The sequence below is a fragment of the Anolis sagrei genome, chromosome 5, assembly GCF_037176765.1.
Source record: "Anolis sagrei isolate rAnoSag1 chromosome 5, rAnoSag1.mat, whole genome shotgun sequence".
Lineage (NCBI taxonomy): Eukaryota > Metazoa > Chordata > Lepidosauria > Squamata > Dactyloidae > Anolis > Anolis sagrei.
The window spans coordinates 59,670,171-59,733,740 of NC_090025.1; the positions used below are offsets into that span (position 1 = coordinate 59,670,171).

Genomic DNA, 63,570 nt, shown 5'->3' on the forward strand with positions numbered 1-63,570 from the left:
CAGAAGCCACCATATATACATACAAATATTCACACTTCAGTCCTTCATAAACATGCATAGCTGTTCACAAGATATTTTGTTGTCTATCACTACATCTACATGAGGAATAAAGCTGAAACCATGAGCTTTTCTACACTGTAGAATGATATGCAGTTTAACACCACTTCAACTGCCATGGCTTAATGCTATGAGCTCCTGGGATTACACTCTTTGTCAGTAAATGTTAAAAAATCTTGCAAAACTGAAACTGTCACAATTCCATAGCATTGAGCCATGTCCATTAAAGTGGTGTCAAACTGCATTGATTCTGGGTTGTTGTAGGTTTTTTGGGCTGTATGGCCATGTTCTAGAAGTATTCTCTCCTGATGTTCAACCTGCATCTATAGCAGAATCATTTATTTCGGTCATTGACCAGCACAGGAAATAGAGTCACATTTTCATACAAACTTGGTATGTTTGGTACATTAAAAATATAAATATAACTACTGAAGCACAATTTGGGTGAGGGAGCGGAAGAGGAAACAGGGTAAAAACATACAATGTCCAGATCCATCGCCAAATTGTAGTCTCAGGGAAGAGGATTACTGGACACACAGTTAACTTTTGGGACTAGTCATCTATGGCAGGAATCCTCAGAGGTTGTGAGGTCTGTTGGAATCTCTGATGGTGCCTGCCATAGATGCAGGCGAAACATCAGGAGAGAATGCTTCTAGAACATGGCCATATACCCCGAAAAACCTACAACAACCCAGTGATTATGGCCATGAAAGCCTTCAACTGTGCATTGATTCTATTCTGTAGATTCACCTTCACAACTCTTCCCCTGTACAATGATTGGACAGCTCTTGCTATAGAAGGCTTTTGGATTAGAAGGCATTTCTATCAGCCATTTACCATTTATCTCCCTCCTTTTCTCTGAACATTCTGGTTATTTTCACAAAGTGACACCAAAATATGTTGTTGTTGGGTGGTTGATTTTTCCTTGCCTTTCGAGTAGGAAGTTTTGCCAGTTGCCAAACTCCACACAAAACTTTAGACAGGTCCGGGTTTGATTCAATTTCAGAGGGAGGTATCCATCAAGAGACTACAACTGATGCAAAGCATTTTAATTCAACTCAAGTTTCATCAAGAATTCAAGGCATATCCTTAGATTATGCATCAAATTCCAGAGGTGAATGTAATAATATTCTCGAATGAGATTCTGTACGTGTGCATACTTCAGCATAACAGGCTAAAAGAGAACTCTAGAATCAGCTGGCTCCTCTTCAGGAATACCTGTGAATACTCAGCCTATAATAAACACAGACGGGAAAGTTTGCCTGTCATCAACTTTGTTTTCCATGTCTTCCCTTTTCCATTCGAATTCCCTTCTGGGGGTGTGTGCATTTTCAAAGTTTAACTTGAAAAAATATTAAAGGACAGAACAATCAAAGACAGAAAAGTAAATGACAAATGGGATGTAATGCAGTAGGTTCACACAGGATAGAGCATGCAAGATTAATCAGATGACTTTGAAGATAACAGGTTTTGTGGCCAGGGGAATTAAAGTTCTCCTATTGCAGTGGGATTTCTGTCAAACAGTAGTGTACACAGCATATACGAAATGATTCCTTCAATCCAAAAAGGGTGGTGTAGTATTTATAAAAATATAAAGGGGGCACACATAGGATTAGGTTGAAAGGCAAATCTTTGCATTAAAGATGAGTAACAAGGTAAAGATACAAGAATGAGTCATGGCATCTGTGTTGTTTGATAGTATCTTACTGATTGGCGAGATGGGAGTTAGAAGGCAGAAACATGTAGACCAAAAACATGGGACTGTTCAATATCAGAACTAGAGGACTTTAATCTCATGCAAAATATGCAGAGCAAAAAAAGATATACTTCTATAAGACACAAAGAGAACAAGCTGAATGTCAAGACTCAAGAACCAAATTTGCAAGCACAAAGGAAAACAAACAACATAAAATCCCCAACAAAACCTGTTTGTTTGGGTTCGTGTTTGGTCTGTTGCTCGGGGGAGTTAAATTATTTGGCTGTCTATCTCTTATTGTTGTGCTTTTAATTTCTGTACTTTCAATTTTGTTTCTTAATAGTTTGATCTGATATTGTGAGCTGCCTTGAGATTTTTTTTTAGGAGGAAGGGGGGTTAAATTTACACAACATTAACTACAAGAAATGAAAGCTGTCTGAATTGAGTAAAGATGGCATGTTTTGTAAAATATCTTCAGATGCTAGTCAACAACAGATTCCCAAAACCACCATCTGCAAATCTATCCCACTTAGAATGCAGAGAAAAACCTTCACAGGGCTGGTGGACAGTTTTGTGTTCAGGGGGCACAAAGATGGTCAAAATGTCCCTCAAAAGAAACAAAACAAAATCAGAAGTGGTCAGAAGTCTGGTTAGGAAGAACTGGTTTTTCTTAATATTAAATAGATAAAGGGATGTCATCCTCATAGGTGATCACTCTTGGCTGAGTATGATTGTCTTGGCAGTAGATCTGTAAGTGACTACAAAGACCTACTGTATTTTGAAACCACTAGGGAACTTCCGCACAGCCCGTTATCCCAGGAGCATTTCTGGGCCCCTATCCACACACACCCCAGAAAGAATGTGCTTACTGGGGTTGGTGTCCAGATGTTCTCCCTGAACATTCCAAGAGAACACCTGGACACTCTAACCCCCTCCCCAAAGCCCCCCAAAGCCCTTTAAAAACCAAAGGAACTTACCCGGCCTCCATTACAGAGCTGCCAGAACTCTCCTGGTGTGTAGAAATGACGTGTCAGGAGAAAGGGGGGAACAATTTTCCTCTCCTCCCTCCTGTCTCCTGGTGTGTCATTTCTATGCACCTGGAGATCTCTGGTAGCCCTCTAATGGAAGCCAGGTAAGTTATTTTGTTTTTTAAAGGGCGTTTGGGGGCTTTTGGTGGTGGGGTTGGTGGGCTCATGGCTTTCCAGGCCAATTTTGACCAGAAAATGGCAGGACTACTGTCTGGACTGCCCCCTCAAAAGTCTAGAACCTTTGGGGGAGCAGTCCAAACACCAGAAGTGGTGAGCTTATCCCATGCCTTCCAAAAAGGCAGGAAATAAACCCATTAACAAATTAATTCACTGCAAACCAGGGGTTTCCTGGTTCATGGTTAATTAATTCAGGTTTGCCCAGGACGTCATCTGGACAGCCCCCTTTTAATTGTGGGAACTTTTGCATTAAAGGGGCTGTCTGGATGGGCCCATGATCCAGACAGTGCACATTGAAGCTCCTATTTCAATGTGCACATTGAAGATCCTATTTAAAAGTCTAACAACCACTTCTGAAAGTTTCAAGGACATAGGACATACAAATATGGAGTTTGGAAAGGTCAATGGCTACAGATACAGTTGGGGGTGAAGGAAGCAACTTGAGGCCCAGAGCTATATTTTGCCCATTCTTGAATAAGAGAAGAATAATGAAAGGAAGCGCAAATCAAAACTGTATCTAATGCCCAATGCATATCTACATAGAAGTTCAGAGGACTGGATTGTTTTTCCAAAAATAAAAAAGAAATTGCTCACTCCAGCATAAACATGGATACCAAATTTTGAGCACACTTCAAATTTATCCATTGTATGACGTGGTGATCGTGATGGTGGTGATAATGATGGTACACACAAACCTTCCCTTTGTAAACATGTCCTCCCGTTTTAACTCTATGCTAATAGGAAAATGATTTACATGGGCAAAATGAAGCAGTACACAAGTACACTTATTTAAAACATACTGCACTTGAGATGTTGCTATAGGGAACTGTACTTCACAATGTGCCACGATGCACACAATTGTGTGCCTCTTATAATATATTATTATTTCACTCCATAGTGAGTCCATGGATGAGTTTTTTTCACTTTTTATATTTTATTTTACTGCAGTTCAGGCTAGCTTTGACATATAGAATGTGATGTCTTTGTATCTGTTCAAAGCAGCTATGATTTTCATTATTCTCATATATCTATGGGGGACTGAAATGCTCCTTTCCATTCTTCTCTGGACACAGTTCATCACTCACTTCCCATTTCCAAACAGCTACACTTTAGCTTTTCCTTATCAAAAGTGGGGTCTGAATAATATCCCTAACAATTAAGCACTTAAGAAGCAAATGGCATACATGTTTACCATAATGGAAAGGTAACACAAGTAATCCTTTGGGGGCTTTTAAACCATTCTGGGAATCAGAATAATTGCCTGCACTTCAAAGAGAGAAGGGAAAAACACATCAAACAAAAATGGTTAGCTTAATAGAAAACAATATTGTACATTAAAAATACATCTAGAAAAAATCCAAGTATATTCTTAACATCGTCATTTATTTATTTAATGGATTTAATGTCACAATTCTAATGGTTTAAGACTGTAGTTCCAAACACAGTTCTTAGGGAATAAGCTCCACTGAAATAGTGGGATGCTAACAGGTAAGCATGTACTGCAAAGCAGAATGTGCAAAAACATTCCCTGGCAAATAAATATTGGGTATGAGAAAAAAAAGTCAATTGACATAAAAATATTTAAAAATAAATCCAATAAAATCAGATTTTTTATTATAGAGAACCAGCATAGTACAGTAGAGTCTCACTTATCCAACATGAACAGGCTGGCAGAATGTTGGATAAGCAAAAATGTTGGATAATAAGGAGGGATTAAGGAAAAGTCTAATAAACGTCTAATTGCATTATGATTTTACAAATTAAGCACCAAAACATCATGTTTTACAACAAATCAACAGAAAAAGCAGTTCAATGCATGGTAATGTTATATATTACTATATTTATGAATTTAGCACTAAAACATCACAATGTATTGAAACACCTGTGGATCCAGGTGGGAGGCAGACTGCATTGAATCATACAGAACATTGGATAAGCGAAAGTTGGATAAGCGAGACTCTACTGTATAGTGATTTAAGCATTGGATTGTGACTCTGGAGACCTGGAAGCAAGTCTAATGGGTGGCCTGAGGCAAGCTGCACTTTCTCAACCTCAGAGAAAGCTAAAGGCAACCACCCTCTGAACTAATTTTGCCAAGAAATCCCTGTGGTAGGTTTGCCTTAGAGTCAATATAAATGGGGAAAGACTTGAAGGCACACAGGAACAAGGACAATATTAAACAATAAATGTTTTCCATTCAAAAACATATAGAAATGTGATATAATATATTCAAGTTGACACATAAGTTAGTTCTATTGCGGACAATTTTTATCACACTCTTGGTGGTCCAAGAATTTTGATCAAAATATTTGGCCCAAATTGAATCTTTTTGAGTCTCCTTTGTGGAGAGAAAGAGTGGGGTATAAGTAAACAAAATATTAATAATAAACTGGTACAGATACTAGTTTAAAATAGTTAAATATTCTGAATCCTTTTATATTGATTTATTTCCTCCCGATGTCTTAAGTTCTTGTAATAGAGAGTAAGATGGAAAGAAAAAAAGAAATGATTAAAATATTTTTCACATCCACTTCCCATGAATAAATGAATAAGTTACCTTTCTTTTGAAATGTCCGCACCTGATTTTCCCAAGTTCAATATTTGAGATATTCATATCTCATCCTTGTCATATCATATTCCATATTTTTTTTTGCCATGGGCTCTTAATTGTTGGGATCTTCAAGCTTCCTTCATTTTTGCTTCTTTACTGCCAAATAGCTTTAGCTGTGTTTGATTTGATGCTTGTGTGTTATATACTCTAGGTTAGACCAGGCCTGTAGCCAGGGGAGGGGGGGGGGGAGTTAGGGGTTCAACCCCCCCCCCCACCGAAATTTTTCATGTTAAAAAAATTGTTTACTCATGAATTTTAACTGGTTAACCGAATCCCCATACTAAGTCTATGAGACACAAAAAAATTAAGAGTCCCTCCAGAACTCTAAGCACTATCTCAAGCAAATATTGACAATTTATTCACACTGTCATTACCTGCAGCAATAGCCGATGTAGCAAAGCAACCAAGTTGGGGGGGGGGGGTGTTGAATGCTCTCATTAAGGAGACCAGACTTGGTGGAGGTGGTTGACAGAGGCGGAGCTGCAGGCTATTGAAGGCTGCTCTGCCCCCTGCTGTGCTCTTTGCTTCAGCATGAGCTAGGAGGCAGGTTTCAACTCCCCCCTCAAAATGTTCAACCCCCCCCCCCCAAATTTTCAACCTCTCCCGAATTTTTTTTCTGGCTATGGCCCTGGTTAGAACGCCATGACAATACATTACAGTCATTCAGTAACTCATTGCTCAGAATTAAGAAACGGGACTATTGTGGACTGTAGTTCCATTCTGATGGGGAACAGGGGGTGGAATCTGGGACTTGTTGATCAAAAAGTGATGTTTCCAAACACTGATTTTGTTAACAAGGATGTACATTTTGGAATCTTCCACATACAACTTTTAAATTTAAAACTCTTTCTCTTTCCAGTTTTAATGTTGACTTTTTGCATATTTGTAATTACATCGTAATAATTCTAATGTGTAAACTGGGTTGTGTTCCATTATGAATAAAGTTAATGAAACTTCCATGTAGATGAATAACAGCTCATTATAAAAAGGAAATGAATGAGACCTTGTAAGAAAAGTACCCAAAGTTTAGTAGCAAAAAAGGCAAATTTGTTCCTTTTGCTTCCCCTTCCCCAATATAATTTATTTTTAAAACTGAATTTCTTTCTGTTTTTTAATTATAATTTTGCAACATTTGATGGATTCTGATATTTTAAAAGAAAAACGAATTTAATAATAGTAATAATAATAACTTTATTCTTATACCCTGCTACCATCTCCCCAAAGGGACTCAGGGAGGCTTACATGGGCAAAAATGACCATAAGACAATAAACAAACAATCCATCAAACAAAAACACAATTAAAATGAGAACATAATCAAATGGAGAATTTGTCCAGTTAAAAACAAAGTTAAATAGACATTAAAGTATAAACCTTTAGCATTAAAACCAGGGCTACTAAAATGGGCATGACCCAGCTATCAATAGGGTTGGGTATGGGAAAGTGCAAACAGCAAACTATGGGGCCGTGGAATTGGGTGGGGTAAAGAGAGCAATGTCCTATCTGGTTAACTAGGGACTGGGCATTTATAAATGGGATTACTTAAAGATTTAAGTTGATATTGTCATTAATTAAATAAAGAATGAAATGAAATATACATTTTAAATAGCACACGTGGTCTCCTTTAAGTCTATCTGAAGACTTCAGAAATCTCCTGTAGTGTCTCCATTTATACTTCCCCTCTGCCTAAAAAACATGATGTATTAATTGTATAAGTAACACTTCTCCCACATAATTAACCAGTCTTTTTATGCCGTTTCCATCTTACCCATGCCACAAAGAGGGGCGTGTGTGAATCAATTTTTCTTGGCAAACCTAGCAACAAATTAGAAATGTATAGATATTCTGGAAGAAAAGGTACATTCAAAAGACCTCAATAGAAAAAGAGGCATTAGAATCATCGTTTGATGCAGGAAATTTCAGTATTCATTCCCATTTTCAGCTCCAAAAAAGAAGTTGATAAAGAAGAATTTGATAAACAGCCATTGCAAGTGTGTAATTATAGCAAGTAGAGTATATTAAAAGTCAGTATCAATCGAAACAGGCAATTGTGTCTATATGTAAAATAGTTTTTTTAAACTATATCATTTTTTGGAAAAGAAATACCAATAATTTAGTTTGCAGCTTGTATTTATTTTATGTCTCAGATTAAGAAAAATATATATCATATATCAATTAAGAAAAAAACTGAACTAGGATTAAAAGGCATTATATCTTAAGGGGGAAATGATAGGCATGGTTTGTTTTCTCTACAGATAAAATTGTCACTTTTTGTTGTTTTGCAATTTTTTATTTGGAAAAGAAAAGAAGATGTTAAATCCTTCTTGCTTGAACACTGCTAAATCAAGAGAGAAGCAAATTGTGTCTATAAGTCACAATGAGTTTTCACTCCCTTGCAGTATCAAATACATTATTCACTCATCAGAATACCCCAAAAGGCCCATCACATATGCATGATAAATGGAATTGGTTATTTATCAAGTGCTAGAGTTTGGGTTATTTATTAATTGTTTCTAATACTTATAGCCTGCCTTTCTCTCAGAAAACACTCAAGACACTTTAGCAACAAAAGAATAAAATATGTACTGAATAGGCAAGTATGTGGGCCATTAGTAAACTGTCAGTAATTCTATGACCTGATAGAAAACTGATATTGTAATCACCCTACAGCTAAGGTCAAGAGAGATTTCCATGGTTCTAAATTTGAGTATAAATTTGGGGAAAAGAATGATGGTAGTATAACCTTAGGACAGCTTAATAGCTCTGACCTACCAAATGATTCTCCATCTATGTCATAGGGTGCTTCCAGACAGGCCAGAAATATGTGCCAAAGTGGGTTTTTAAACCCCACTTTGGCACACATTTCTCTTCCCACAAGCCCCACAAAACACAGGCTTTCCTCAGAATGGTGGCTACACGCCATCTCGAAGCCCCCCAAAAGAACTCCTAAACTGTTTAGGCCAAAGCCAACACTTTGAATTGTGCTCGGTAGCAGACTGGCAGCCAGTGGAGCTGGTGCAACAGAGGAATTGTGTGCTCCCTTAGCACTGCTCCCGTTAGACATGGCAATGCTTTTATTGTAAATGTATTGTAATATGTATAATTGCATGGCTTGATCATTTGTAATTTTTTGAAAAGTTCAACAGACTAAGTCAGGTGTATGCATGGTTTTGTATTGCTTTTTTTGGTTCCATTTATGGCATTATGGATTAATAATGGCATAGTATGTTTTCATTTCTATGAATTCAGAATTCTTTAAAGGTAACTGGTTTAAAATGCAAGAGGATTTATTCCAGAGAAGTTTTATGTTTAAGTCTTTATAAGTAAACCAAGGCTGTCTTGTTTGAGCTTATCATGAGAACACATGGTTCACCAGAAGAAGAAGAAAACAATTATGCAATAGGACAAAAGCAAGACTGCATTCCAGAAGGATAAACCCCATCAAAGAAGCCACGGTTCTGATTCTGCATGATCTGAGCAGGGCTGTTGAAGGTAGGGTGACTTGGACGTCTGTCATTCATGAGGTTGCCATAAGTCAAAGTTGACTTGATGGCAGAAAACAACATTTTCTGTTTTTACTGTTTACAATAATCAGATTTCATTTGAGTGATAACAATAAAACGTGAATATCTAGGATTCTGAATGTCAAAGCCAAGCAATGACTCAAAAAGAAGATACAGTATTAGTGAGTACCAGTTGTATAAGAATTATTTCCAGGTAATGGACATACAGTATTGTAGTCTTAGGACCTCATCACATTAAGCAACTCAAGATGTGGGAAATTGGGGACATCCATGGGACAGCCAGGCAAATCCAGGGGGCAGCAGGAGAAACCATCACCCTGCACCCTGCATCTCTCGTATTGCTCACATTACCCCCTTTCCCATCACTGGCCACCAGCTTCCCCCTATACTTTCATTGGCTTTTCTTATGAGAACATGGGACACCCCACCCCACCCCCAATGTTCTCGGGGCTCCTAGGATGAAGCCAAGATGGAGCTCCACCAGAAGTAGCCCTGGATCATGTGATGGGCTCCATCATGGCTCCATCTTGGCTCCATCCTGGGATAGAGCTGAAGATCAATCTTATGAGGTCCTATATCTCCTATTTGACTTCTGGAGTTTATTTTTTCTCTCTGTCTAAACTGCACAGTAAGACAAATTTACTTTATACCATGCACACAAATAGAAGAAAAACCTGACAATATGTATTCAAATAAATGATGCATGCTAATTATATTGTATGTGGCAATTAATTAAAGAGTACCGTGCATTGACTCACACAATTTCAGAGTCATTCATTTCCCTGCATCTTCAGACAGTGCCTAGCTGCTCTTGGCATTCAGTGTTTAGGCAATTTATTCAAGCTTTCAATATAGTCTGAAAATGTCGAAGTTAATGAAAGTTCTTGAATAAGTTCCAAACAGTCAGTGCATATAAACAGCAGAATAGCAAAAACAACCCTGCATATATTTGCATGTTTTATTCACAGCATTCATACATAAAAATAGACCTGCAAATGGACAATCCAGACTCAAAATAATCTGAATAATAATATTTAGTATTTTAACAGGCTGTCTGGAATAGCATGCCATGTTTTGCAGATCAATCTACTGATGGTCGTATAATTTTCTAGGTAGGTATTCTATTTATGTTTCCTTTGTGCATTCTGTTTTTTTTTTTAATTTCATGACTGAATCATAATGTTTAATCAAAGCAATGGAAAATTTCATTTGTGAAAGATGTGATAGACACTACAAATTAAAACAAGTCATGCTGATAGGATCATGAACATTTTGCTTTATAGTGATATATTCAAAGAAGGAGAGTCAAATACCGTTCACCTTTCTCATATATTCATAGGAGTGCACACAAAGCCTTTCCATTATTCTTCCATTATTTATACAGGAAATAATGTATGGACATAGTTGCAGTAGCAGACCAAACTTATGGCAAACTAGTGTCTGAAGTCAAGGCAAGTTCCTAAGCTCAAGGGAAATGGGCATCACCAAGGACTATACCTGTCTGCTATTAACATCCTTAAAACTGGAATAATGCTCATCATTTAGTTTAATGTGAACCTGAATAATCTTGTTACCCTTTGACCTAAACTCAATCACAAGTTCCAACTAGAACAGTCACACTAAATCAGTTGATTTTATCATTCATATAGGTATGAATCCTACCAGAAGTTTCACCTAGAGTGGACACATTGAATTAATGGGATTTATTCAAGTGTTGACTGTTGGTTCAATAATTTATTGAAGGACTTTGGATCGGACAAGACTATCAATAGGACTCCAGTCACGACCCACAAAAAATTATCCATCATTCTTTTCTTTGTATGAAAAGTGCAGAAATTGTGGTCCTCTGTTTGTTGTGGTAACTCTTGATATTCCTGACTAGCAATCATGAAGAATACTTGGAAATGCTGTCCAATAATAATAGGGTTGCACATTTGCTATCACTAAAACTAATATTTTAGTTTAACAGAAAGGAAGAAACCATGAAAATGAACAAAATCTGCCTACCAGTATTAAAAAAAACTCAAAAATTACAACAGCAAAACAACAGAGAGTAAACAATCAGGCACATCTGATCACCTCTCAACAAAAGATTCCCCCAGGCACTGCCAGGCCATCAAATGCTAATCAAGGTGGTCAGTTGAAACATTCACACCTAGCTCCAACAGACAAAAGTCCTTTGTCCCACTCTGGTCATTCCACAGATATATAAACCCATTTTCCTACTTCCAACAGACCTCACTACCTCTGAGGATGCTTGCCGTAGATGCAGGCAAAACGTCAGGAGAAAATGCCTCTAGAACATGGCCATATAGCCCAAAAAAACCTACAACAACCCAATGATTCCGGCCATGAAAGCCTTCGACAATAAATTAATATTTTCTTTAAAAGTGATTATTGTTATATGTGTATGCCACACTCTCTCAATGTGTTGATACTTGTATACATGGGTGCTTGTGGCCATTCAGCTAATACACATGAATGTGAAAAAAGTGATTGAGAAGGGGGAGGCATGCATGCAGGTTCTGTCCCCAGTGTCACCCCGTCCACCAGCCCCTTCTTCCTTGTTTTTACTTCACAATTTTGAGCACCGATTCCTTCTTCTAGTTTGATCTATACCTTTGGAAAAAGTTATACCTTTTCATTACTATACTCTCACCAGGGGAGCCACCCCACTGAGTTCCAATGGTATCAATTAAATCATAGTTGTTTTCTTGTGAGTTCAAACTCATATTGTTTTTTGCCGTGCTCTGAGTATTAGACTATATAGATGTTTGAGGCCAGCTGCTTCCTTATTTTTCCCCAACCAGTTGGCTGGTGTAATATCTCCTGAGTTTCCCCTGTTGAGGCCATTGTTCCCAATATTTGACTTCTTCAGTACAGTATTTCCTCTTTTAAAGCTCACATTGCTTCTTAGCAGATGTCATATCCACCCATTCTATGACTGCTCACTGCCATTAGTTTATTGGCACAGAAAGCAAAGAATCTGAATCAGAGAACCTCTCATAATTGTGTGGGTTCTCTGAGAAATTGCATATTTATGTACAATGCCGGATTGAGCACAGATGAGGATCAGTGCTAGTTACATTATGAGGCCCCTTATTTGGGCCCTGGAGGAGGTAGATCCAATATGCCTACTCTTCCTGCTTTGTGGCACACTCCCATAGACTATCAACTCTATCATTATGTCTGGAATCACTCTAAAACAGAACACCTTCATATTTCAAATTGCACCACATAAGCAGAATCTGTCATAAAATATATATTTTTTGGCAGGAAGATGGGCCCCCTGGCCAATGGGGCCATATGCTTGAGCATACCTACGCATAATGGTAAATCTGGCACTGCTTATGTAGAATACCTGAGTATGGTTTATGTGTCAGTATGATTGCTGGAACCCATTATTATTTGTGCAAAGAGTCCTAACACATATTCCTCCAATCAGGCGTGCTCCTGAATTATACTTTCATTATATGCATTAGTGTAAAGCTGATGTGCCATTGAGTTACACCACATTGTCAGTTGTCACTGCATATTCGTAAAATCGACTTTGTATGGAGCAGACCGAGGATATTTTGAATGACTATGACAATGTAGTTTGCATAAGTCAATATTTATGCAAGCCTGTTCCAATTTAACATCAGTACAACAGCCTGTCTAAAGATTCAAATATGCATTTCTTTTGGTCTTGATTGTAGAAATCATTCACAATCAATTCTATATACGAATAGGAAACTGCTATATACAACTCCAGCATTATGCTTCATTCCTTCATATTAAAATTATCATTTCATCTCATTTTTCCTATTCTTCAAAATGTGTAAACATTATTTTAATATGAAAGCATGCAATAATGCAAGAGAAGATGCATTGCTTTATTTTTTATTCTTGTTTTCCCTACTTATTATTATTATTACTATTCAAAATTATTCTGACCATTTTTGTGTGGAAAGAAGCATTAAATAACAACACAAATAGCTTATTTCAATGTTATAGTTGGAGTAGCAACTTGAATCTTGTAATTCCATTATATAGCATAAGCTTTTAAAAAAGGAAAAACAGCAGCTATTTTCCTACACAAGATAGAACTCACAATCCTCTTAGTGATTTATACTAGCCTAACTCCTGATATTTTCTTGGGCATTCAATCTAATCCCTGTATTCAAAAGAGATACATTCCAATGATACTTGAAACCAATAGTTAATCATATATTTTAGGTATACTGTGGCTGGAGGCATTCCATATAATTGCACTGGAGGATCTAGAGAGGACCACATGGAAATATCTTTTGGAGTGTAACGGTGGAGATCAAAACTGTGGATAATGGGGTCATATGTATTTTATTTATTTATTTATTTTGGTTACTTCTACCCCGCCCTTCTTACCCCAGAGGGGGACTCAGGGCGGCTTACAAAGGCACAATTCGATGCCGGCATCAACATAACAGTAGAATAAAAACAATATAGCAGCAATTAAACAATTAACAATCAGTTTCTGCACTGCAACAATAAAACCAATAAAACCGATTTCACCTAATTAACCTAATTAACACTCAGCGTTCGCCATCTCATAGTCCAAATTCCAATTCCCCTTTGTCAGTCCTGTCAGTCCTAGTCATCCAATTGTCTTTATCTAGTTGTCAGATTGCCCGAAGGCCTGGTCCCACAACCACATTTTTAATTTCCTCCTGAAGGAGAGGAGGGATGTTGATTACCAATTTCCCCCGGGAGTGAGTTACATAGGTGAGGGGCCACCACTGTGAAGGCCCTGCTCCTCGTCCCCACCAGCCTCACTTGTGATAGCGGTGAGGTCGAGAGCAGGGCCTCCCCAGATGATCTCAAACTCCGAGGTGGGACGTAGAGGGAGATGCGTTCGGACAGATACGCTGGACCGGAACCGTATAGGGTTTTGTAGGTCAAAACCAACAGCTTGAATTATGCTATGTATGTCTTTCTCTGACCATTGCAACAGTAAATGAATAATCCAGCATGCAGTTCTGTCTACTGATCCTAAAAGCTATTTGATTATGTCTTGGGATACAATCTGTCACCATCTGGTTGCCAGTATGGCACTGGGGGGTAAATGAGTGCCTTCCCTCTCCCTATTTCTTGTGTTTCAATGCTGTTGGAGCTTTAAAGCATCCAATAAGACATTCACATTATTTTAGTTAACACTGGTGCACAGTTTCATTTATGGCAGGCCCAACATTGGCACACAGAATAAAAACACATAATATGAGGGTCCAGGCTATTTGAAGGACAGTGTCTTCTTCATGAGTCCATCAGGAGTCTAAGATCTTCTGGAGCCCTTCTCTCTATCCCACCACTTTTTCAGGTTTGTTTAGTGGGAATAAGGGAGAGCACTTTCTTTGCTGCTGCTCCCAGACTTTTCAAATTTCTTTCTAAGGATACCTGGATGGGTGGATGGACTCATTCTTGCTCTCCTTACATCAGTAAATTCAATCAAGCTTTTAGAAACTGACTGGGATGGACTTTTAATGCTATATGGTGCTCTCTTTTTTTGAAACAGAAGTGCTATAGATGAGACTGACATTTGCATTCAGTCGCTTCATTTGTGAATTCCATCTCTCTTGCCTTTCCATGCCTTTTCAAGAATAATTATAGGATTTGAAGCTCCCCTCCTCTTATCCTGAAATATATCATTAATGGATAAAGGACTACTTTATCTTCTTTTTAATCAAAAACTACATTGCTAGCTGTCAAGGTCGTCATTACCAATTATCCACATGCTACTCTCCTCCCCCGCCCTTTGTAAAACAAATATTTAAAATGTCCAAGCTAATTCTATCCATAGAAATATTAGTAAGGTTCTGCTGACAAGCACATTTCAGAAGAAATGCATTTATAGTAATGAAAGCATAGCTAGCTGGCATTTCAATTAATTTCCTTTAACCATTAAAAAGTCAAGTGAGAGCTACTGGAGTAATAATTAAGAGAAGGTGTTCTGAGCTGGAAATTTCTAGTTTTTAAACTGCACTTCATTCATGATTTTTTTTGGTCCTTTTTTCAGCAACAGATAATTGACCTCTACTTTATGCCCTTTATAGTTGTAGCACTTGGATATGTTAGATTTAAACTGGGGAAATGGTTAGCTAGAAAACATTTTTTTTAATGTGGCTGGATTTTTTTTTTCAAAATCAATTCCAATAGCATAGAAATGTTACTTTTCCAGATGACATTCCAGATGGTATGATAGGTCCAGCACTTGCAAATAGTTAACTAGGGTTCAACAAGTATAAAAGGAGCCCCAGGTGGTGCATTGGGTCAAATCCTTGCGCTAGCACTACTGAAGACCAACAGATCGGAGGTTCGAATCTGGGGAGAGCATGGATGAGCTCCCTCTTTCAGCTCCAGCTCCCCATATGGGGACATGGGAGGTCTCCCACATGGATGGTAAAACATCCAAACATCCGGGTGTCCCTTGGGCAACGTCCTTGCAGATGGCCAATTCTTTCACACTGGAAGTGACTTGCAGTTTCTCAAATCTATCCTGACACACAAAAAAAACTAGTATAAAATAACTTTTTAATTGTGATCAGTTCCTTTGCCAAGGAAATAATAAAACTGCATTACTTTGCAGTTGTAACATAATAATGGGTAGTGTTGTTTCATTCTAACTTTTAACATGATATTTGTAGTGGTAGCACTAAGTGAAGGAGGACAAACATCATATATTCAACTGCTGATGTGCTGGGCATCTGAATGAAAAACAATCAGAAGTCTTTTTTTTTAACTGAAAGTAGCTATTTTGAAAAACAGGAAAGTAAAAAATACTTTAAAAACTAAATATAACTAATTGCTTTCAGGAGAAGACTCTTGAAAACATAACTAATTCCAAGCTTTGGAGTGTACATCTTGGGAAACTAGAATTGTTTGCTGCATATATAAAGTGGTTTTTTCACTGTAAAGTGGTTTTTTCACTTCATTTCAAATTGGTTGCAATCTACAAATATAGGAGCAGAACTGTAAAAGCCCAAAATGGTCAAGAAGTACTTTAACCAATATTAGACTACGTGAAGCCTATGGAACTTGAAAATTACATGGAACTATTCTGCCTAACTATCCTGAAGACACAAGATCTTGTCCATCCATGGTTTGTACTTGAATGAGATGCCAATGAAGAGCAGGTGCATATGGTGGACAAAAAACCTTAAAAAGTCACCTCTGAATATTTCTTACCTAAGAAAACCCTATGAAATGCAGTGGCCATCATAAATTAATAGACGATGTCAAGATATACACGTTGACACATCTTGCCATTAGCCTAATTTTGTACAAGCTTTGGTCTTTGGGTTGGACAAAGTTTAGATCAGGACCAAATCAGTTCCTCTCAAACTCCTTTCTTTGTCCATTTTTGCACTCTTTAAGATCTAACAGCAGAAGAGACATACACCTAATCCTAATCCTATACAGCCACGGCATTTTTGAATTAGGGCCATTCTGTTCATCATGTTTTATCATGTTATTAAAAAAAATCAGTTAAGATACAAGGCTTATGTTTTGTACAATGGTCATCATTCCTAATGTTCACCAAGAAATGATCCCAGCTAAGCAAACCATTTCTATTTATATATGTACCGGAAAATTAAATGCTTGCACCTCTAGCTAAGAGGATATTTGTTTCAAAATTTGTCACAAAATTGCATCTGTAACTAGGAGCTCATTTATAATAAATAAAACAGAGCCAAATGAAATTACATTGAAATAAGGTCCAGTCTCCCGAGAGTTTATGAAAGAGGAACTTTTCTTTGCCATGCTGTGTAATTGGCATTCAAGACATATTGTGCCTTTCATCCATTGCTGTAAATGTGCTTCAGGGCTAGAGAAGCATTCCTATAACATAAGCATATTACTGGAGGCTATAGTCAGTAGTCAGTACAATACATATACTCAGTGATTCAGCACAATATCAAATAGGACTGCATAAAAAAAACATGAAGGTGATGTAGACCGAGCTTTTAAGAAACTATTTATGTGTTTGTTTGATGTATTTATATACTATTTTGTGTAATAAATTCTGTCAACTCTCTAAAAAAATCAATATGCACTAGGCTTGGTTGATCAAGAAAAAATGGTTCTAAACTCGTTTCGTATATAGGGGGCGCTGGCGTTTTGATTTTAAAATTATTTCTGAACTTTTCTTGAAAAAAAGATCAGAAATAGAAAAAATCTGAATAGCTTCATTTACTTTGTTAATGGAAGGTCCCCCCCCCCCCCGTTAGTTTACAATCTCGCAGTTTCCCTGGCCTCCCTGGCGACAAGCGGCAATGCAGAAGGGCGAGGTGGGCATGGGTAAGCCCAGCTCTTCCTGAAGGCCATGCCCCCAGTGGCCGTCAAGAAGAGCTGGGCGTAGCCATGCCCACCTCATTCCCCTGCCATCCATCGCAGTTCGCAGTCACCCAGGGAAGGGAAACTGCGAGATTTTAAAACTAATCTCGCAGTTTCCCTTCCCTGGCCGACTGCGAACGGCGATGGATAGCAGAGGGAGGAGGTGGCCATGGCTAAGAACAGCTCTTCCTGAAGGCCACGTTCCCAGTGGACTTCAGGAACAGCTGTTCTTTCCCATGCCCACCTCCTTCCTCTTTGCATCGGTGGCTTTGCTCCCTCTGTCAGCTACAGCTTCCCATGCAGGGACACAGAGAAGCCTCCCACAAGGATGGTAAAACATCAAAGCATCCGGGCATCCTCTGGGCAACATCCTTGCAGATGGCCAATTCTCTCACACCAGAAGCACCTTGTAGTTTCTCAAGTTGCTCCTGACATGAAAAAAATGCATTATATTTTTTGGGGCAGGATATTTTCACCCTGTAGACCAGGGGTCCTCAAACTTTTTAAACAGAGGCCAGGTCACAGTCCCTCAAACTGTTGGGGGTCCAGATTATAATTTGAAAAAAGCATGAATGAATTTCTAGGCACACTGCTTATATCTTATTTGTAGTGCAAAAAAACCCACTTTAAAATAATACAATAATTAAAATGAAAAACAATTTTAACAAATATAAACCTATTAGTATTTTAATGGGAAGAGTGGACCTGCTTTTGGCTGATGAGCTTGGATTGTTGTTGTTGTTTTTGTATGCTTTCAAGTAATTTCAGACTTAGCTTGACCCTGAGCGAGGGCCAGGTAAATTACCTTGGAGGGCCATATCAGGCCCTCAGGCTTTAGTTTGAGGACCCCTCCTGTAGACAAACTGACTGGATGACATCTGCAATATTTAGGTAGTGGGTTACTTTAGCAGGCCCAAATGGCTTATATGCATACTTAAGTCTTTTAACACGTGGATATGATGAAAAGAATTGTTCCACTGTTTTCTGGCATTGGTACTTTAGGTTCGTTCCTCACTCTCTCACTCACTTTATGGCATGCCCAATCCTATTTGAGTGTGTGGTCACAGCACAATGGTCAATTGCATTGTTTACATAGAAGCAGTCGACGTTCAATCCCAGACATTTCCAAGTAGATCCAGGAAAGAGTCTGGTCCAAAACACCAGTCAGTCTGAGGATGAAATACTCAATTATACAAACTAGTAGAAGAATGCAACATCCTAAATGTAAGAATGAAAATTCCAAATAATTTCAAAGACATTTGACTTTATCACATGGGGGAGCCCCCCGTGCCATTTCACCAGCAGGCATGACGAAACAGCAGGTGCAAGAGGTGACTCCATTGTCCTGCACACTGTTCTGGCACAGCATCACTTTCCTCAACATACAGGGGAAGCATTGCCCAAATAAGGCAGAAGAGTGCTGGCTCCATTGGAGCCAGCACAACATGGGGTGCCTCCCAGCAGTGCTTTTAGCTTGGTTGGGGACAGAGCCACAGCCAGAAGTCACACCACATTGTGTGATGGCTGTCATGGGGCTCCATCCCTGAAGTAGGCTCTAAGCGTCCTAGGACATTTATTTTCATCAATGTGCTGAGGTCCGTTATGTGACAGTGTTACTTTACTATGTAAAATTCAGTTCTGTATTCAGTTCCACTTCAATTTGTGTTTGTGTTCACCTTTTTTAAAAAAGAAAGCAACTATGTATTTTTGAATAATTTAGAAATCATACAGCTAGCTCGAGTATTTCCCATCTTTGAAAAAAAAAAACCATGAATAAAAGGTGCATAGTGCCATTTGAAATGTATGCAGGTGTATAATCATGTGTGAAAATGGCAAGAATATAGAAGGAAGCTATTGTAAGTCTTCCATCATTGCTCTTTCTTTTTGAAGAAGGCCCATCCACATGTAGATAAATAACACATTTTTGGACTGGGAGAGCAGGATATAGCTATGGGCAGGGCAAAATAAGGGTTTGCCTGTTTTCTCCTGAATTTATTCGCTTTTACTTGAGGTGTCATTTGGATGCTCAATAGGCACCACATTTTGGGACCTGGCTGGATAGGGCCACAGTCAAAATTTCTACATTGCAGTTACTTAAATTAACATTTGAAAAATTAGAAATAACAGTTTGGGCCTCCACAGAAAAGGGAAAGGCAACATAGCCAAAGGAATACAAACCAAGAAAATAGAACCGTTTTAGGTGTAATCATTTTCAGTGTTTCATACTCTGCAATGCTAGGAATGTAGGAACTTAAGGAAAATTTCATTGGTGGCAGAATGGTTATTCAGAGGCAATGCATTTTGCTCCCATCTGCAGTAGCTACACCATGATGTAGATTGCTAACACAGAACAAGGAATGTGTGTTTGAATCCTAGCAGGGGGAAAATATGATTAAAAAGCTTCTTCATTGTCTCTGTGTATAATTTTGTGGTTAGACAATAAACAATAGCATCAAAGAATACCAGTGTAGGAGGTCTCAGGTATTACAACTGTGTAGGATAGCAGCTTTATTTTTCAATTTATTTGTAAACACATAATTCTAGCTATGAATAAACTAATGACAGAAGTGTTGCTAAACCTTGTCACTTTTTGTTTATGTTGCAAACATTCTAACCCCAATTAAGAAATCTTCTGGGTCTCATTCTGTCTGCTTATCATGCAAAATCATATAGGGATCATAAATAACCCAATTATCAGCATGTTTGTGTGATTAACTATGGACTGTATGCATTAAACTGTGAAGAAAAGGATGGGGGTGCAAGGGGATTAAAGTTATTTCAAGAAAATAAATAAATATATTCTAATACTTTACAACAAAAATTAGCAATTATATTTTATATTTATAATACCTACACTGCTTAAATACTTACAACTTTACCATTAAAGATTCCTGTGGGTGCAGAAAAATTAAAGAAAAAATCGAAGAGCCCAAAGGAGTGGGGTGGTACCTTCACCCTCTCCTCCCAGACCCTCCATTTCCCCCCAGAACAGACTTGAGGAGCCTGGCAGCATGCTCAGGCCCCTTGGCAAAAGCTCCTGATGTGTCAAAATGATGTGTCAGGAGGCATGTAGCCACCACCCCAGCAAAAGCACATGGTTTGGGACTTGTGTAGACCCTGAATCCCGGAAGAAACTGGGATTAAATATCCCAGTTCCTCCTGGGATTTGGAACTCTCTGGAAGGGTCCTCAGACCACCACACTGCTTTGCCTTACTTATGTTCACGCAATTTTTCTCCTAGTCTGGTGGTATCCAATATTCAAATAACCTGGTTTTATCCCACATTAGGAAAAATAGGGAATGCTCCAGAGTTTTGGTCAAACCCTGGAGCAGCTCTGCACTCTGGTGTTAATGTGGCCAGCTGGACCATCTCTAAATGCAGTGTTCACATTTCTGGAAGTACCACCTTTCCCCCATCTTCTGTGTTGCAGAGAAAAGAAGACAGACCAGGTTGCATTGATTATATTGCTGCAATGCCAATGATGAATCTTGATAAAGCTTCTGGGCATTGCCAGACCCCTTTGCGTTGAAAGACTATCTCCTGTCAAGAATGAAAAAAATATATGTATATATATTGTGTATATATCAGTTTCCAGCCCAACAAACACTTCTAAACAATTGCAACAACAGCAGTGACAACAACATATATTTCCTTTACACCTTTTTCCATGAATCTACCTATTACATGTATATGGGTTTTTTGTAAGCTATCACAGCCACTTTGGGATATCAGTAGATGTAGGAAGAGATCTGGAAATGGATTAGATAAAACTTTTAAACATTTACTACTACTACTACTGCAACAACAACAATTCTTATCCACCTCTTCCAATGAATCCAACAATTATATTTCTATGATATATATGTGTCCATGTAAGGGGGCAGCAGTGGTGCAGTGGGTTAAAATGCTAAGCTGCTGAACTTCTTGACCAAAAGGTCAGTAGTTTGAATCTGCAGGATGGGGTGAGCTTCCATTGTTAGCCCCAGTTTCTGCCAACCCAGTGGTTCAAAAACATGCAAATGTGAGTAGATAAATAGGTATCACTCATTTTGGAAGATAACAGCACTCCATGCAGTCATGCTGGCAACATGACCTAGGAAGCGTCAATGGACAATGCCGGCTCTTCTCTTTAAAAATTGAGATGAATACTACCTCCTAGAATCAGACTTGACTAAACTTAATGTCAAGGGGAAACTTTTATGTTTACTATATGTCTATATGCATCACAGCCACTTTGGGGTATCAGTAGATAAAGGAAGACATCTATAAATTGATAAATTAACAACAACAACAACAACAACAACAAACAATACAGACTATCCATTTTTTAAAGATATGTCAGATAGAAAAACAAAAACTGTTATAAGCAGAACTAAATTCTTGTACAGTCAGCCATGATGATTAACACAATTGTGAGGTTTGGGAAGCTCTGACCCATGCTAAAGTAATAATCCATGTGTAATCCAGGGAAGTATCCACATTGATGTTTGTTACAGACCTAGTGGTATCATTATGCTCAGTAGTCTTGTTACACAGAGCATAAGATAAGATTTGTTTTAAGTTAATAATGCAGTGGCATCCACAGCAGAACTGAGCACACCATGTTAATCAGTAAAGATGGATAAAGCATGAGGGAGAGATAATACATACAATTTATAAGCAAGGGGCATGAATCTGCAAGACTCAATCTCACTAAGCAAAGATAATTGGCTGTACCACCTGGGAGTTCTAAAATACATTGCATGATATGCTTCAACTAATTTAAAGTCTTTGAACAACAGGCACGTCTGTTTACCTGAAGTATATTTTGCTTTGTTTTATGGATTTATAATACAAAATAAGATTTTTCTTTGCATATCTTGAAACAAAGGGGACAAGAAGGAAAAAAATCTAGGTATTTATGACATCTGGGAAATAGGAGATGGAAGCAGGCAAAAGCAAAGTAGTCTAAAGAGAAACTGGAGCATTGGTGGTTTACACTTAAACAGAAATGGGGCTTGTAATGTCTCACATGACACATGACATTAAGGGTGGTTCCACAGGCCTTTATCCCAGGATCATTTCCATTTTAAAAATGCGGATGTTCCTGGGGGCCTGTCTTCACTCACCCCAGAAAGTGCATGCTTTCAGGGGTGGTGTCCAGATGTTTTTCCAATATTAGTCCAGCAGAATATCTGGGGACTCTCCCCCAAAGCCACCAAAGCCCTTTTAAAAGTAAAGAAAACATACCTGGCCTCCACTACAGTCTTGCAGCACCTCCCCCAGCATATAGAAGTGACACGCCAGGAGAGCAGGGGGGGGGGGGGGAAAGGAAATTCACAGGTGTGCCATTTCTGTACTGGAGGCCGGGTAAGTTTTCTTTACTTTTGGGGTTGGGGGGGGGGGAGTATTCCCACATTTTCTGGACTAATTTGGTCCTGAAAACTATTGGAATGGTGTCTGGACTGCAAATAGTGGGTTTATTGCGCAAGATGGCATGGAATAAACCCACTATCTAATTAATTTGCTACAAACCAGGGTTGCCACTTCTAACCAAAAGCTGACCAGAAATTATTTTTTAAAATTATTGTGGAAACAGACAAAGTTGCACATCTCATTCAACCATGCAGCATTTTGAACCACAGCAGGTCCAGAGGGCAAGAAAGTCAGATATTTGCCAAGGAATGGCAATGGAGCTATTACTCAAACAATCTGAGCCCACGGTGCATTCATGTATTAGTATGACAAATACAAACTACATGTTATTTCAAAAGAATGATGCTAAGATGAGGAATGAAATTAGGAAAGGTATGAAGAAATGGGAGAAACTAAACTCATCTTAGTTAGGAAGAATTTCAGTGATAAAAATGAATATTTTACCCCAAATGATGTTTTTTTTAAGTATTTCAGACAATGCTGGTTTTGGCAGATGGATTAGCATGTAAACAATGGTAAAATAATTTATTCAACTTTTTGGTAAAGGAAAAAACAAAAGTGGAATTTAAAACACTGCATGATATGAAGTCACAAAGAGGGAGGGATCCCCACATTTGAAAATATATTTTGCTGCCTGTATTTAGTTTAAAAAATGAATGGTGCTGAGAAATAAAAATAATAATTGAAACTAGAAGGACATCAACTGAGGTTCAAATGTTACAAAATGACATTTTGAGAATTTGGAATCGATACAAATCCAGATTGTGCTAGAAAATGACCCTATGGATCTCAGTTAAAGAAGCAACAGTCAAATAGAAATGTGTAAAATGTCAGGAAAATTGGAAAATTGCCAAGGAGAATATATAATTAAAGCAAATGAGCAGTTATAGGTGGAAGAAAACAGTTTTCAATGATTTTCTTAGCTGTAATTATTTGAAAGCTTTAAGTTGGATAAAAAATAATTGTTGTTTTGAACAAAATAAAACAGAGATTGAATTGTAACTATATAAAAATGCTGAGCAGGTGATTGGTGCAATTTATAAATTACCCAGCTATAACTGAAATCTGATATTGAAGAACAAATGAAAGGTTTTAAGGTAAAATGGGTCAAGAATTTTGGATAAAATAGACAACTGGAACAATGGGGAAATATGCTGTAAAAGAAGCTGAAATGTGTGTTCTGACCTTAAAGAGAACTTATATAAAATGATATGCAGTTATTATATGATGCCCAAGATTGTCTAGAATGTATACGGTAATTTCAAATGTATATTGGAAAAATGAACAAGAACAGACTTTATATCATTGTGAAAAGACCAAAAAGTTGAGTGCAAATAAATACTTTGATCAGTATGCAATTAAAACTAGAACTATTTCTTCTGGATCTGATGAACAATTGAAAGAGAATTATAGAAGATTACTTTGGCATATATGAAAATGAAAGCAAGAAGACACAGAAGAGTCCAAATTTACCTACTAAAGAAAAATGGTTGATAAAAGTGAGTACATTAGCAAAAAAGGACAACTTATTTGCTCTGATTAGAAAAAAAAGTTGGTAACATTTTTAAAAGGCTGGAAGCCCCTGCTAGACTTGTAGACCACGTCCCAAAGCCGTTACTATACTCCCAACTCAAGAATAGGAAACGTAATGTTGGTAGACAGGAAAAGAGATTTAAAGATGGACTTAATGCCAACAAAAACTGTGGCATAGACACCAAGAACTGAGAAGCCCTGACCCTTGAGCACTCTATCTGGAGGCCAGCTGTGACCAGCAGTGCAGCAGAATTCGAAGAGGCATGAATGGAGAGCAAAAGAGAGAAATGTGTCAAGAGGAAGGCATGTCAAGCCAACCCTGGCCAGGACCGCCTTTCACCTGGAAACCGATGTTTCCACTGCAGAAGAACATGCGTATTAAGAATAGGGCTCCACAGCCACTAAGACACTGCACTTGGAGGACCATCATCCTCAGGCTATGAGGGATCGCCTAAGTAAGTGAGAAACAATGAAAATGAGACAATGATTGTGAGTTCTGAACATTAGTAAAATTCGATTAGCAGAATTGTAAGTTGTAGTTTATAAAAGGAGATGTAAGATTATATCACATACATATTATGTACACACAGATTTCTTCTTTCCCTTTTCTCTTTTTTGCACTCATTCCTTTTCTCTTTTATTGAATATATATATAATTATATATATATATTCAATAAAACAGAAAAAGAGAAAAGAAAATAGAACATATTCATAAAAATAACTTTTTTCTTTGCTCATTTTGGTACTTGCTGTAGTACAGGAAAGACTGGAAACTTTGTGTGATTTTAGTAATCATTGCAGAGTTCCAGATGTATCCTGAAAGATTTCCTTCCCCAAGTTGCCTTTTCTGAATCTTTAATTAAAACCTTTTGTCAACTTGTCAGGTTGTAAGTTGCAATGCTGGGCAGTCTTACTTGAAAACAAGTTCCATTTGAATGCAGATGAATTATTTTTTGCTAAACAGGTGTAAGGGTACGTAGCAAAACCATAATTATAACCCAGTTTACTTGGAACAAAACTATCCTTTGAAAAATGCCACAGTATGCTTGGATGGAGCCCAGTGGTGTATGAAGAATGTTCAAACATTTAATATTTTCATTTACACATTTTGTGTTAGAGGGAACAGGGCAACATTTTCATCTGCCTCTTTTCCCAAATATTAATTGTATTTTTTCTATCAGCAGTAAATCTCAACCTGAGGCTGAGATCCTACTGAGAGCCAGTAGAGTAGAAAGTTCTACCAGAGGTACTTATGGAATAATTTCTCAGTCACCTGGTGACGTTCCCAGTTAGTTGCACCAAGTAGCTGTTATGGTTATGGGAGGGGAGAAACACTGTTGGACTTGCATAATTATATATTAGATTGATACTTACTTAGGCAAGCTGATAGAAATATGACTATGTATTGTCGAAGGCTTTCATGGCCAGAATCACTGGGTTGTTGTAGTTTTTTTGGGCAGTATGGTCATGCTCTAGAAGCATTCTCTGCTGATGTTTCACCTGCATCTATGGCAGGCATCCTCAGAGTTTGTGAGATCTGTTGGAAACTAGGAAAATTGGATTTGTATATCTGTGGAAAGACCAGGATGGGAGAAAGAACTCTTGCCTGTTGGTGCTAAGTGTGAATGTTTCAATTGGCCACCTTGATTAGCATTTGAAGGCCTGACAGTTTTTAGGTGTGGTCTGTTACTGCCTGGGGGAATTCTTTGTTGAGAGGTCATTAGCTGTTTCTGTTTGTTTCTTCTCTGGAGTTCCCATTTGTTTGAGTTTTCTTCTTTATTTACTGTTATAATTTTAGAGTTTTTTTAAATACTGGTAGTGAGATTTTGTTCGTTTTCATGGTTTCTTCCTTTCTGTTGAAATTGTCCACATGCTTGTGGATTTCAGTGGCTTCTCTGTGTAGCCTAACATGGTGGTTGTTAAAGTGGTCCAGCATTTCTGTGTTCTCAAATAATATGCTGTGTCCAGGTTGGTTCATCAGGTGCTCTGCTATGGCTGACTTCTCTGGTTTAAGTAGTCTGCAGTGCCTTTCATGTTCCTTGATTCATGTTTTGGCAATGCTGCATTTGCTGGTCCCTATGTAGACTTGTCCACAGCTGCATGGTATATGTTAGGCTCCTGAAGAGGTGAGAGGATCCCTCTTGTCCTTTGCTGAATGTAGCATTTGCTGGATTTTCATAGTGGGTCTGTAGATAGTTTGTATATTGTGTTTCTTCATCAGCTTCTCAATGCAGTCAGTGGTTCCCTTGATGTATGGCCAGAGCACTTTTCCTCTGGGTGGATCTTTGTCTTTATTCTCATGGCTTGTTCTCGGTCTTGCAGCTCTTCTGATGTCTGTGGAGTATCTCACTTCTTCCACAACTAGAAGTGTCATCATGGTATTGCAATTCTGTCCTGCATAGCCAGATCAATAGGTAATGGATTAGTCTCTTGTGCAAAAAGAAATGGTGGTGATGGTGGTGGTGGTGGGAGGGGGGGGGGGATGACTGACTGATTAAAAGCATCAGTGAGTGCATCTAACTGTAGATTTAATGTAGTTTGACGCCATTTCAATGTCATTATTTATTTTGTATCAAAAGCATTGCATAAAATAGTATAAAACTGATAAAAATAGAAGGAGCTCAGGTGGCTAAATATCCTTTGACCAAAAATGGGCAACAGCAATGGCATTGCCTGTAGCCTCCAATAACTCTTTCTTTGTACATGCCCCTATTCAATGGAATCTTGGGATTTGTAGTTTGGTAAGGCACCAGCATCCTTTGATGGAGAGGGCTGAAGGCCTTGCAAAATTACAATTCCCATAATTCCATAGCATTGAACTGTGTCAATTAAAATTATGTTAAAGATTAATTCTACAGTGTAGATAACACTCAATAATACAATGACAGCATGTAACACAATTTTTGATCCTGGGTAATAAATGCCATTTCCAAATTGGTTCTGTCATAAAAACATGGAAAAGGCTTATTCAACTGTATTTTTGCAGGACACCCTGCAAGACATTTTGCTATAGTTTTTCAATGAATATCTCATAGAATCTCAACCAGTTTAACATAGTTTGTGGCAGCCACAAAAACAAAGTATAATCACTACTTTCAAAGGAAGTACTGCAAATTAAACAGGAATAACACTTTTAAACCAGAAACAGATTTTTTCAAATTTGTTACATTGTGTAATATTTAATGCTATTTATTTATTCAAGCTATGAATCACATTAATTATTATTTTTTGTCAAATTGTTCATTTGTTTATCAATGCCTCTGTGTGGCTAGTGTTTCACCCATCCCCATGTATCAATGAACCTTTATAAAACCACCAGTCCTGTCTTGAGAGCTATCATTGAGTTATCTGCCACTAGTTGAACTCCTGGATGTGGAGAGGAAGTAAAGTAAGACTTCCTCAATTAACTGAGCACCCAAGCTGGGCTGTAGGGCTTTCTGATAGCTTTTGAATCCTAAAGATACAGGAGTGTGCCAACAGGTAAAACCTAATTATATTAAAACGTTAACATGATTACACAATATAACAAGGAGAAGTTGTATGGAGAGGGTGTATCTATCAAAATAAATTTCCAAACTGCAATTGAAAATGTTCATTGCAGATGGTTACACTGACTTTTGATATGAACTCTCCATTCCCCTTTTCTGTGCAAAGAGTATATTGGTTCATCCCCTGAACTAGTAAGTCAACAATTTCCTAAAACAAAAGATATTTCAATTTACAAAAAAATAATAGATTAATTACACCAATCTATCAGTTAAAACTTGCAACCTCTACAAGGATTGAACTGGGATCCTATATAAATTTCCTAGATAGTAGGATTTGATCAACCCAGTGAAACTTACTTCTGAGTAAACACCATAAAAGCCACTGCTTGAGTTCTGTAGTCCTTTCTATCACTTTGAATATATCATTTTGTTAGCATTTGAGGAACATTGGGTGGCTCATTTGACATTTAATCTTCTCTATACTCTGCAATATTTACTCCTACATGGTGTCAAAGTTGATTTACCTTGATGCTTAGGAAAATACCTGAATATTACTTGCTAAAATTGACCTTTTCCTATGCAATGTGACATTTAGACTTGATACTATGGTAAAACAGACCGTGGTTTCAAATATATTACTCATCCTGACCTTTGCTTGTACTCAAATATTGTATTTAGTCTAGCTAAACAACAACTAGGCCTACTGTGCACCTGCACGGCTCTCATACATTCCAATGGGCCATAAACAAGAGAAATTCCCAGCATACCTTGAATATGTGCTTTGCATTAGTAGGGTGACTTGCAATGAAATATCAAAACATTCTTTGACATTGGTGATCACATAAGTACACTTTCAAAGATAATGGTAACTATATCTACACAAATGCACCTTCATTAAATTAAAGGTGATTGCATACCAGCAAATCTGAAACAGATCATGTTTTGTCATAGGAAAGATAAGGCCATCTATCTATGCCACCTACTCAAAACTCCGCTCCCGGCTCAACACCGAAACTGATTTGGACTCTAAGCACCAATAAAATAACTTTGATTTTTCAGGAAAGTGTGGAGTAAAAGTTTGACCTTTTTAACTTGGTTTTAAACCTCCAGGGTAGAAAAGAACTGCACGAGATTCTCATCTTCTAAAACATTGTGTTATGCCAGCACCAGATACGAGATGAGTATGATAAGGGTCAGTCTTATCAAGATCTACACTGCCAAACAATGGAGTTTGATTTTTATAATATAGTCAGCATAGACTCATCTATAGTTCAATACAATTCAAGCTGCGTCATATGGGCATACACTGACCAAAAATGCGGTTCAAACTGCATTTTTGCATTATAGATTCAGCCGTAGAAAACCTCTGATAGTTTCAAATCCCTGTTCCATCTCTACTGGTGTGGAAACAGCAATACCAGGATCACTGGGGTTGTAGGGGTAAAGTGTAATCTTCAACCTCCCACCATGCTCTGGGTACAGATTTGTGTTTTTTCTTCTTTGATGCTGATAGCAACAGAAAAACAGTTGTTTGTGTGAGGGTAATGGGAATTAAAAAGGAGATTCGCTAGCAGCAAAGAAACTGCGATTTTTACATCAGAATCAGTGAAAGGGGAGATTTTTCATGCTTCCCCTTTCAGTGGTTCTCTCAAGCTATTAGCCATAATCTATAAGCTGCAATGACTGATCAGTTGGGTGGTGCTGATAAACCGTGGTTCAATATAATATAGAATCATAGAATCATAATGTTGGAAGAAACCTCATGGGCCATCCAGTCCAACCCCCTGCCAAGAAGCAGGAAAATTGCATTCAAAGCACTTCTGACAGATGGCCATCCAATCTCTGTTTAAAAGCCTCCACCACACTCCAGGGCAGATAGCTCATTAAAAAGGTGTGTAAATTCGATGCACTGACTGAAAAAATAATTTTTGCGGAGAGAGGGAAGAGAACACTTAAAATTTAATCTAAAAAATGTTATTTGTCTAGCCTTGGAATGATAAGATTTTAGAGCCTTGGTAAAATTAAATAATGCACAGGACATCAAAATGATAGCTAGTTAGCATATTTGGTAAAAGTGTACTAAAGGCAGGATACTTTTAGCCTGTAACTGCCCTCTGATGATAGGAGGAACAAGAAAAGAGCCTCCAACACACGTGAAAATAGGCACCCTTTGTACCCTGGCCATCAGCAGAATCTCAAAGTTCAGCTTGACTGGCTCAGAAACAGATTGCAAAACTGTGTATCTCACCAAAACTTCATACTGGCAGGGAGCTCACATTCCCTCCAACTTTACTGACTTGGCAAGGATAGTCCTGATTAATCCTCTAATTTTCAGCTGCTTTTAAAATATTCTGTTTTTTCCCCTCCTTGCACATTCCTCCTTTGTTCCTCTTAGTTCAGTTGATGCAAATTGAGTTGAAATGCAAAACTCCTTTGCACTCAGTGGGAGAATGGTGAAGGAAAGGAAAGGAAGTGGAGTTTTGCCCCTCATAATAGACTTAGGCAACAATAAACCACTGCATCTCTCCTAATTTTAGGTCCTTCCTCATTGATAAAAATTTGCTGTCTTGACCATATTGTAATGTTGCTTAACCACCACATGTGCTCCAATTTCATCTGTGAAATATTGGAGGGTATACCAGGTGCTACAGAAAGAACTGGTAAAACCACCTCTGAGTATTCCTTGTTTAAGAAACCCTACAATATTAGTGGGATGACTGTAGGTGACTTGAAGGTACATACACACATTGACCTTACTGCCAAAGTTCCATTCAAAGCAAGAGAAAATGATAGTGAAAGATACCCAGCTCAAATGAAAACAAGGGCATTGGCATGTAACTTGTTCTTGTTGTCCGCCTTCAAATTGTTACTGATTTCAGTGGCCTTAAGCAGAGACTATCACTTAGTTTTCTTAGTATGTATCTGACTGTTTACTAAAGCCCCCACCCCTTTGCAACTGAAAAGATAATTTAATTGCTCTATAAACTTCTAAAGACTTGAAACAAAGAAACCTCTGCAGTAAAATTAAATGAGATTTTACACAAAGAATGCTGAATATTTGTGTCAGTTGATTACTCTATTTTTGATTTTGTTGGAGTGGAAAATAGGGTCAATATCATTAGAACTACATTGGCCAAAATAAAGTGGAGGCAGCATTTTGTTATGTTTACAGCTATACAAATGCCAAAGAACGTAAATAAGGGATCCAAAAGTTGCACTGTATCAAGTTATTCATTCAGTTCTACATAAAGATAACCACAACATTTTGTACTGGAATCCTGCTGGATCCACTTGTTATAAAATTGTAGAGCTTGGGTGATGTTACTAAATTCAGAACTCGGTTTTCTAGTTTTGCAATGGCATACTTTTTGCAAGGTATAGCACATTGGGGGGAAATTGGAACCGATCCTACAGTTGGTAGATGTTTTTTTAAAAAAAATGTGATTGAAATGTTCTGCTTCAATTATGCTTGAACATATGTATGTATATATTGGATTATGTGTAAGCAATTTTTGACCTTCCAAATGTTGCTAGATTGCAAGCGCCATCATGTCTCACCATTGGGTATGTTTGGCTAATAAAGGAGTTAAAATCCAACAATGTTTTGGTGTCACATATTTCCTTCTAGATCATATGATGAATTGAAGTGTTTGTAGGTCCCTTTAGGTCCTGTCATGAGCTTCTGCCCAAGTATAGACAAAATATAAGGCTTGCTATTATTCACTTTTGTCAGATATTTATAGGATAACTATTTCTCCACAGATATAAAAGTTCTGCTGTACTAGGACCAACTATATTGTATCTGTTGAAATGTTCATTTCCAGTGACGTTTCTTTGAATATAGTTTTCTAAGCCTGTGAGTCTGGCTGGTGATACAATCATGACCCCACACTTAAACATTTAAAAGAAAACAAAGTCTTTGTTAGCTTTTTTCTGTGCACATGAGGACAACTGTTAATAGAATAAGTGACCTCACCTGGAGTGGTATGTCTGATTTTGGACATCACAGCTGAAAAATGTATGGATAAAGTGGAATGTGTCCAGAGGTTGGTAACCAGAAGATTGGAAAACCAAGCTCTGTGGCAAATAGCTTTGGAAGCTGGATGTGTTTAGCTTGGAGTTGAAAAGACAGAAGTGATATAATAGCCATGGTTTTTTTTCACCTAAAATAATGCAGCCTTGAGTGCTGTAGGAAAGGTGGTAACTTTGATGGACTTCTCTGAATACAAGCCAGTAAGAAATTGGCTTGCCAGCATTGGGCATAAGTGGAGATTGAGGCCAGAGGCTATTTAAATCCTGGCTGCTCTTGCATGACCTCATTTGGATTTTGAACAAGGCTAGTATTACTACTTCAAACTCAACTTAACTGCATCATATAAGTCTAACTGTGGCATCAACTGCACTGCCAGATAATTCAGTGTAGCTGTCACATTAGCCTGGGGTGTCCTAACGACACACCAAGGCTAATGCAGTTTAACCCAGGGTGAGCCTTTTAATCTGTCTTACAATTGTGTTAAAAACATCTACAAAGATTTGGATCTGCAAGGAATATCTGGATCTTTTTTGTCCTTTGGCAGGGGAGACTGCCATCTGAGATCACCATGTGCTCAGGCAGCTGAGTGAGGTGTAATGGCTATGCCTCCCAAGCCTCCTTTCACCTCATCCCCCCCCCCCCCCCATACAGAGAAAGCATCCTTACCATTGCTGGAGGTTGCCCTCTTCCTGGATCACCCTCACTAATCATGTGATGGATCTTTGGACAGAGAAGGGGGTGAAGGATGCCATGGGAGGCTGTGCCTTTTCCTTGCTATGCTGAACCTTCAATAAGTCAGGGTATAACAGCCCTGTGGGGTCAACATGTGGTGCCAAACCAGCATTTTAAATGCCAACTCATCCTGCATTTTGCAATGCTGTAGAAGTGCCCTGAGTTGAACTGCATTATATGAGTCTGCACTAACCATAAAATGTAGTCTCAACTTGGATTATATTGCAGTGTAGATGGGGGTAGTGCACTCTCCTACATGGAAGATCTTTAAACACGGTTGAATGACAATTTTCTGGGTTCACTTGATTTGCAGATTTCTACATGGCAGCGGATTGAATTAGGTGGCCCTTGTAGTCCCTTCAAACTCTATGATTCTATAAGTCTATGAATCTAGAATATGAAATGTAATTCTTCAGCAGAAGTATTATTTCAAGGAGGGAGGTGAGTCTCTGACTAGGATGTGTTTGACTATCAGCTGACTACATAGAGAATGTTGAACCTGTAGTAGTATTCTTACTTTTTTACCAGTGTTAAGAGTCAGACTAATTCATATTGACTTACTCATGACTGTTTGCTTTTAACATCAAAGCCAATACATTAAACATAAGCCCTTTAGACACAAATACAGTGAAAGTGATCTAAATTGAAATGAATGCACTCACAATAGCACTATCCTGAACTATTTTTCTTTGAGAGTGATTAATTAAATAGTCCACTATATTAGAAACCAAGGAATCACCTGCCTGATAAATTAATCAATGTTTAGGTATTATTTTGGCAAAAAATGTTTCTAAAGTGCTACCTCTGTCTTCTGGTAATACAGTGTATATACATGTCATCTCTATACTAGATATTAAAAAATTCTAGGGGCTATGTTGAATGCCACTCAGATACTTGCAATGTTGAAGGATTTTGTGGGGGAGTCACTACCTTATAATGTCTTTTCCATTGAGAATTAATCGAATGTGCATTCGAATGACAATTTCCTTGGCAGATAGTCCCTAATCATGACCTAAATTCAAGTTCCTGTATCTGATTAATACACTTTTAAATTAAGTTAAAATAATCCTGTCATAATTGCTCCATTCCTATGCTGCTATATATTTTATCCACCTTATTGACCAGCCTATCCTTTAACTTGTTTGCATACTGGGACCCCTTACCCCCCAAAAAATGAGACTAGAAATATTTCTGTCATTGCCTATGATGCTTGTTTATTATTGTTTATGATGTTGTTTTTATGCTGTTTTTAATATTTTATTTGTTTTGTTTTAACTGTATGTTGTTTTGGGCTTGGCTCCATGTAAGCTGCCCCGAGTCCCTTCAGGGAGATGGAGGCAGGGTACAAAAATAAAATTCTTTTTCTTCTTCTTCTTCTTCTTCTTCTTCTTCTTCTTCTTCTGCCTTCCCAGAGTTAAAATGGATCTGACAACTATGTCTTGCTGTCAACTGCAGTCCAGTCATATATACAAACAAGCTTTCAGAATGTTTTTTGGTTATACATGAGTGTAACAAGGAGATAGTGCCCAAAATATAGTGGAAGTATAACACTTCTGGACCCCTCCTAAAGCTATGCCTAATATAGAAGTCTACAGTACATGTAAACAATAAGGTATATACTCTAGAATGGGGAGGCTTCAGGAGCACAACATTAGAGTATGCAGGCTGCTAGCTTCACTATGTTGACCCCCTGCTCTACACTGAGGACATCACTGTAGATGGTGATTTTCCTTTTGAAATGGAGAGCAATGATACAGCCTCTGTAATGTAGAGATCTGAGTGTAAGTCTTGTTTCCAGGAGACAGGGTTTGAATCCCTGCACAGCCATGAAGCCCAATGGGTGATCTTAGCAAGGAATCCTTTTCCTAAGTTAGAGATAGGCAAGGGCAAACCTTTGAATAAATTTGTCAAGAAAATCAGTGGGCAGGTTTACCATGTCAGAATGGACTTGAAGCTACATAACACTGAGAAAATTGATAGATTTTAGTTTAACACCTTCTTGGCTTTTAAACAACACAAGGAAAACTTGAATGAAGGTGGAGAGTGCTGTAAATAATATACAGGTAGTCCCCAAGTTATTAACATCTGATTTACAAATGACTCATAGTTAAGAACAGGTGTGACTGTAGCGACGATAAGGAAGACAGGCAGTCCAGGAGGGTGAAGGTGATCTCAAAGTTTATTGATCAGCCAAGCTGTTTATATATCTTTTCTTGTGCTCTTTGCAAAGCTTGTATAGTAACAGTGAGTGGGATTACATAATTGCCAAGTGATTGGTTGGACTCTCAAGGGTGAGGTAATCTACAGGTGAGGTCAGCTATAGATGATGTCATCCTTCCTGTCCTCAAGGGTAATGTCCATACATGGTCAGTGGGGTAGGAACAGTGTATGCATCTGGGGAACACGGTTTGCCGATGTTTTCCAGTGGCATAACTGGTTTTCTACTGGTTTCCTACATCCCACCTTTTTTTGTTTATTTAAAGGCCAGGACATATATAGGACATTATCTTGAGGCGGGGGGAAAGGTCAGCAGAGTGTGAGGCTAGCAAGAAGCTTATAACAATGGGATATATATATCAAATGTAGCGGTAGCAGATTATTATATAAGTAATCAATAGTTGTGTAGAGTAAACAAATTGGATAATAAAAGTTTTATCAAGCAGGTATAGTGTTTGGCTAAATATGTTAAACTAAGTCATTAAAAAACAACATGTATAAGTATTTTGTTGAAATTATTTGTGAGATTTGAAACAACACATAGAATAGACTGGAAGGTGAATGGAATTTTGAAGGCCTTGGTGTCACGTCATCTTTTTAGAGGCAAATGTAGCGAACAGGAACCCAAAGCGCTTGATTTAAGAAGTCAATGACAGAGAATGTGTGTTTAAACAATGTTGTTAAAAAGCAAATCATGTTTGTTAAAGTTCATAGGTTTATGACAGTTGAAGCAGGAACTCTTGGTTCTTGGCAGGGGGTTGGACTGGATGGCCCATGAGGTCTCCTTTAACTCTTTGACTCTAGGCGATGAGGGGAGCTGGGCCTTCTCACTCCGGATCTGGCAACCTGTATCAAGGGAGGAGGAGGAGGAGGGAGAGGGGGTGTGGAGGTTTGGAAATATTTCTGGATCCTGGTAACGAGAGAAGAATCAGATAAAATTAAATTCAAATGATTAATGGTAAATAACACGTATAGGAAGGCCATTGGAAAGCGAAACCCAAAAACGAGCAGGAAAGAGGAAGGGGGTGACTCCCCCCTTTTCTTTGTGTGTGAGAAAAAGCAGATGGTTTGTAGAGGTATGATTTGAACGCTCAGCAATCGCGTTTGGTGTGGCTATCATATGGAATGTTAAAAATGTGGGCAGAACATTGTGAACTTAAGGTATGTTGTCTATGAATGTAAAGGTATAAAGAAAGTGGTTGAGAACACGTTTGGTGTGTCTTTTTTGTGAGGGGTTGTTTAAATGTAATTAGAGAATGTGTCAACAGTGACATGAAGAATTGTGTAAGGGAAAAATGAGGGAAAATGTGTGTTGTTTGTTTGTGAAAGCTGGTTTGTTTTAGTGTCTATGGGGTGTAGGTTAAAATGAGCTGTAAACATATGTATTAGATCAATTGAACATCTTAAGAAAACTGAGTGTGTTAAACCCAGGTTAATAGTAGCAAGCCATGTTTAACTCTTAGCATTGGGATGGTATGATTTTAAAAGCTTTGGAACTGATACAGAGTCATAAAAGGAAAAAAAGTGATTTTAAACTCTTTTTAGGTTTAGGTAGCAATGTGGGTGGAGTCTCAGAAAGAATAGACTCGATCAAGGTGGAAAATGTTGTATTAAAATCTTTAGGGAATGTATTTTGAGCAATGTTATGGGTAAGTGGTTTTAATCTGTTGAAATATATGTGGATGAGTGAGGCAATGAGCAACAGTAAACTTGTTGGAAAACTTTAGTGATTGTGTAATGAGAAATGGATAATAGGTTTTGTAGTTTGAGGATGAAAAGGCATGACTCTCATAGGGTTGTGTTGTGTTGTAGAGGAAGGATTGTGGTAGCTATTAATCAATCAATCAATGATTTATTATGGTCTTTGACCAGCATAGTATAGAATGGGGATCGGTGTGTGTAAGGAAGGGAATTGTAGTTTTTAAGTATTAGGCATGAAAGCAGAATGAAAGCATATTTAAAAACATCTTATAATATCGTATAAAAGAGACAAATTAAAAGCATAAAACAGATTAATTAAGCATAAATCAAAAGGTAAACAATCATGAATCAAAAAAATCACACGAAACAGACAGAAAGGGAGGAGGGAGGCAATGTTGGTGTGTGTGTGTGTGTGTGTGTTTAGATCTCAAAGCCTGGCCGTGCCTGGGACGGCTAGCTCTCTCCTGTGGAATGTACGCCCCCCCCCCCCCGATTTGGGCAGCGTGTCTGTCGGCTCGGAAAGGGGAGAGACTCTGATGGATTTTTGTGTGTAAGGTAGATATGATGTGTGAATAAAGCAATAAATGTGTGGTTTTGAGTATCTGTTTTATGAAGTAGGTATTTTAGATTGTTTATTAAAATAAAACAAGGAACAGGGGGGTGGTGTCTGTCTTTAAGAAGTGAGTGTTGATTTTAGCATGTTGTGTTTGATATGGAGGGGGGGGGAAGTGAGAGTGTGGTCTTTTAGGAAAGGAAGAAGAACATTAAATAAAGCTATGATTTGTAGACTTAATAAACTCAATTTTAAAATGAATGTCTAAAGTGTCGTATGATTAATAATATAGCAAGATATGTTATCATGTAAGCATGTTTTATCAACCAATGTTTTGTAAGAAGTGTGTTTTTGTGAAGCTGATTCATCTGTAAGTATCAGATGAAAAATATGGCTTTTAGGTGTGATTTGAATGTAATGTGAGTCTGATATATAATTGACCCTTTGAAATGAAAGGGACTTGAAGTTTTGTGTGTCAAGTTCGGCTTAATTTTATTGTTGGTGGAGTTTAGAATGTGTTTTGATTGTGAACTATAGATTTTAAGAACCACAACTCTTGATTATGAAATCAACACCAACTCTATCAGTATTTAAATTGTTGTGCATGGGTATCTGTATCAAACTAGATCAAGCAAATGAAAATCTATTTTGTATATGAGACATATATATCACAATTCATGACAGGTAGCAAACTTATGGCTATGAAACAGTAATAACAACGAGCAAAATTATAACTATGAAATAGCAACAACAATGAAAACAATCTTAAACAGTCTCTGAGTTGAGGGTTAGTATAACATAAGGAACTGTAAAACTTAGACAGCTTTTTTATCAAAACATGGTTAAAACGAATGAGGAAAGTAATTGATCTTAATCAAAAGATGATGTATGTATATCTCTGGGACTTTTGATCAAACAGAAGTTTATTTTTTAAAAGGGTGCCCTTTATTCATGTTTGTCACGGGAGCTTTAACTGAATGGAAATGTTTTTATGTTATCTTTTGTAGAGAGGGGTTAAAAGAGAACACGGACATAGCTGTATCTTAGCTAGTGCCGATTAAAACTATGGGAATGGGATAGGGGTCGTTAAACGGTCTCATCAATGATGTATTAATCTGTGACCTGACAGAGGTCTATCCAGACGTGGTATAAGCGCTGTTTATTTATGTAACTTCTCCTGCAAAAGCCTGTATCTTTTCAGACTCAAAATCTGGGAGGTGGATTATGATATTTATGATTGTTTGGTGATCAATGGGCTGTTCAACCGCCAGTGTTGCGGGATTGAATGACATTATTGGAAGCTCTGGTTGACCAGCTGTTTTAGTGAATGTGCCGGAGCCATAAATTAGGTCTGGAATCACGGCTGTTGTGTTTTGAATGTGTTCAGTCAAGGATATAGCTTCCCCGAATCTTGTCATGTCAGGAAGGGTTGCGGTTATGTTTTTTCGGCCCCCAGCATTTTGAATGGTCTGAGGAATCATGTCTCTCAGCGGCTGGGGCTGTAACAACTTCTCAAGACTTGGCTGTTTATTTTCAAGAGAAGTAGAGGGGAGATTTGGATCGGCGGGGGATGATTCAAAAGCAAAGACACATGAAGGCGGGATAGGGAGGGCTATCTGTGAACATCTCATCTCGAGCGGGGTAAAAAGAGGATTTATGATCTGAGTTGGGAGAGGTTGATTCGTGACCGGAGCCACGGGTGGGCGATTATCTGTCACTCCCAGGAGAGTGATTGTTTCACAACATTGCTTCCACAGCAATAAGTGTTGAATTGTCCCCTGGGGTTTTTCAAGGAAGGTTTGACCTATCCTGACCCAATCCGATGGTTTTAATGACCCCTGCTGTGGATACCAAGGGCAGTGGCTCTGAATTTCTCTAACTAAGTCTTCCAAGTCTCCTTGACTGACTTCGGGACCCTCCCTCTGCCCCAACAACTTGCGCAACTCCCCAGCATGATCTTGCTGGTGGTAAGTTGACACATTTCCACCCATGTACTCACGAGATTGGGAACGGTTAGACCGTTGATCGTGCACGAAAGCTATTCCAGCGGTGAGCAGAAGGCGGGGAGGATCACGTCGGGGTCACCAGATGTAGCGACGATAAGGAAGACAGGCAGTCCAGGAGGGTGAAGGTGATCTCAAAGTTTATTGATCAGCCAAGCTGTTTATATATCTTTTCTTGTGCTCTTTGCAAAGCTTGTATAGTAACAGTGAGTGGGATTACATAATTGCCAAGTGATTGGTTGGACTCTCAAGGGTGAGGTAATCTACAGGTGAGGTCAGCTATAGATGATGTCATCCTTCCTGTCCTCAAGGGTAATGTCCATACATGGTCAGTGGGGTAGGAACAGTGTATGCATCTGGGGAACACGGTTTGCCGATGTTTTCCAGTGGCATAACTGGTTTTCTACTGGTTTCCTACATGTGACAACAGGAAATGAGAGAAATCTAACCCTATGAAGGGAAATTCATTCCTGGAAGAGTTATCATGGGGAAAATGTGTTTTCACTGAAACATTATCACCAATCCTCATTTCCACAACAACCCAAAATTTTCAAAATCTAATTATCATAGGGACGGAAAATGAGGTGAAATCTTCTGAACAGTGCACAAATAGCAAAACAAACACCACAAGGGTGTTAACATTTCCCTATGCTATTCATAGTATGTGTGTGTGTGTGTGTATAAGAATGAGAGAGAGAGAGAGAGAGACTTAAAATGTATCTGTTCTGACTTACATACAAATTCAACTTAAGAACCTATAGAACCCTTCTTGTTTGTAACTTGGGGACTGTCTGTATTATGTAGAACTTTCAACAGTGCTTACTTCTGCAATAAGGTTCAGTGTGAGAATATGGATGGTATCACTATGCCCTGTTTCTCATCTGTGAAATGCTGGGAGAGTTTACAACCACACCATTACCAAATGTGTATAAAAATTCTAGAAATCAGATTAGCAACATCATTACAGAAAAGCAGGGAGGGGGTTTCCACTAACTTTCTCTATGGAAGCACAAATAGAAGTTGTTTGTGTTGTCTTCCAGAAAAGTAGTGACCTTCAACATAATATTTAGGAAAATATGCAGAACTGGATATCCTGTAGGTTGCATAATGGAGTGTGAAGTAAGGATGTCACTACAGGAGGTCATCAATATTCAACAAAGTGGGAAGATAAAGAATACGTGTGAAAAAAAATCTATCAGAGTTTCAATTTCTGTGGCAGAAAGGAAAGAAGGGTTTGACAATACAATTATTTTCTTGGAAGCAGGCAAGCAGTCACTACAGCATGGCCATATTTTTGTGGCATATGTTTTACTATTAATTTCAAAGAAAAGATGCTCTGCATATCTAAATGATTTATTATTTATTTAAATATCCCAAACTGCCCTATTTTATTTCATCATAGATAAGTCATTAGTAAATCAGCCAACTACATTTTACCTCAGGATAGCGAGTTGATTAAACACTAACAACCACAACAGGAACCTCCTCAAGAGAAAAATGAGGCTTTAGGAAAGGAAAAGTTGAACATATCTAATATATTTCCAAATGATGGATCTCATTGCATTTCCCCCCTCTAATTTCTGTTTGTTATATACATACATACATACATACACACACACACACACACACACACACACACTAAAGCTGGGCCTCTTAATCTTTGTCCACGCCTTAGTTACATCTAGACTGGATTACAGCAATGTACTCTTCATGGGGCTGCCTTTGAAGGCAGCTTCAAAAACTATAACTTGTGCAAAGATTGGCAACCAAGCTACTAACTGGAGCTAGCTATAGGGAGCACATGATGCCCCTACTAATTGGCTCCCAATAAGTTTCCAGTCGCAAATTAAAATGCAGGTTATTACCTACAAATCCCTAAATGGTTTTGGTCCTGCCTATCTTTATGACTGCATCCCCACTGTTCTTTCTTAGCTTCAGAGATGGAGGACAGAATGCTCTGTGCTGCCAGAAGAGTATGCTCACTAAATGGGTCTTCATCATGGCACCTGTAATAATCTTCCAACAAGACATATATCAGGAATAGTACCCTGAAGACAGTGTGCCCTACAGCCTCTTGGTATAGAAGCCCGTGAGCAGGTTTTTATTATTTCAATAAAGCACTCATATTCCTCAGAGATAGATCTTATCATCTAACATATAAGAGAATTTAGACCAATCCGCCTTTCTGAAGTTGAATCTTAATTTAAATCAAACTTCCTGAGCCCATATAACTGGAAGCAATTGGCATATTATTGGCCAATGTTGTGTGTTTGGTATTGGTGGTCCCACTGATTTGTACCTTGTTGCACAATGCTGTTGCTCACAAACAGAAGGTTTGGGTTATATCTTCGGTGCCATCTCCCACTGTTGTAAGATGGTGGGAGCTTACTATCAAGAATAAGCAATAATTTATGCAATTCAGTCCAGGAAAGGGTAGTCTCTCCATTTTTATCTTCCTGAGTATTGCCCCATATGTGGCTATGACTGTTAAAGTCACCAATTACTACCACCCTTTGGTGCTTATCAAAGTTCTCAGAGGAGAAACAAAACTCTTCATTTGGGGGCTTGTACATAGAGGTAATCATGATATTACTAAGCTCTATAGTTATAACCTCTATATTTTTCTGTAGTTTTTTTCTAATGATGCACAACTGAGAACTAGCCTTTTTAAAAGAGCTGCCACACATTGGACTGACATTTTCATACAGATATCAGCCATGACCCCTGGATTCCTTGGTCAGTGGCTGCCAGCTTACATTCCATCAGTGTGTATGTGAAACTGAGATTCTCTATTCCCCCCTCGCACACACATACCATTCCTTGACACTTGTCTTTCCAGAATGTTCATTTACTATTTTAAACCTCTCTCAGTTATTAGTAGTTTTGGCATGTGCTTTATATTATATTGTAGATTAGGTTGCCATATATGTTTGAAACATTCTATTCATCCTGTGTGAAATAACTGAGGTACCATCTCCAAAATCCAATAATAAAATTAACTAACATCCTCCATGATTTGGGTTACAGATTGCCTCTGTGGCACTATAGGAAGAAAGGGGATAAGTTGAATTATGTAATACTGATCCACACCATAATACAGTTTATATGAATTTCAGAAGAAGTAGAGAATGAGGTAGAGCCTGGAACCCCAGGTCTCGGCGGTGGTCAGGGGAGCTTTTGCACAATGAAAACTTGTGTGCCAGCTGCGTCCGTACCTTGGGAAGTCTGACTTGGCCACGGTGATTGACGCTCTGGTTACATCCCGTATAGACTGCTGCAACGCTCTCTACGTGGGGTTGCCTCTGAAGACTGCCCAAAAGCTGCAATTAGTCCAACGAGTGGAAGCCAGATTACTAACAGGAGCGGGGTACAGGGAGCATACTACTCCTCTGTTGCGCCAGCTCCACTGGCTGCCAGTTAGCTTCCGAGCACAATTCAAAGTGCTGGTGTTGACCTATAAATCCCTAAACAGCTCCAGCCCAGTTTACCTGTCCGAACGGATTCTCCCCTATGAACCATCAAGGTTGTTAAGATCTTCTGGAGGGGCCCTGCTCTCGGTCCCACCAAAAACAATTCTTTATTGATTAGTCAATTTTGACCATATCAAAACATGCAAAACATACAAATCATACACATACAGTAAAACCATATATGAATACAACCCATCATGGCCTACTGGCCTGTCAACCCACTTCGCAATTGCGTCTGGTGGGGACGAGGGACAGGGCCTTCTCGGTGGTGGCCCCTCGGCTCTGGAACTCTCTGCCATTGGAGATTAGAACTGCCCCTTCCCTCCTGACCTTTAGAAAGTTAGTGAAAACCTGGCTTTGGAATCTAGCATTTGATGAGTGAGGCAATGGCTTTTGACCACACGGACGGATGGGGATGAATAGTGATTTTTATGGTAACGACTTGGCTGTATATAATTATATGATAGTACTTTAATGTGTTTATAATAGTGTATTATTGATGTGATGTTTTTAAACTATTGTTGTTAACTGGCCTGAGTCCCTCGTTGGAGGTGAGAAGACCGATATATAAAAGTTCTAAATAAATAAATAAATAAATAAATATCTTTACCTATGAAGGTATTCATTGGTTATGTGGATTCAACCCATCACATGGCTGTGAATCTGGTGGGTTAGTCTCTAAACCTATTTCTAGTACACTCTCTTCAAATAGTCCAATCTGACAGTGACAGTCCTAATTAATCCCCAGCCATTCTACTTTTTCAATTGTTTCAAAAATGCTCCAGTTTCTCCCTTCTCCTCCTACTTTTTTCTTGGCTTACTCCAGTGACTGCAGAGTTAAAAGGCTAAAGTCATTTGCATTCCATGTTACCCATTGCTAGGACCTTATCACATGCTCCTCCCTTCCATGCCATTTTACCAGCAAGCATGACGAAACTGGGGCAAAATTATTGACAACCTTCCTGTGTTGACGAGGAAGCATCCTGGGCCTCAACAGGAAGTTGAGGGATGTCATGTGATAGGCTATGTGCCCATCCATCCCTCATCCTAGTATGCTTAAAATTGGTTAGTGTGATGGGGTCCCTAGTAATCTCAAGAAAAAGGAAACTGCTGTGGTTTCTCCTACCTTGTGAATTTTTCTTCATTAATGACATTTGCCATTGTTTGGCTGCACATGTTCCAGTTTTGTTCTGGGAACTGCTGGAGGGTATAGAAGTAGCCCATCAACCATAATCTCCCATTTGACTTCCATCAACTAAGAACTAGGGTTGTGTGTGGATTTCATTTCCTCCATTTACTTTGTTTCTTTTTGTACCTTCAGAACTTTGGGAGCCCAGTACAAAAACTGCATGACACAAAACCAATCAGGAGCCAATCTTGGCTCCTCCACCCCTATTTGGTATCACAGTTGAATATTTTTGATTTTCCTTTATTTTGCTGATTCTTTTTATTTAGTGGAACTGATTGGGAGTTGGGGACCTGAAGGATGGTGGGTAGGGTGAGTGCACATTTGGGGGCTTGTGTCTTCTAAAAGATAATAATAATAATAATAATAAGAAGAAGAAGAAGAAGAAGAAGAAAAAAAAGAAGAAGAAGAAGAAGTAATTTCTATTGATTAGCTCTTAGGCCACATCACAATACCAAACCAAACAATAAGGCTTGATAAGACTTGATTGCATTCTATGTGACAAGTTAAAACTTATAACAATACAGTCAATAAATATGATAAGATACGATAAAACTTTAAAAAACTGACTATATACATCATATTTCCTTATCAACCCTACAATTTACCCCAATCGGTCTCACATAGGTAGTTCTCAAATGTATTGTTTTACTTAAATACAGAGCTGTTATATATGTTATTTTTAGGTCTTGGCCACACATAAAATATGTAGAGAAGAAACAGGTAAAAAGCCTCCTTAAACATGTGTGCATGCCTGCAGAAAAGCGCCTCTCCTCTAGAGTAGAAAGAAGCAACTTAAATGCCTAAAATGATGGGAAAGAAAGTGTGGGTAGCCCTCCACCCGCAATAGAAAATGCATCTTTCAGCACCCCCAGACTGAAAACAGATATCTGCCCTCCTGTATTTGGGAGGCTTCCAAAAAATGGATTGGGGCCCCCACTGAAAATGGCTCATGGTGTACTCAGATTACACAAGTCTATTAAGCCTACACCTGCTTCCCCCCTAAAACGGATCTTGTCCAATTCCTCAACCTTCTCACTAAGTTAAAGACTGGAAATGAAAGTGGTTAACTGAAGCAATATTAATATGCAAAACAAAATAAAATAAATGAAGGACCCCAATTCCTTAAAAAAATAAAAATCTCTCACCTAGACAGTGAAGACAAAAATAAAAGACCCTCCAAAAGAGAGTGGCTTCTGAAGCACCTCCAGCAATGGTTTAGCACCGGGATTGTGGCGCAGCTGGCTGAGTGTCTGCTGCATTAAGATCACTCTAAACAAAAGGTCATGAGTTCGAAGCCAGCCCGGGCTGGAGTGGGTGTCCAGCCATTGTGTAGCCCGTTGTCGACCTTTGCAACCCGAAAGACAGTTGCATCTGTCAAGTAGGAAAACAAGGCACCACCTTGTGTGGGAGGCTAAATTTAACTAATTTATGAGGCCATAAAGAAAGAAGACTCCGGGGAATGTGGAATGCGGAAGAACTTCATCGGTGTCGTTGATGGACGATGAAAAGCAGCAGCTCCCCTGGCAGCCAGAAAAAAAAAAGTTAAATAGCCTTTGTCTGTTAAATGTTGTTTGTCAAACTGGCATTGAATGTTTGCCATATATGTGTTTACTGTAATCCGCCCTGAGTCCCCTGCGGAAGGGCGGAATATAAGAACTGTAAATATAATGGTTACATGGAGAGAAACCAAACACTGGCTTACCTCAGAAGCTAAGGCAAGAGCATTTTGGGAAAAATTAACCAAAGCAGATGAAAATAAAGAGGAAGGAAGTAACAGGGAAAAGGGAAAGAATAAAACATCGCAATTAGAAATGCCAGAAATGGGAGTAGAATCAATAAAACCAGCTGACGAGAGCGAGGAAGAAGAATACGAAAACAGGAGGAAGAGAGCCAGAGAAAAATCACCCAAAGAATACCCTCCCCAATCACTTGACGCAAGGAAAGACAAAGATATAGAGGATAAAAATTTAAATATGAAAAATGATGGATTGTAAAATTAAAGTGTACAGTAACAATGTCAATGGTCTTAATTTACCTAATAAAAGAAAGAAAATTTTTCACCAACTAAAAAAAGGAAATTATGGTATCATTTCATTACAAGAAACTCACATTACAAAAAAACACTGTGGCCTTCTAGAACAAAAAAAAACTGGGCAAAATGTTCCAAACTGCAGGCGTACATAAAAGGAATGGAATTGTAATGTACATAAATGAAAAATTGCCTTCAAAGCTTCTATTCAAAGACCAGGAGGGGAGAATACTCGGAGTAAAAGTAGAAATAGAAGGCAGAGACATTCTAATATGCTCCATATACGCCCCAAACACATCTAAAGATAATTTCATTAACAAACTAAAAAGATACATAGAGGAACAGGAATACAAAGACCTCCTGGTACTAGGAGATTTTAATGGGGTGTTAGATCCATTAAATGACAAATCTTCTAACAAGCCATCAAGAAACTCAAAAAAATCAGGAGCTCTACCCAAAAAAATTAAAAACCTATTAGATGATCTAGAATTAAAGGACATATGGAGATACCAACATGATGGAGAAAGGGACTTCACCTTCTTTTCCCACAGGCATAAAACCTGGACCCGTATCGACATGGTATGGGGAACCAAATCAATACTACCAAACATATCGAAAAGCAAAATACTACCAATGATAAATTCTGACCACTCTCCGATAGAATTAATAATAAACATGGATCAGAAGGGAAACAGCACATTCATCTGGAGGCTGAGGGACGACCTCATAAAAGATCCTACCCAAATAGAGAAAACAAACCTTGCAATAAAAGAATATTTCGAATTCAATTTGGACAAGGGAACGCCTACAGAAATAGTATGGGATGCTAAAAAGGCCTGCCTAAGGGGACACTTCCTTGAAATAGGTACCAGAATGAAAAAAATTAAAAAGGAAAAATGCGAAAAACTCCTCAAAGAAATAGTCAAAAGCGAGAAATTAGTTAAGGAAGACCCAAGTAACAAAAAAGCTCTACACCAATTAGAACTTCTAAAAAAACAAATGAACACCCTACAACTAGACGAAATAGAAAAGAAACTTAAATTTGCCAAACAATATCATTTTGAAAACGCCAATAAGATCGGAAAGTGGCTAATGAGAAGAATAAATATTAAAAAACAAAAAAGACAGATAACAAAAATAAACGAGAATGGCAAAAGTTACTTCCAAACCAAGGATATCATGGAACAGTTTGTAAAATACTACAGGGAACTGTATAAAGACGAGAAGGTACCAGAAGAAAAAATATCGTTATATTTAGGCAAACAAGATATACAACGTATAACAGAAGAACAGAGAGAAAGTTTAAATAAGACCATCACCCAAGAAGAAATTAGAACAACAATTAAAAACATGCCTCCCGACAAAGCACCAGGGCCCGATGGATTCACCATCAAATATTATAAGACCTTCCAGGAAACGTTAATACCCTATCTGCAGAGAGTAATGAATAATACACTGGAAGAGGGGAAACTCCCCGACTCATGGAAAACAGCCTCAATATCGCTAATACACAAAGAAACTACAGATAACACATCGGTCAGGAACTACAGACCCATTTCACTACTCAACGTAGACTATAAAATATTCACGGGAGTATTAGCGAACAGACTGAAGAATTTACTGAGCAGCAGAATAATGGAAGACCAAGCAGGGTTCCTACCCAAACGCCAACTAAGGGATAATATCAGAACAGTAATAAACATCATAGACTACTGCGAAAAATCAAAACAGAAAGAAGTGGGTTTAATGTTTCTAGACGCAGAAAAGGCTTTCGACCGGGTTAACTGGAATTTCATAAGAGCATTATTAAGGGAGATGGACATCGGACACCAATTTACAAAAGCGATAGGGGCAATATACAATGAACAGACTGCAAAAATAGTGGTTAATGGTCATCAATCAGCAGACATTCCTATAAAGAAAGGGACTAGACAGGGATGCCCGCTTTCGCCACTGATTTTCATACTAACCCTGGAAATATTACTAAACAACATAAGAAAGGACAAAGAACTACCAGGGTTAAAAATAAGAGGCCACCCCTTTAAACTCCGCGCTTTTGCAGACGATGTAGTGTGTTTTGTTGAAGACCCCATCAACAACACAAATAAATGGTTAACAGCAACCGAGAAATACGGGGAAGTGGCGGGGCTAAAACTGAATAGAGAAAAAACCCAGATCATCGTCAAAAATATGAGCAAGGAGAATCAAGAGAAGCTGCAAGAACAGACAAAGATAAAAATCAGCACAAAAGTAAAATACCTAGGGATAATAATTACACCCAACAACAATCACCTCATCAAAAACAACTATGAGAAGAAATGGTCTGATATCCAAAACAAGCTGCTGAAATGGTCACAACTCAACCTATCACTACTAGGCAAGATAGCAGTGATAAAAATGAATGTTCTACCCGACATTCTTTTTGTATTCCAAGCGCTCCCAATTTTGAAAACAAAGACACTACTGAATAAATGGCAAAAAGCAATCATCAAATTTATATGGAACAACAAGAAACACAGAATAAAAGCAATCCACCTAATAGACGATAAAAGAAGAGGGGGACTAGCTCTTCCCGAACTCCAACTGTACTACGACGCCGCAGCATTAAGCTGGGTGAGAGACTGGGCAACACTGAAAAAAGAAAAGATCCTGGCGGTGGAAGGCTTCGACATAAATCAGGGGTGGCATGCCTACCTCTGGAGAAATAAGGATAAAAAGGAAAAACTTTTTAAAAATCACCCCATAAGAGCCGCATTAATTAATACCTGGAACAAATATAAAGATAAACTTCACCAGAAAACACCAATGTGGTTCTCTCCTACAGAAGCAAACCACAAAAGAGAAATACCCAGGAACATATGGCTCCCATATAAACAACTAATAAACATCAAGGGACAGGAAACCGTACTCAAAACCAGAGAAGAATTAAACGAGGTGGACCCCTCAATCTCATGGTTTCATTACCATCAGATTGTAGAAAACTTTAAGATAGACAAAATAATCGGTTTCGAAACAAAGGCCTCTTTTTGGGACAACATATTAACAACAGATACAAAACTTATAAGAAAAATATACAACCAGCTACTAAAGTGGGCTACCGAAACAGAACAAATTAAGACCAACATGATATTATGGGCAAGAGATCTAGGCCATTCAATATCCCTCATTGACTGGGAAAAAATCTGGAAAAGCAAAATCAAGTATACATACTCAACAGACCTAAAGGAAAGTTGGTATAAGATCTTCTATAGGTGGTATTTAACACCCGAAATCTTGGCCAAAATTAATAAGAATAAGAAAAATGAGCGCTGTTGGAAATGTGAAAAAGAAAAAGGTACATTCCTACATATGTGGTGGGAATGTAAAGGGATTAAAAAATACTGGACACAAATTCACAAAGCAATTGAAAAAATTTTAGAGACAAAATTTGAAATAGGACCAGAACTACTTTTATTGGGACTGCACAACCTCAAACTAGAAAAGAATGAGGATAAAATAATTTTTTACCTGACAGCAGCCGCTAGGATGGTCCTAGCCAGACAATGGAAAAATAAAGAACTACCAACACTGGAACACTGGACCCAGAAAATACTGGATATAATTAACATGGATATCTTGACACAGAGAATCACTCGAAACCACAACAAACCTCAGAAAACTAACTGGAAATCAGTACTAAAATTCATACAGGAAGAGAACAAGGGAATGTATTTAATAGAGATACAATAATTACAAAAACAACAACAATAATAATTTAAAGAAAATAATCCCTTTATTAGTATTTCTTTATCCAAGAAGGAGATAATAAAAAAAGGGGGAATAATCACCCTTAGCAATTAAGAAGATCAACATCCACACTAACTTCAAAGCGAATATTAAAAAAAAAAAAGCCATATACAAATTGAACATTTGTACTAAGTAACTAAGTACAACAGATGGGAAAAGCATATGAAAGCTAAACTTAATAGGTTATAAGTAAAAAATTTGTACCATACTGGATAAACCTGGAAGTTTCAACCCGCACCTTTGTCTTCCCCCACCCACTTGTCCCCCTCCCTTTTTCCCCCTATGTGACATCCCCTTCCCCTCCCACTCCTTTTTCCCCACCCACAATCTTCCCCCTTTTGGTCTGTATGTACAATAGTCTAATGTCTGTCGAAAAATGTCTATTCGTTCTCTGTATGTCTATTGTCTATTTTATAATGCAAAATCAATAAAAATTTATTTAAAAAAAAAAGAACTGTAAATAAATAAATAAATACCCCACTAGTACAGTTGGTCATACTAATAAATGACCGAAATCTTATCATCTATCATTCCATGTTTTGGCACAAAGTGCCTAGGTGTTGGAGTTCAGCCTGCGATTGTGTCTAATGATCAGGGTACTCTGAATGTTAGGAATGACAATGAGGTTCATGTAGGTAATGATGTTTCTAATGATGAAGTGGCTATTGATGCAGAGCATGACAATGGGAATCCTGTTTGAAGTGTATCTTCTGATGAGAATGTTCCTGAAGGGTTTGGGGATGATGGTATGGTCCCTGAATTGATGCCAGAGAATTCCCATGATTTGGAGCCTAAGAATAGCTCGGTACCTGGGCCAGCTGCAGAAATTAATGAGATGGGATATTTTTAGTCAGATTATAAAAAACAAACCAATCTCTCAGTCATTCTGCCAGGCTAAAAGAGAGAATGATAAGAGAGTCAAGGCTGAAACGAAACCCATTTCTGGCTGCTTGCGACATAAGAATAATTAGAGGATAAAAGTGCAAGTACAGAATCTGTAGTCAGACAAAGCATCATTTGGAATTGAGTCATTACATCTTTCCTGGACACTGGAAGCCTTGCTTTGGATAAATTCATGTATTAAGTGCCTTTGATTTATGATTCAAACTTTGGAATTTTACCTTAGAAGTTTTTACCTTTGTTTTTCATGAACGTTGATGGACTAATTTCCTGAACTATTTGTTCCTGCTTATCTTTCTACCTAATTGGATTTACCTATTTTCATGGAGTGCTTTTTAATGCTACTGCTTTTAAAATATCTTCAATGAACTGCTTGCATTTCTACTCAGCTGTGTAGTGTTTAAAGTCAGAGGGCTTTCCTGACCTGGAGTGAAACACTAAGCACCCCATTTTGAATAAAAACTGAATAAGGGTTCTAATTAGAATGTATAGTTAGAATGCCTTTTTTTTTACTCGTGTTCTATTTTGAAATGGTCATATGACTGATCAAATAAATAAATATTATTATAGTTAGAATGGGTAAACTGTAAGATGGTGTCTTCCAAGAATTATATATCCTTCCACTGGATTGAAACACCCTCATTTTATTTTCTGCTTCTCTGCTGTACAAGAATTTAGAAGTAACACCCCAGCCTCAGAAGTTCAAGGATTTAATTTTAAAAGGAAGGCGGTGGCTACCCAAATGCTTGAAGGTGGAAAGATTGTGGATGCCTCATTAAAATAAATGCCACAGTGTCCTGGCACCTGAGTATCTAGCATATGTCGGTGAAAATTGTTCTCAGGAGTAGGACTTTACATGATGAGCCCAAGTATATTCCTGAATGTCAGTGTTGTTATTCTATAATCCACATCAGAGAAAAGTGATTTCTCTGCTCCTGTTATTTTAATGCAACTGCATAATGAGACACAATCAAGAGCATAAAACTACATGGCTAGGATCCAGATACACTCATCAAATACAGTGTTTTGAAGGCTCAATGAGCTTCACAGAATGTATAATTCTTATGTCTGTTAGATTCGTGCCCTTAGGCTCTCTTTTTTTCTGGCAGTTGCATCTTGTTAGCAAAAAAAAGCCAACCCCCAGCAACAAGAAAGAACTCAGGCACTGCTGCCTAACTGTCCATGAAGTGCAGTTTCCTTAGAATTCTGTCTAACAAGATATATGATTACTAATTTGATTTGTTGAAGAGTAAGACTCTGGCAAATTAAAAGCAGCAAACACTCCCAGCTGATTTACAGCAAGACAGAACAAATTAATTGTTTGTTTTAATGTATGATGTTCAACTCATCCTACATTACTATGAGCATCTTTTTCATTAGGTTTTCAAAGCATGCCCTGTTAAAAATGCCAGAGGCACAGCAGTGAACATGCATACATTTTATTACTAAAGACCAAGGTTCAAATCATAATCACTAAAGATCTTGCTGATGTTCTAAAGACATCATCCAGTGACTTTGAAGTCCACAGAATGAAACTCATTTAGAGGGCTTTGGATTCCACTTAAACTTCTAATATGCATTTATACCTGGAGATTGTGTTCCATATAAAGTCTGCATTTGGAATTCAAAATGTTCATAATCTAGATGAATTTGAATTTTACCTTGCTTTAAATATGTCCTGACAGCATTCAAAATTATGATTGGAATTCCCAAATGCAGGGCTGTTAAGAAGGCATATCTTGTTTCAATCATTACTCAGAATGAAGATTGCAGTCAAAAAACCAGAAGAAGATTAGAACTTAGAAAGACAGCCATGGAGGAACTAAACAAAATCTTGAAGTTAAAAGATCTGTATATCACTGAATGCTAACAAATCAAAGGCAGTAAGAACATAGGAAGACCACATTCCAGATGGATAGACTCAAAAAAGGAAGCCTTGGCCCTATATTCAGAAGACCTGAACAGGGCAGTTAAGGACAGGGTGACTTGGAGGCCTCTAATTCATGAGGGCACCATAAGTCAGTCAACTGGTTGAGAGTTAACAACAACGATGCTTAATATGTAATCTGCCAGAAATTGAGTAGTATCAAGGTCATGCCTATTATTCATGCTCCTGATTTCTTGCTCTCTTCTGAAGAGCTAGTTAGATTATTCTTTACACCCAAAGTGTCTTTATACACCTTTATTCTTTGCAAAGGATCAGGATTACATTCTGGAAAAGGCAGTGTCCCATTCACATACAGATGCCTTACTTTTTTTCCAGAAATAAAAAAAGAGGAAAGGCAGAGAAATACCACTTTAATCCCCAATCCAAGGTGGTAAATTAATAAAAGAGAATGTGTGTGTGTATGTGTACACAAACACAATAAGCAAACAAATACAATATTAAGTCATAATCTTATAACTTTGCTCCAATATTAGAGATATTAAAGAATGCCTAACTTCTCCCTTCATAGACTAACACAAGATTTGAAATATTATCCCTTTGCCTGCCCAATTTGTGATTCTTGAATGTAGATTTTAGTTCAAAAACATATTTTAAGGGGAAATATGTAGAATTCAAATGCAAATTCTGGATCTGTGCTGAATCCAGAAATATCCTAAACTTCAAAGATCCTTGTTTTGGGATTTTTTTTAGTGTTGCTTTTGCTATGTCTTGATTAAACTCCAAGACATGACAAAAGCGACACTAAAAAAGATCACTTTTGCCATGTCCTGATTAAGCTCCAAGTTTTTTGCCCTAACCCAATCAGCAGATTCAAAATTTGCACAACGTCCCTTGTTTTTCTGTAAAGCTTGTTAAGCTGGGAGCTAAATATGTTGCTGCCATGCATCTTCAAGTCATTTCCAACTCATGGTGACCCTAAAATGAACTTATCATGAAATATTGTTGATAAGAGATTATGTAAAGGAAGTTGCCCACTGTCTTCCTCTGGGACTTATGACTTTATCAAATTTGGCAGCGTATGCCAGTTCTTCTTCCCTTTTGCCACAGAGTTTGTAGGTACCCATCCCACCATGTAGATCTATTTCCAGCCGGGCTCCATGACAAAAGTGAATAGGATCCGGTGTACACTGCCACAGCGGCAACAAAGGAGGCTTCCCATGTTGCACTGGCAACAACGAGGGAAAGCTGGGTGGTGGATGCTTCCTCCCATTGAATGGGGTAAGAGGTAAGCTAAGCAATGCGGGCTGTGGGGCGATGGATTTCCCATGCACCTTGCCAGACCCCATCGGATTCACCATGATCTGTGGAAAGTCTGATGGCTAATGTGATAGGTTCCTGAGAAAGTATGACTTGCCCAGTATGGCCAAGTGGGGAGCCAAGTGAGGATTTGCATATGATTTCCCAATTCTCAAACATTATACTCCTGGTTCTGCTAAATATAGGTAAGAACAAGGTTTTTGATGTTATACTTCTTTCTGAACCTATCCTATAGCAATTTATTCCTGGATACCAGTCTTGCCTTATCAATCTGGGTTTTAACATTGCCATGTAGTTTGAGAAATGGCTGGTATAAATCCTTATGTTGTCAATCTGTCAAATGAATCTGAACAGATACAATTTTGTCATAGGACACAGATGCAGCGAACAGATTATTTGTAGAAATAAATTAAGTAAGTGCTAGCAGCCAGTAGAATTTAAGCTAATGTTTAGGTATCACTATGTTGCTGTTCCACAGTATGAAGAAAAATATTGTGTGGACTGATCTAAGGTCAGATTGATGATGGGCGATAAATCATGGAAATCTTGGTAGAACATCTTAAGCAACATCTTTCCATTTGTCAGTATAACTAAGATGGCATCACTATTAGGTAGAAGAAAAGCTTTGGAGGACAAGAGACAAGGCAGCATTGTTCTAGATCAGCCATGAATAACCCTTCTCATAAACTGATCTGAATATATATGTTCATAAAAGGTGAAGGGCATGTGGGTGGCAGCATTTGGTGACTAGTTGTGCTATACTCTTTACTCTTTCATTGCCCTATTCTTTGAAAGATGTTGATATAAAGGGCCTGAGGAGCCATGTCAATTATCAGGGTATTGTCTGAGACATTTCCAATGGCTTGTAGATTCCTCGGGAATTTTGTATCTCAGAATATTAGTGCTATATGACCAGACAATAATATCCATTATGGCTAGACATATCAACTCTGACAATCTTGTTGACTGAGGTTACATAATTTTGTGAATTCTATAACTACATAGCCTTCTGCATAAAACATATATTAAAAAAAAACATTACCGCGAATATCTACAGAAAACCCTTAATTCCCAAGGGAAAATGACTTAGGCAATAGCAGAGATCTTAGTGTATTGCCCTGCATACAAACCATTCAATTATTGGTCCTGTTGTATGTAATTATTCCTTACAAGCCAGTATATCCATGATTGGTTTTCTTTCATTTTTCCTTTCTTATTAATCACTATGCCTACATGAACAAGTGTCAGGTGGCAAGTGATTATGTAGGATGTGGGGGGAAAAACCTACACAGAGGTTTATTGAATGCCTGAAAAGAGCTAGAAGACATTTTCCTTTCTTTTACTTTTCTGTGAATGTTGTTTGACCTAACTATGAAAGGCATAAGAGTGCAATCCTATACACATCCACTGTCACTTGTAATTATGTTAGTTATTGCCTTCTAGTCAGAAGCTCTATAACCTATTACTTTTGACTGCAGGCAGGTTTGTAACATTAAATGTGGGTTTGCTTTTGATTGGTGTGTCTAGACTCTTGAAGTCACACTGGCTGAGTCCACATGCCATCCACTACTGGGATAGTTTAATCGAATCACCACATATCACAAACAGAGTTATTTCCCTGGGTGGTCTAACCTTGTCTTAGTGTTATTTGATCACATGCCCTCTGGCAAGACAATGCTTCACATGAATGAGGCTCTTCCAGCACTAGACACCCAGAAAGAGCAGTTCCTTTATGACTAGTTTGCTGTTTACATGTTGAAGCATGGCACTTATTTGCTTTGCAATCAATGTGCTTGCAATGACAGATGAAACAACATGCTTGCTTTTTGAGTTCAAATGTTGCATACACTTTCTACATAGATTAAAAAAAATAATAACTCATGCTTGTGAAAAAGCAGCCCCTCCAATGGGTTGTACCAATACTGTTTTGGCTATATTTTTAAATCATGCATATTTTTAATTCTTAAACAGCAACCTCGAGGAAATATACCTGGGTGAGAGCTCCAGTCAACTAACTGCAATCTACTCTTGAGAAGGGTAAAAAAAGATGCATACCTTCCAACTGTCCTAATTATGGATGGAGAATATAAATTAATTATCTTTGGTCCCAATTTTTAAACTGCTTTAAAAATCTTCTAGTTCCTCTATCTTTCCTCACTTTCCATCATTGTCACCAGCTTATTTTAATTATCCCAAACTATGGTCAAAGGGCAAAAGTAGACTACACTCAAATAAACAGGAGGGGTTAAGAAGAGGAGTGGTCAGATTTCTATACTTTCTTTATGTAGGCTCTCCTTTTATCTTTCTGTTTTGACATTTTGACCAAACTTATGTTACTTGGTCAAATGTGTCTAGATTTAAATTAATGAAATATTGGAGAACATGGAGGTGTATAGGTTTGTACTTCTAGATACATTTCCAAGAGTCAGCCTTGAAATACAGATAATAACGTTCCAATCAGATAAAAAGAATATATTTTTCTGACAAGCTGAATATAGAAACCCTTTGAAATTTCACTTGTGACAAAGTAGATAATACAGAGCGGTCTTTCATTTCTTTGTAGTTCAACTTTGCCTTTTCCAGATAAGTTTAATTTTAACCCAAATCCTTGTCATTCCATGGACTTTACCCTATTATAATATCTAAATATCTGTTGCTTGGGAGCCCAGTAATTTGATTTGGCATTTTCTTCTTCCTTGCGGGAATTCCATATATTCTCAATGTATGACAACCATGTGAAAAGAAATAAGAGTACAAATACAACATAGAAGAGAGGAGATATCTTTGTGACCACATCCCCCCCCCCCCCCATGTACCTGTATGAGCATTAAGACCTGCCGGGGTACCACCACTGTCAGAAGCATGGCTGGTGGGGACAAGGGAGAGGGCCTTCTCAGTGGTGACCCCCCGGCTTTGGAACGCCCTCCCCAGGAGGATTTGGCAGGCCCCCCACCCTGTCCTCCTTCCGGAGGAAGTTGAAAACTTGGATGTTTAGACAAGCATTTGAAAATGTTTAGCCCGATGGTCTGCAATTATGATACAACACAGCACTTTCATCCCATGCCCTTGTTCCTTAGCTATAACTTGCACAATCCCTTTCCCTTCTTCTTGTTTACAGTTCACCATGTTTTTTACAACAGTCAACACTGTAGGTTATTGGTAGCTGTTTGGAGTTCAAATTGTTGTTTTATATACTTCTGGTTTATCTTGTATTGTATTGCATGCTTATTTTATTTTATGTGTTGTTTTAGGCACTTTGTGCCATGTGGAAGCTGCCCCGAGTCCCTTCGGGGAGTTGGAGATGGGGTAAAAAATATATAAAGGCATTATTATTATTATTATTATTATTATTATTATTATTGCAGCAATAATAATATGTGATATGTGATATGTGGTGATTATTATTATTATTGCAGAACTAATAAATTTGTCCATGTACATTTAATTTATTATTTTTGTTAGATAGTTTAATATGTTTCTAAACTGTAAATTATTTTTCTGTTTATTTAAATTGCTTAAATTCACTTTATTGCACATTTCTCTTAGCTTTGGGGATATGGGTTTGGGTATAAATAGCTTTGTAAAATAAAGAAAAATTATATGGAGCTGATACTGTGTGAATTATGCTGGGGATTCCTCCAGTCCTTTCCTCTAAAAGCAAATTATATTCCTAATCCCAATGTCATTACTTCTGTAGCACACTAGCAACCTTCCAGAAAATTTAGTATTACATTTTTTGGGGGAAAAAACATCTTGATGTCAGCTCACATGTTGAGATTGGATATGAGAAGGGAAGAGTCAGTTCCTTGTGTGTTCAAGTTATTAAGAAATTGTTTCAATTTGAAATATTTTCAGGGAGTTCTTATTAAGAATAAAATGTAACATTGGCCCTATCATTAGCCAGAGCCTCAGGCAACAGATTTTGGATGTTATAAAAGGCCAGCAAATGGGTAATTATTACCATTTTATGTTTATTGCCTGAAAATGGAAAAGACATTTAAGAGATATTGGCTTTAGGTAACAGAATAATTTGCTTGGCCAATGGCACTACTATGCTCATTGACTTTGGGATTGGCTGCCTTCCTCAGTCAACAAAATGACTAGGTGCAGCCCTGTTAAAGTGAGATAACTATAGACATACTTTTGTGAGAAACTTACAAAAAGGATATAATTTATCTATCTGTAACTCTTCATAGCAAAATTGTATTTTCTGTTATTTAAGAAATTGGGGCAACTTCCCAACAGCCACAGGGTGCTTTGAATTCTTTCTTATTTTTTAAAGACTTAAAAAAACCTAACCAGCCTCAACTTGGATAAAATGGAAATCTTCTAATTTTAAGAGCAAGTGTATTAAAGAAATATAAGCTTGCTTTGTAATGGGGTTCAGCCTGCTCTTCATACAATTTTACTTGCTGTTACACATCAGCAAACATTCTTTAATCCTAGAATTCATGTAAAAAGCTAATGCAAATTGCTCTCTGCCAGAGCAAGAGAAAAGTTCTTAAGGTACCATTTTAATGGAAATGACTTCTATCACTGAGAGGGTCTAAATTTTTCTCCAAAGCTGCAAGAGTTATATTTCAGATGCCCTACAGAGCACATTAATGTAGTGCTACACTAGACCTGTGACTAGAGTACAAAATGTAGGTTGTCAATGCAGCCCTAAACTCTTTTTATTAGGGAGCAAACTGAGATTACTTCATACAGTGAGATTTACTTAGAGAAATAAAAAAGTATAATGGAAAATCCTCTTTCTGTAAAAAGTGATGTGAATTAAGGATTTTTCCTTTTTTTGAATGAGTTACAGAGTCAAAGAATCACAGAATTCTAGAGCCAGAAGGACCACAAGGACTATCCAGTCCAAACACCTGCCATTCAGGGATACACAACTACTACACAACTCCAAAAAAAATGCCTATCCAATTTTTGTTTATAGACCTCCAAAGGAGTGCCTGCTATTCTTCAAACCACATCATCCAGTAAATAGGTTCTTTTTAGTATTTAGGTAGAACCCACTTTCTTCTAATTTGAATCCAACAGTTCATGTGCTGGTCTATGGGCAGCAGGAAATGAAGTTGTTCCATCTTATAAATTGCATTTTTCAATCCTCTGTTCTATATGACACCAAACAAAATATGGAGAACTCAAAAGTATTCCAAACCAACAAACACCAAAATTGTCCAACACAATTGGAAAAAATAAAAGCATAATATCTTAAAAGCCCATCCTCCTGCCCAAATGGTCAAGGGCTATTTCTTTTGGTTACAAGAAATACTCTTCAAGTTGCTTCATAAAGCAACTTAAAAATAGACACAAATTGAAACATTATTTAAGATAATATCATAATGTACCTTAAAATTAAGATATAAAATGCAAGAAGTATATTAAGCACTCTCAACAGGGGCCAGTAAGGATAAAACAGAGCTAAGGTTGAAGGAGAAATCAGTTCTACCTGCTAGCCATAGGATCCTCTCTGGGAGAGAACTGTTGCAACTTAATTGTGCATTTCTAAAATGAATGATAAATCTGCAGTTAAGGTGTAGCAGTTAAGGAAATAACAGTGCATAGTTTTGTTTATGAAGTCTGAAAGATAGTTCAGTTGAACCTAATGTTGCAAATATTTAGTTTGTATTAAACCTATACATTATGTTAGGTAAGCATCACCCAGATACAATGATGTCCATGTTCAGTTGTTATGCTGTACAAAGTAACCCCCTAGACCTACAAGCTGTAAAATGGCGCAGGCTCAATCTGCCCATGTTATTAAATAATCAATCCTAAATATCCGTAATAAGAGAGACTTGTTGACATATTCAGTTGAAATTTAAAGAAACTTTTCTAGGTCTATAAGACCTTTCAGATATCCCTAAAAGAACATTTATTACCCTACTTGACTGAACAACAAAGATATTGTTACAATCTTGATTACAGAGTGATGTTCTAGTACATTTCCCCATATAGTTCAGAATATATTCAGTTCACTGTCCAGATTTATTTTGATTGAAAATAAAACTTGACTGTTTTGAGGGACACTGCCTGTGCAGCTATTCTCTCTTTTTCCCCTCAACAGATTTTCCATGTTAAGAATAAAGTTGGCAGAACCAGGTTAAAGAAGGCACTGTGCAGTTACTCCATCTTTTTCTCTGTCAACAGATTTTCCACACTAAGAATAAAAAAAACTGCAGAAACAGGTTAGAAAAGAACTAAGGATTACAAGTGCAGGGTGGTGACATTTTATGCCCCTGTAAAACCTAGTCAATGGGTCAGACCAGTGGCATTATAAAAGCCCAATTTAGAACCACTTAAAGAGGACCTCTGGATTTCTCCAGATATCACTGTGGGCAGAACTGTGATTCTGGCTTTGGGATGCTGCTTTATTTATGGAGAGTAAGAAGTTCAACACACACTTCAAGTAGTCCAATAGCATGAAGTTAGACTGGATAGATATCACTATCAAAACTAAATAGGCAAGTCAATTGGGTTCCTCAGCACACTTTGAAAATACAAAGCACAGCTAATGAATTTCATAGGCTACAATATCACAGTATATAGAAAATACTGATATGTCACAAACCAAATACTATGTTTGCACTATTTTAGATTAGACAAAGGCTTGCCCCAGATTGTCTTCAGCCCAAACTGGGTTAGGAGATAAACTATTTCTTAAGATAACTTTCCTAAATGTACAGATTAGGGCTATGTGAGCAATGAAAAAAAAGTTTTAAAACTTATTACAAAATTAGGGGGCACCCATCAAATTTCAAATATTTTCACTTATACATGGATTTTTGGGGAATTTTCAAAGAGTTTATAAACAACATTTTTTTAAAAAAAACTACAAGAGATATCTCTTTGAATTTTCTGTACAATGACACAAGATAACAGGAGATTATTTCCCCAATTTTCAGAAATATTCATACATCTACTGATTTTAGCCACAACAGCTATCTCAGTGAATGTCTCTCATATTAACCAATAGAAATTCCAGGAGTTGTTCACCTTCATTACACAAAGATTAGCATCAAATTAGTAACATATAATTGTGCAAGTTATGTAGCAGGGGGTGTGAATTACTGGGCAAATATAATTTTAATGGCAATGCTGAATGTGGAGTTATGTTGTGTAATTCCACATTGTGTATTATGGCACAAGTGTTGCATAAGCAGTGTTGTATGTTATGGCACCATTACATAGGATGCAATGGTGCAAACCACACCAGGTGACATCATCAGAGTGAGTGACACCAAAATGACTGTCTATTTTTGGCAGTGTTTCAGTATAATGTATTATTATTTTATTTAAAAAAAGATCCCTAACATGCCCAGCTTAAAATACTGTATCAGTATATCTATAAATGGAAAGCTCTATGATAATTTAATTCTAATGTTCATGTGCTCTGATCAGAGCTGTCATTATTATCTAATTACAATGATGCTTTGTATCATGTAGTTTTGTCTGTCTGTGTTTCAAGCATTCACTGTTGTTTTGATTGTTGCTGGTTTTTACAGTCACTGATTTTGTCAAATTTTCTGGTACTTTCAGCTACAGTCTTGTGGTGTGGTTTGATATGGGAGGAGATTCATAGACTTACCAAATTACCAATAGTACATTATGGTTGCAGATCATGGTTCCACACCACACATAGCATATTTAATATTCTGGTTGTGCTTGTACAACACCCACTCAGTGCAGGACTGAAGACCGACAGGTCACGGATGAGCTCCCTTCTATTGACTCCAACTCCTCATGCGAGGACATGAGAGAAGCCTCCCACAAGGATGATAAAAACATCAAAATCATCCGGGCGTCCCCTGGGTGACATCCTTGCAGACGGCCAATTCTCTCACACCCGGTCAATCCTAACACAATAAAAAAATTGCTAACTGGCATGAGAATTAAAAAGTGCCAGTATAATGTTTTTCTATGTGTGAGACATTTATGCTAAACTGAAGAGTTGTTGGATTGAAGGCATAGCCAGCTTAAACGAAAAGGATCTTCTTTGAGTTAGAAATACCTGTACCAATTGAATTTGCCCGGTGCATATGGGTGCAGATGTCCTTTCAGTATTAAGAGGAACTATCATAATTAACTATGTGTAACTATTTTAATTCATATATATATATTAGGGCTGGGCGGTTTCGTTTCGTTAATTCGTAATTCGTTAAAAATTCATTATTTTTTTTGTTAACGAAGCGATAACGAACCATTCTGGAGCACCTTAAAAACGAAACAAATTTTTCAATTCGTTTCGTAAATGCTTTGTATTTCGTTATGTATTCGTTTCGTTATTGGTCTGAGGTCGTTTCGTTATTATTTCTGCATGTCTGGGGCAAGTTTTATAGTTGTTTTTTGTTTAATTAGTGAAAAAAAATTATAATATCACACCAACAGTCAACAACAGAGGGAGAGGGAAGCTTCAGAAGTTCCCCCTGTCCCATTTGGAGGTTTTTTAGCGTATTGCGCGGTCGCGTCCGCCATTAACGAATCGATTCGTTATTGTTTCGTTATTGTTTTGTAATTTTTTTTACCATTTACGAAATTTCGTAAATATCAAACTTTTTTTTAAAAAAAAATTGAATTCTTTTAAATATCAAAACGCAAAAAACCCCAAAAAACGAATCGATTTTAGAAACAAATTTTTCCATTGTTACTCAGGCCTAATATATATTTATTATGTGTTCGGCATCGAATTGTGCCTGTTTGGAAGCTGTCCTGAGTCCCTCTGCGGAGGTCAAGAAGAAAGGGGTACAAATGCTTTAAATAAATAAATAAATAAATAAATAGCAAATTACATTATTTGTGGCAGAAATTAGTGAGTTTTTTTTTAACTACGTGCAAGAGAAAACACAGGGTGAGTTTTCCCAGTCATGATCACAGAAGACAAGACATACATGAGGTTATTTCCTTGTCTCATTTGCATACTTTGTTGAGAGGTGCAGACAATAGCATCTTCTATTTGTAACTGTTCTTTGTTTTCCCACCACTTTTACTTTATTTTCTTCCCATAAATAATCTGAACAATGCTTTTTTATTGTTAACACTATGGGCCTCCATCTTGAACACCCAACATGGAAGGACCACTTGAGTGAGTTCTCTTGGTTACTCTGAATACTGTCCTTCTGAAACTATTCCATTATAGGCAGTGATAGAAATGATGAAAACAATCATAGGCTCAGCATACATGGACAAAGTAAGGCAACTGACAGATTTTGTCTTCCTTAATGCTTCACCACTGTGAGATTCTGGGAAAAGTGAAACAGCTAGTATTGTGCATCATTACAATTCCAGTCAAATAAAGGAAAACATTTGGTAAAATGCACACTAAAATGCATTTAAATTTTATATGCAGGAAAAAGATATGTACACATTTACATTTTGATTTTGAAAGCGTTTCCCTTCCAATTCCAACCTATGTTTTAGTTTCTAGAAAGGGGTTAAACATGACAAACTTGAGGATAATAAATTGTGATGAGATTCTGAACTACCCAAACAGTGCAAAACTTAGCAAGGTTTCATACATAAACTTTTATGGAACTTTTCTCATTAAAAGGGGTAAATCAAATCTTTCTGTGCTGGTGTACGTTGAGATAGAAATAGAAAATGGACCAAAAGAAACCAGAAAGTATTGCTTAAAGGACTTTCCTGGGGTAGGGGTATTCTCCAGGGGAAATTCAGTGAGGTGTTGAAAAAAGAGGGAAAGACTGAGAATTTCACTATTCCATGACATATACTCCCCAAATACATGCTATTTAAGAGGACAACAATGAAACCACAGACTTATAAAATATTAAATAAAAATATCTGCTTTTGAGACAGAACAGGAAAAAAATTGAGATGCATAGAAAGTATACAGGAGGTTTAAAAGGAAACTGAAT

General features: G+C 37.8%; 1 long non-coding RNA gene across 1 annotated transcript; it reads right to left on the reverse strand.

Moving 5' to 3' along the window:
- Positions 1-34,803: 34,803 nt before the first annotated feature.
- On the reverse strand, positions 34,804-39,209 carry LOC137097165 (uncharacterized). Its single transcript, XR_010910004.1, has 2 exons — positions 39,113-39,209; positions 34,804-35,769 (listed from the first exon to the last, which is right to left on the reverse strand). It is a non-coding gene; the product is annotated as an uncharacterized lncRNA (long non-coding RNA).
- Positions 39,210-63,570: the final 24,361 nt, after the last annotated feature.